The sequence below is a fragment of the Halichoerus grypus genome, chromosome 4 (genome assembly GCF_964656455.1).
Source record: "Halichoerus grypus chromosome 4, mHalGry1.hap1.1, whole genome shotgun sequence".
In the NCBI taxonomy this organism is placed as follows: Eukaryota; Metazoa; Chordata; class Mammalia; order Carnivora; family Phocidae; genus Halichoerus; species Halichoerus grypus.
In genome coordinates this window covers 52,609,374-52,681,462 of record NC_135715.1, presented here as the reverse complement: position 1 = coordinate 52,681,462, position 72,089 = coordinate 52,609,374, and the positions used below count along the sequence as shown (strand labels likewise).

Below are 72,089 nucleotides of genomic sequence, written 5' to 3'. Positions count from 1 at the left end.
GTTCATGTGTGTGTGTATAGATATTGATATCTATATTGGTATCTCTATATATATTACAACTTCTTTATCCATTCATCTATTGGCAGTCACTTAGGTTCTTTCCTTAATTTGGCTATTGTGAATAATGCTGTGATAAACAAGGGAGTGCATATATCTCTTTTAGACTTCTGTTTTCATTTCTTGGTTATATATTCAGAACTGGAATTGTTGGACCATATGGTAGTTCTATTTTTAATTTTTTAAAGGAACTTTCATGTTGTTTTTCATAGTTGCTGAACCAATTTACATTCCCATCAACAGCGTACAAGGGTTCTCTTTTCCCCACATCCTCGCCAACACTTATCTCTTTTCTTCTTGATGATAGCCATTTTAACAAGTGTGAGATGACATTTCATTGTGGTCTTGACTTGCATTTCCCTGATTAGTGAAGGTTAGCATGTTTTCATCTACCTGTTGGTCGTTTGGATGTCATCTTTGGAAAAAATATCTATTTAGTTCCTCTGCCCATTTTTTTATTGGATTTTTTTGTTTGTTGTTATTGTTGTTATTGAGTTGTATGAGTTCTTAATGGTTTTGGATATTATCCCCTTATCTGATATATGGTTTGCAAATACTTTCTCTATTCTATAGATTGGGTTTTATATTTTAAAAATTGTTTCTTGACAGATGTTGGCGGGGATGCAGAGAAAGGGGAACCCTCCTACACTGTTGGTGGGAATGCAAGCTGGTGCAGCCACTCTGGAAAACAGTATGGAGGTTCCTCAAAAAGTTGAAAATAGAGCTACCGTACGATCCAGCAATTGCACTACTGGGTATTTACCCCAAAGATACAAATGTAGGGATCTGAAGGGGTATGTGCACCCCGATGTTTATAGCAGCAATGTCCACAATAGCCAAACTGTGGAAAGAGCCAAGATGTCCATCAACAGATGAATGGATAAAGAAGATGTGGTGTATATATACAATGGAATATTATGCAGCCATCAAAAGGAATGAGATCTTGGCATTTGCAACGACATGGATGGAACTGGAGGGTATTATGCTGAACGAAATAAGTCAATCAGAGAAAGACATGTATCATATGACCTCACTGATATGAGGAATTCTTAATCTCAGGAAACAAACTGAGGGTTGCTGGAGTGGTGGGGGGTGGGAGGGATGGGGTGGCTGGGTAATAAACATTGGGGAGGGTATGTGCTATGGTGAGCGCTGTGAATTGTGTAAGACTGTTGAATCATAGACCTGTACCTCTGAAACAAATAATACATTATATGTTAAAAAAAAAAGAAGAAGAAGAAGAAGATAGCAGGAGGGGAAGAATGAAGGGGGGGAAATCGGAGGGGGAGACGAACCATGAGAGACTATGGACTCAGAAAAACAAACTGAGGGTTCTAGAGGGGAGGGGGGTGGGGGTATGAATTAGCCTGGTGTTGGGTATTAAAGAGGGCATGTTCTGCATGGAGCACTGGGTGTTATACGCAAACAATGAATCATGGAACACTACATCAAAAACTAATGATGTAATGTATGGTGATTAACATAACATAATAACAAAAAAATAAATAAATAAACTAAAACTGTTTCTTTTGCTGTGCAGAAGCTTTTTAGTTTGATGTAGTTTTATTTGTTGATTTTTGCATTGGTTGCTTGGACTTTTGGCATCATATCCAAAAAGTCATTGCCCAGTCCAATGTTAAGGAGTTTCTTCCCTATGATTTCTTCTAGGAGTTTTACAATATCAGGTGTTATGTTTAAGTCTTTAATCCATCCCTAGTTAATTTTCATGAGTGGTGTAGCATAGGGGTCCAATTTCATTTTCCTGCATGTGGCTGTCCAGTTTTTTCAACACAATTTATTGAAGAGACTATCCTTTCCTCATTGTTTTTTGTTCCCTTGTCAAATATTAGTTGGTCGTATATGCAGGGATTGATTTCTGGGCTCTCAAGTCTGTTTCATTGGTCTATGTGTCTATTTTTATGCCGTACTATTTTAATTACTATAATTTTAATTACTATAATTTTGTAGCATTGTTTGAAATTAGGAAGTGTGATGCCTGGCTGCTTCTAAAATTCTTTATTTTTGATTTTTGACAGTTTCATTGTCATATGTCTTGGAGAAGGTCTTTTTGCATTGAGATAATAGGACGATCTATTAGCTTTGTAAACCCTGATATCCAATTCTTTCCCCAGGTTTGGGAAGTTCTCAGCTATTATTTCTTTAAATAAATGGTCTCCTCCCTTCTCCCTTTATAATACCAATTATTCAAATATTTGTTCTTTTGATGGAATCTCGTAGATCATGTAGGCTTTCTTTGCTCCTTTTCATTCTTTTTTCTTTTTTCTCGTCTAACTGGGTTATTTCAAAATTCTTATCTTCTAATTGATTAATTCTCTCTTCCATTTGCTCTACTCTCTGCAGATACTCTGTATTGCATATTTTTATTTCATTCATTGAGTTCTTCAGCTCCAGAATCTCTGTTTGGTTCTTTTTTATGATTTCTATCTCTTTGGAAAAAATCCCATTTTGATCATGTATTTGTTTCAAGATTTCATTGAATTATCATTCTGAGTTTTCTTGTAGCTTGTTGAATTCCTTCAAAATAAATATTTTGAATTCTTTATGAGCTCGATCATAAAATTCTGTGGCTTTGAGCTCAGCTATTGGAGAATTGTTATTTTCTTTTTGTGATGGCATATTTCCTTGGTTTTTCATGTTCCTTACAGTTTTGCCTTGTTGCTTTTGCATTTGAAGTAGCAGACACCTCCTTAAATCTTTGCTAGTTACCTTCAGACCAAGTATTCTATTCCATGATGTTGTTATTATCTGGGGTTTTATCTTTGTATGGGTATTCCTGCCCCACTTCTCTTGCTTCTTCCTCTTGTAGCAGGATTCTTAAGCATTTAGGTCTCTGGTTCTCACAAGTCACCAGGCTGGTTACTGGAATCCTCCCTTTGCTTTCCAGAAGGTGGCACTATAACTCAAATTTGTGGTTTCTCCATTGTCTGTTTTCTAAGCACGCTCTCCCCACCGAACTCTTACCATCCCGCATGGAAGCAGGCACAAGGAGTCAACCACAGAGTGGGGGGAGGTGTGGGTTTAGCATTTGAGGTATTGGAGTGCCTGCAGACCCCACTGGGAGATCCACCAGCATGGTACTAGCAGGGCTCATGGGTGGACTTTCTGCCCAACACAGTCAGCTGGAACCAGGTCCTTACCTGCCTCATTCCCAGTCACCACCCCACCCATCCCCAGAGTTCCTGTCTCAGGACTCTGAGTGCTGCTGGAGAGAAATGGGTTTCTCCAGCCATGACCAGCACAGCTGGGGTAACTAGCCACTTACAACTAACCTTCTCCCTTGGAGGAGAAGTCACCATTACCAGATAAATCGACCGTGTGCAGTGTTGCCTTGGGGTGATGGGGGCTGGTAAACTCTCTTTTACCAAAACGTTTGCTGTGACGAAATTCATATATTGTTTTGCTTGAATGTCTTGCTGTTCCTTTGGATGGCTGGATTTCTGCTAATTCTCTCTCCTGCTTGTGTATCTGCCCAGGTCAGTACCCTTCTGGTTTTTTCCTGACTGCAGCAAGAGGGATCTGGGTAGTTTTGGTGGCTCCCCTGATTCTGCAGCCTATCCCAAGGTCTGTCTGCTTGTGCTTGAATGCACAGGTGGGTGAGACTCCTCCCACATTCCTGGGCATATGGTGCTAGGTCCCACAACACCCACAAAGGCACTTTTGTCTGTAGATGGATGTCTGTTCTGTTGTTAAAAGCGGGGGGGGGGGGATAAAAAGGAGGAACGTCTTATGACACCATGATGCTGATGTCACTGACAATGTTACTCCTTTTTGAATCTGGGTTTTCAGCCATTGCTATTAAAAAAACCAAATACCATATGAAAATCAATATGCATCAGGACAGGAGGGTCACTGTGTCTACTCTGATGCTCAGGTTTAAGAAGATATGCAGTGACCAAACAGACATGCACATTCCATTAGTAAGTAATTATGGTTATTTAAGAATTAAACAAAAATATTATTTGGCTTTGAATTCATGTGTACTATTTTTTTCAACATCATGAAGTTATTAAGATATAAATACTTATTAAGTTGCTTGGGCCTAGCCACTTTATAACTGGAACTGTTAAATATTTCTTCGACCAAGAAGTAGCATAAAAAATTTACTAAGATTCTAAGAGCACCATGAACTGAGAGTGGAGGCTTGTGCTAAGAAATATTTAAAGGTCAAGCTAGAAGTAGTATACATCACTTCCATCTGTATTCCACTGGCCAGAATGGAAAATGTAGTCTAGCCATGTACCCAGGAGAAAAAGGAAAACAATCTGATGAAAAACCAGTCATTCTCTACTGCAGAAATGAGTAAGCAAAGGCACAGAAGTGTTCCACATCTATAGTCTGAGTTGCCCTGAAAATTGATAGAGCATATATTCTCAGTAACTCAGCATCCCCACCATCCTTTCGATTCTACAGCTCTTGGCATCCACAAAGCACATAAAAACCATTGTTCCACTTATTTCTCACAACCTCGTGAGCTGGGCAGAGCAAGGATTGTCTCCCAGATTAAGAAATAAATTGCAAACAACTGGATTCCTTTAGGTCATCCAGGTAGTGAGGAACAGAAGTCAGAACCAAATCTGAGTTTTATGCCACCTTAAGAGTTCTTTCTACTGCAGTCAACTGCCCAGCCAGTGAGAAGTCACTGGACAGGGGGAACTTGTGTTTAGCCAGAGGGACATGATATGTTTGGCAGGGGACTGGGATAAGCAGGAATGGGCTCAAGGATTGTCAGACGAGCAGCCCCTGTTCTACAAGTAGAAGATGGTCATGTCCTGCAGGGGACAGTTCTTGGAACAGGAGACACTGTCCTCCAAGGTACGTATGTTCTTTGGCTCCTCCCACACTGGGCAAGCTCGCGGAAGGTGTCTGGCCTCACCCTCTCCCCAGCTCGGAGGCTTGCACAGGCTTCGTACTGTCAGCTCTCAATTCCAGTGACAACTGACCAGGGAAAGGAGAGAGAACTGTCACCCAAATCTTATCTACCAGTTGAATTGCCTTATCATTTGAGCAAATTTGTCTTGAGGACTTTTTTCTAATATAGTGGAGTTATATTAGAAGTTGTCTTTCTCTTTTTTAAGCTCATCACTATTAATGGGAAGAAAAGGAAGCTGGCAAGAGCAGGGAAAAAACCTTTTTGGGGTCTGGAATCTACCAGTGAAAGACTCATAATATGAATAATTTTTCTATGGTCTATATAAACATTTGTCTAACAGAGGCGGTTGCTCAGCCTCTTAAGTTCTCTTCGGCCCCTGTAAACAAGAGGTAAGAAGCCGGAAGCACTGAAGCTGAAGAAGTTTTCTTGCTATGAATGGTGGGCATGCGGCGAGAGATAAATGAACTATTGAAGATAGTCGAGAAGGAATCTTCTTGCATGGCCAGTCTTTATGTTATTGTATTTTTTGTTCACATTTATTTTCTTCTTCAAGCTTCAAATGAAAGTCATTAGAGGCAGGGATTTCATCACTGGGTTAGGTCAGAGGCCAATTGACTTTCTGGTATATTCCTTTTTTTGGCAGTCAGCTAAAAGACGCCAGTTTGGGGGTGTGTGCTAAGACATGATTTGAGACCAGGCTCTGGGAAGAAAACGGAGTTCTCTTATGCTTATTAGTGATTTATTGCTACTTGAACCAGAACTAGCTTGCCTGCAAAGCTATACTTACTGCCAGGCCATTGAGTCTGACAGGGCCAAAGCTAAAGTTATTGATGAAAGACTAAGAACCACACGTGAGAAGTTTATTCTTTTGCTGTGACTTCTGGATGTGCATGCAAGTGGCTCACACAGGACATTTACACCCTGCAGGTTTCTCTCGTCAAAGACACAAGCACTTTGGGCTGGCGTGTGGAGTGCAGTACAAAGAATTCCCAGTTTTCTTTGCTGCCATTAAAGAGAAATCTTGTAGACATTTTCATTCTTGTAAGATACCTTCACAGGAATTCGATTTGTGGTACTAGTGGTCCACTCTGCTCATAAAGATTCTGGAAGAGCCAGGGAAACAGCATGGTCCTTGTCTCTAAATGTCGAAAAGAAGAATCCTAAAGCGTTCAGTGATTTGCTTGAACTCATTTTGTTGGGAAGAGATGATCACAAACTAGACCAGAGTTTTCAAGGCCTAAAGAGAACTTCCCAGTGCTTTTGAGCTTTGGCATAACCCCGTCCCATTTCGCTCATTCCTGCACTCGCTCAGTAATCCATGCTGTTTGAGAACTGCCATTTCCTATTTGCCTGCTGTGTTGCGACATGCTTTACATGCATTGTGTCATTCAATCCGCACAGCAACAAGGAGGGTGATGATGACACCAATGCTCAGTGTGGAAAGTAGTTGCAAGAGAGGCAGATTTGAGCTATTTGACTCCAAAATCCATATTCCAAACTAGCATAAAGCACTGCCTGTTTTGTCAGGCTGAAACAATAACTTGCCACTTCTCTTGGGTTGGTGACATATTTTCTCAAATAACAGAATTTTTGGAGGTACCTTTAAGGGATTTTAAGATTTAAAACTGCACAAATTAAGTCAGAAGTCACTTAGATATCAATATTAGATTATTTCCACGTGTCACAGATTCCAAAGAGAGTACCCACAGTTACCATACCATTCCCCCGGCAGACCCTCAGCCTTGGGTCAGTCAGCGTTTAAACAGAACTGCTGTTGCCCTGACCAAGAGAACAAATTCACACGTACTCCCAGAAGCACCGGGCTCTCTCTGATGTTGCCTTGTTCTGCTGTCCCTTGTATCCCGGAGTAAATTACGCTCTGCCCGATGTGTAGCCACACCACAAATACAGCACAACGCTCCCACTGATGGTCATCATTGCGACTGGATATGTTCTTAGTTGTAACAAAACATTTTTATTATAACAAAGGTTGATGCCATTTGGCTGCCTACCTAAGAATGTAGGCGTGTGCTCCTGCAGACCAGATAAAAACCACTGGTCTGAGGTTCAGCTGGAAGTCAGCCAGGTGAGCCCTGCTCCTTGTGTTGTAGGGCAAACAACTCTGTGAAAGTGGCCCTTGTCAAAGCAATGGTCTTACCAACCAAATGCAAAAACTCCAAGTTTAATAGCTGAGTTTGCTTAGTGGAGAGGCGAGGCATTTCTATGTAGGACTAACTTTGTCTCTCCATATATGTATATGGGTTTATACCATGAGTATGTGTGGCTATGTTCATGTTGTTTATACGCCATGCTGCCATGTATCGTAGTGTGTTCTTTACATGTGACTTCTAGCTGTAGAACCCTTTTGTCAACTCATGAAGAGAGTAAGAGGTACCTCCATTGCTTTGGCATCCCCCTTTCACCCTTCATCCTAGCCATGATTTACAATTCAGGAATCCGTATGAGATTCAGGATGTTATTGAAGATTGAACGTCTTTTTTAAAAGATTTATTTATTATTTATTGTAGAGAGAGAGAGCGAGAGCAGGGAGAGGGGCAAAGGAAGAGGGAGAGAGAGAGAGAATCTCAAGCAGATTCCCTGCTGAGTGCGGAGCCTGATCCCACGATCCTGAGATCAAGACTTGAGCCGAAATCAAGAGTCGCTTAAGCGACTGAGCCACCCAGGCACCCCTTGAATAATGTCTTTTAAGGCAGCACAGCATAGTGGGATGGCGAAGACTTAAAGACAATATAGCCCTTTAAATTATAGAACCTTGAAATTCTTGAGACCTGGACGGTTTTGTGACATTAAAATTATTTCATGTCTCTAAGTTGCCATTTCTTTATCTGAAAAAAATAGAAGAAATAATGTCTACCTGGTAGAATTGTAATAGGAATTAGAGTCAAGTGTGATGTCTGTCAGTAGAGTAGTTCTCCAAAAGGATCCATTACTGAGCAAGTGAGAGAATGAATGAAGTGTGATGGGTTCCACCAGCCAAAGCTTTCATGTCCTGCATCATTCTCTGTGATCATCCCTTCCCAACTAGGGGAGTCCAGACAAATCCCTGACAACAGGGTGAACTGTTCTTGTTTAACTTGAATTTTTAAAATTTTAGGATTTTTCTTCTCTACATGTAGGAATAAGGACCATCCTGTTTCCCTGGCTCTTCAGGGATCTTTATGAACACAGTGGATTACTAGTAACACATATTGAGTTCCTTTGAAGGTAACTAGTGTGGTAAGTGATAGTAATCCTATTATAATCACAGACTGAAGCTAGCTGAGAACGTCTCTGGGTTTAGGGTAGTGATCAAAGACAATAAAAATGTTCAGTGGTTGAAATAATTCTGAGGAGCAAATATTCAGGATTATTTTTGTATAAAAAAATTAGAAAGTACCAATGACTCTTGGTTAGTTAGTAACAGTACTTAATCCCTTATGTGTACCAAGCCTCTGGATTTAGGGTGGAAGAAATATAAAAGAAATAAGGATCATGATGACTTCAGAACAGTTATCAAACAACATAAAATACCCTTATTTTATAATACATAGTATTTTATATATATATTATGTATTTCATGTATTTTATAATATATGTTACTCCTATGCATAATATATATATGTAATTCTCATATATACGAAAAATATACCATACTATAATACTGTAATATATACATTATATATATTGCTACATATATTACTATATTACTGTATATTACATATGTATAATATTCCTATGAGATTAGGCAGTGCAAGCCAAGTGGCTATTTATTTGACAAATATTTACTGAGCACCTACTATGTGTCAAGGGCTGTGTTACATGGCTGAGATTTGATGATGAGCAAGGCATATCTGGTTACTGACCTCCCTGAGCCCAGAGTCTAATACAAGATAGAAATAAACAGAGATTTTCTGTCTAGGACAATACATGATGCTAGGCTAGGGGTAGAGTAGAATATTGCAGAAGCGCAGAGAAGACATGTGTAACCCACTGGAAGGTGGGAAGGTGGAGGGGTTAGGACAGACTTCTTGGCTGAAGTGATCTCTAGGTTGCAACCTAGTGAGTGAATAAGAGTTACCCAGGTTGCAAAAGATGGAAGTGTGTTCTAGGATATCGGAACAGCATATTTGGAGGACCGGAGATAAGGGATCCAACCAAAGGACATTTGAGAAGATCAAAGATGTTCAGTAGGTGAAAATATTGCTGCAGTAAACCTACACATGAATGTTTATAATAGCTTTATTCATAATCACCAAAACTAAAAAGGAATCAAATGTCTTTCAATAGGAGAATAGATAAACACACTCTGGTACATCCATACACTGGTATATAAGTAAGTAAGTAAGTAAATAAATAAATAAATAAATAAATAGAAATGCACTAACAAGTCATGAAAAGACCTGGAGGAACCTTAAATTCATAATACTAAGCCAAAGAAGCCACATAGCATATGTTCTAACTATGTGACATTCTGAAAAAGGCCAAAATATGGAGATAGCAAAAGGGCATTTGTTGCCAGGAGCTCAAGAGAAGGGAAGGATGAATGGGAGGATTCTTAGGTCAGTGAATCTATTTCGTATAATAATTTAACTGTGGATACATGTCTTTGTACATTTGCCAAAACCCATAGAATATACAACACAAACAGCGAACCCTAATGTAAACTGTAGACTTTAATTAATAACAACGTATCAAAATTGGTTCATCAGTTACAAAAATGAACCACACTAACGCAAAATGTTAATAATAGGAGAAACTGTGTGTTGGAGGTAGCAGTTAAGGGCATAAGGGAACTCGGCTCAATTTTTCTGTAAACCTAAAATTGCTCTAAAAATTAAAGTCTATTCATAGACAATTATCATATGATCTCACTGATATGAGGAATTTGAGAAATAAGAGAGAGGATCATAGGGGAAGGGAGGGAAAAATGAAACAAGACGAAACCAGAGAGGGAGACAAACCATAAAAGACTCTTAATCTCAGGAAACAAACTGAGGGTTGCTGGAGTGGAGGGGGGTGGGAGGGATGGGGTGGCTGGGTAATACCCCCCCCAAAAAACATTGGGGAGGGTATGTGCCATGGTGAGCACTGTGAATTGTGTAAGACTGATGAATCACAGGCCTGTACCCTGAAACAAATAATACATTATATGTTACTAATAAAAAAATTAAGGTCTATTCATGAAAAAGACATTCAGTGTAGCTGAATTACTGAGTGCCAGGTAGGGTGTGTTTGCTGGGGTGGAGGGGGTAGGGACTCATGTCAGGAGAGGAGATTGGGAATATAGGCACTTTTCAGATCACGAAGGGCCTGTGAGTCATTAGACTTGACCTAGAAAGCAAGACTTATCCACTGGATGGTTGGATATAGGGAGGGAGGAAGAGGATTTTGAGCAGATTGTGATAACTGTTTTTAAAATCAATCATAACAACCTCATATAAAGTGTAAAAAGCATGCTTGCCAAAGAGGCTTCTAGAGGGGGAGAAAATGTAGGCAAGTTCTTCAAGAGGCCATTTCTCTTCCCTGTAACTGCCCACTCAGTTGGTCTTGGTGTGCTTCAGCAGCTGTCTGAAGGCCTTCCCTGGTAATTATTCTTCTAGTTTTCCATGAAATGTGAAGTATTCTGATAGACGTCCACCAAGTGTTGAACAGGTCTTACGGCATTAAAAGATAAGAAAAAGCACTTAGAGCTTCCTCCAGGCATTTATTTGGTCTAATGCTCCTGGCTTTGAAAAAATTGTGGCTATTGGACAAAATACTAATAGTTAAATGTGAGGAAGGGAAATGAGGGATCCATGCTTATTCATCTTCAAAAGAAAATAGCACATATTGGTGCCTTAATTATAAAAATAATATATATGCAAAGTAAAAAAGTAAAAAATATGGAAAAACACAAGGAAGAAAATACAACTATTTGTAATAACACTATTCAGAAATACATGTTTCAACACTCAGTATTTCAAGTTTTTTCTATGCACACATGACTTTTAAAAAATTTTTTTGAGTTTGTAATGCACTTATTATTTTGTTTTGTTTTTACCTGAACAACTGAGTTTTTAGGGTAGATTGAAAGTACTGTACAAAAAGACCCCGAACTATAGTGGTTCCATCAAGATAAAAGCTTTCTTCTCTCTCATGGGTAAATGCAGAGGTGGACAGGAGTTCCTCAGGTCCCCAGGTAGCTCTGCTCCTACGGCTGCCTGGGGACCCAGTCTGTGCACATCCTTGGGGACACTGCTGTAGTCCAGGTGGGTGAGGCAGGCCTGACAGCCCCGCATCACATTTCAGCCAAAGGGAAGGAGAAACAGAGCGGATGGAAGGCAAACAGCTTCCTCTTTTAAGGATGTGACCGAGGAATGGCTCACTTCTTTTCTGCCCACTTGTCATTTGCCAAAATTCAACCACATGGCTACACTTAGTTATAAGGGAGGCTGGGAAAAGCTGGTCACCCATTGCCCAGCCGCAAGCTTGCAAAACCACAGCATGGGAGAGCTTTTACTAAATGCCAGGAGGACTGAATACTGAGAACAGTTCCAGCCTCTGTCTCAAGTCCCCCAGTTACTCATCTGTGCCCTCCTAACCATACATAGAACATACTCCTGCCCCGAGGAGACAGCCTAAAGAGCCATCCAGTTACTAAATCCAACTTAAAGTTTAAGAGTTCTGGGCGACATCAAGTCTTTCCCATCAGAGTTGAAGGTGCCCTGATCTGGAGACATTTAAACTAACAGGCATGTTTTCTGGCAGCTTCTGCGTACTTACTGTTCGATAGTGAAGTCAAACAGCATAGCTGCAATAAAAACTCCTCTTTTGGAAAAAGGGTGAATGAGGCAGAATCGTTACGGTCCTTAAGAATGATGACATCTCGCTGGGCAGGAACTGTGACAAGTCTGCCATAGCGAATAACAAAAATTCCTTGGCCAACAGACACTGGTTCCCTCCCCTCTCTGGGAGAAGGTCCTTTGTCCACTGACCTCTCAGAGACTCTGCTTGTCCATTCAGCTCTGTGGCCGCAGCTACAGTGAGTGTGGGAGAGCATGCCTTCCTTGGGGATGCACAGCTTTCCTGGGGGTTGCTTTAGGGATCAGAAAATTACAAGCTTCTGCGGGCCAGGTTTGTGGTTTCTTTGATCACATAGTACTTGCAAAATTCTTAGCTGTTTTCTGGACTACTTGCTACCAGTCATTTCCATAAACATGTCAGGATAACCAAAGATCTTTTCTGCATAAATCTTAAGTGTATGAGCACTCATTTGTTTACTCATCTCTCTACTTGGACTATTTCCTCTCTAACTCAGTAGCAACTCTGAGGCCATTGGAAATAACAGGCTTGGATGAGTAGACACTATGCCTAATTCTGTATTTGCCAGTGGACTGCCTCCTAGGGTTCTGATAACAGCAGGCCCCGGAGAAAGGTCATAGACCGAGTATTATCACTTTCTGTTCATGGTACTGAAGCTGCTGTTCAATTTCCCAGCTCCACGAGGTCTGAAGTACTGGACTGCTAGTCAGTTCAGACTGCGGTCCCCCGCACAGGGGACATCCCCATCTGAGCTCTATTTCCTTTCGTCTCCGCTGAGATGCTGATGAATTCTTGCCAAACTTCACCTCTCTTTCTCATTGCCTACTAAACGCTGCAAGGAACGGCCAACAGAAATCAACATTCTGATTTTGTCTCACTGTTTCCCCCAGAGCTCCAGGCCTGGTAAGTGTGTAAACTGCCTTCAAAGTTATCATACGGACCAGTTTTGGTTTTTTTAAGACTTTTTTTTTTTTAATTTATTAGAGAGAGATTGAGAATGAGCAGGGAGAGGGGCAGAGGTCTCGAGAGGGAGAAGCAGTCTCCTCACTGAGCAGAGAGCCCAGCGTGGGGCTCTATCCCAGGACCCTGAGATCATGATCTGAGCCGAAGGCAGATGCTTAACCGACTGAGCCACCCAGGCGTCCCTCACAGGGACCAGTTTTGCCAAACTCTGTGCTGTGATTTGATAAAGGTCTCCAGCTTCTCAGCCAGCAATATCTGTTTCCTTGCTGCCTATTGTTAAAGGATTAGTTTTAAACACAATTTTAACACAATTGTTAAAAGATCACATACTTATTAAAGTGATAGAGTTTACATTTTTTTACTCCTGCAGGATACTACTTCTGATACCAGAAGTAGTTTATGTTTTGTTATGATTCAGACTAAGCTACTGTTACAAAAGACCCCAAAATGTAGTATTGCAAAACAGATCGAGAACATCTTTATTGAACAGTTTTTAGATACATCTCTGGATGATTTATTTAAGAGAGATATACTTAGAAATGGAAATGTTATGTGTGAACACTTTAAAGGACTGACTAATTGCCTTCTAGAAAGATTGCAGGAGTTTGTAATTGCAGCTGCAGTATGTAAATCTGCCTCCCCACATAATCTCCAATACCTAATATTTTTATATTTTAGAAATCTTCCCCAATTTAATACATTCTTGCCTTTAGAAGAGATTTTTACTGCAAGAAATGAAATCCTGAACTACACATGTTTACTGACCACCTATAATACTTTCTCTGAAGGACCAAGTCAAATAGGGTGATTTTTGAAGGGCTCTTCGTCTTCAAAGGAAATGTTTTGGGAGGAGAGAAGAGTCAGGTTGGAGAATCTTAAATTTTATGTTGTGTGTGTTCGTGTGTGAAACTTGTTCTCTGATTTAAAAAATAAATACAATCTCACTGTGAGAAATTTAGGGAAAAAAACCAGAAAAATATAAAGAAAATGAGAAATCACTCCTAATTACACCACAATAGAAAATCACCTTTTAATAGTTTATTGCCCAACTATTCTTCTTCCTGAGTATTTATACTTACATTCATATTCATATTATTTACACACTTATTTTATTGATGCCTATATCATTTTAGATGCTTTCTTGTTCACTTAAAAACATTTATACATTTTTTTCATGATATTAGAAATCCTTCAAAAATCTTTCAATGACCACATTATATGGCTATAAATTAACAGAAACTAGTATTTATTAAGTACTTATTAAAATAGAGGCAATTGAACCTCATCATTTGAAAAACAATATAAGGTCAACAATATTATAACCTTCCCAGTGGCAGACTTCATTACTGTACCCAATTCTTCATCCCTCCCTACAGAGTAGTGGTTCTCAAGCAGGGACCAATTTTGCCCCCTAGGGAACATTTGGCAAAGTCGGGTGACATTTTTGGTTGTCACAATTATGGAGGTGCTACTAATATCTAGGTTGTAGAGGCCAGGGACGCTAACAAGTCATAGGATAGCCCCTCACAAGAAAGAACTATCGGGTCCAAAAGGTCAATAGTGCAAAGGTTGAGAATCCCTGCTGTGGAATCCTAACCTTAATTGTGTGATATTTTTTTTACATCTTGACTTGAGGTTTGGTCAATGCAACTTGCTTTAACCAAAAGAATGAGGTGGAAATTTCAATGCAACCTTGTCTTATGAGTTTTCACATTTCCCTCTTGTGGCTCTTCTATCACCACATGAAGTACATGCTTGTCTATCCCACTAGGATAAGCGAGAAGGATGAGAGACTCATGGAGCAGGGCCACCACCAAGCACACGGACCTGCAGGGAGGAGTGGAGGCGCCCAGCCCAGCCCTGCCTACACAGGGCCAACCCCAGCCAACCTGTGCTCATGGGAGCTATGATAATTAGTGAGTGCTGTTTTAAGCCACTGAGTTTTGGGGCAGTTTTTTATTTAGCAATAGCTAAATAATACATTAGATGATAAAACTAATTGCTTCAGGTCACAAAATTAGCAAGCCAGCCCCATTTCAAATTCAGATCTAGTTGACTCCAAAGCCTAGTCTTAAACCTTGAGAGTATATTGTTTTTCTAATACCATCATTTATGTAATCATTCTTCTGTTGGATAAATAAGTTATTTTCTGTGTTTTGCAGTTGTAAATAACGATTCTTTGGTAACCATTTTTTTACATGTATGTTTATCTTCCCTTTGATTTCTCCAGGCTAGAATTTCTCTGTCAAAGGATATGGACTTTGATGAGGAACTTGATGCATTTTGACTGCGTAATTTTTTATAATATTTTTTAAATGATTTTATTTATTTTTATTTTAGAGAAAGTAGAGAGAAAGAGAGCAAGGGAGGAGCAGAGAGAGAGAGGGAGATAATCTCCAGCAGACTCTGCACTGAGCACAGAACTCAAGGCGGGGCTCAATCCCAGGACACTGAGATCATGACCTGAGCTGAAACCAAGAGTTGGTCACTCAACTGACTGAGCCATCCAGGTGCCCCTTGACTGTGTAATTTTTAAAACATTTGAATCATCCAAATAATTTTATTAATTTAAAAAAAATCTTAATAATCAAATCACAATATAATCTGTATGAAATCATCATATTGTACACCTTAAGCTTACATATGTTCTATGTCAATAATATTGCAACAAGATTAGAAAAAGTTAAATGAACCCCCAGTTCTATTACTTAGAATTTAAATAATATAGCTCATAGCCAACATTATAATTTTAGATAAAATATACAATGCATAAGAAATTACTCTTAGGCAATATTTATAAAATTTAAACTGGAAGCTTACAGTTCTCTTAAAGATAACCATGCAGTTTCATGCAAGATGCAATATATCTGTGCTTCTAAACTATATTATGCATCATTTGCTGCACCTATAGTCAAATATAAGTTTCTTCTCCTTTTTTTTTAAAGATTTTATTTATTTATTCATGAGAGATAGAGAGGCAGAGGCAGAGGGAGAAGCAGGCTCCCCACTGTGCAGGGAGCCCGATGTGGGACTCGATCCCAGGACCCCGGTACCTGAGCCGAAGGCAGACGCTCAGCCGACTGAGCCATCCAGGTGCCCCTAAGTTTCTTCTTATAACTGGAAAAACGCAACCCACTTCTATGGAAATTTATTTAGAGGAACTATTTTTAACAATGAATCAGGACTAAAAATTTTTTTTACAAATGGACCTGTCCAAACAAGGCACTCCCTGAAGGTGAAGTTAGCGCAGCTGGATGCCAGCACAGGAGTTAAAGCTGACTAGAGGCTGATGTTTTTCAGCGATCATGTGTCTAATAAAACACACGTCAAACACAGTGGCACCTGAATAATGTTACTTTGCCACTGCAACCCTCGGTAAAAAATATAGATAGTTGTAAATGGCTCCCTAAAGCCAGCGTGTGATCCCAGTGCTGAAGGCAGGATTTATTAGTGTTTATTTTCACTTAGCATAACGACTTCAACCCTAGAACATCAATGCCAAACCCTTCCTCCCAAAGGGTAGTGGTCAGCAAAAAGCAATGCAAAGACTATCCAGGTCTCCCTACAAAGGGAGGGATGAGGAGGCTGAATCAGAAGCTCGGAGGCTGGGAACCTAATCAACGTTCTTTTGACCCTGGGACTTGGGGTTCTGAAACTCGGGCTTGAATATTGCTTTTAGAACAGGGCGGGGGCGGGGGCTGGGCGCCTGGGTGGCTCAGTCGTTAAGCGTCTGCCTTCAGCTCAGGTCATGATCCCAGGGTCCCATCGAGCCCCGCATCGGACTCCCCGCTCTGCAGGAAGCCTGCTTCTCCCACTCCCCCTGCTTATATTCCCCCCTCTCTGTCAAATAAATAAATAAAATCTTAAAAAAAAAAAAAAAAAACAGGGCGGGGGCTGCACCAAGCCCACCCCAGCAGCCAAGCCGGCCTTGCTTTGCTGTAGAGCGCCAAGCTCCGCCGTGGCAGGGAGCAGGGTGCACGAGAGCAGCGAGGTCTCACTCACCGGGCCCTGCATCCAGCCCGCCTGCGCTTGGGGATCAAGGCTCTGCCCGCGCAGACTTTAGGTTCTTAGTAATTGTATCTTTTAATTGCATTGCTTTACAGGGAAAGGTTGATGGATCAATGGAGCATGCGCTGGGGGCTCGGAGTGTCAGCTGACCCAGGGTCCCGTCTGCCACTGCCTCGCCTCTCCTGTCCCTTCTGCCTGCCTCATCCTCTCCCGCTCCCCAAGGGGGACTGCTGCAGCCCCCACCCTGAGGACCAGGTCGTGGAGGGGGTGGATTGGGAGGGAAGGGAAGCCCACTTCTGGCCCTTGGCCTCCACCCCGAGCGAGCACCTGGAGGGGGAAGAGGAGGTTAGCTTGCCCCATTGTCATTTTGTCCTTGGCCCCTGTGTGGGGGGTTCCTGTGGCTCTCGCATCCTCTTCTCACCGCGCTGTCACTAAATTTCCTAATTTGGTATCATCAGTGGTCAGAGGGGTCTGGTCTGAATATTGTCTTCCTCTGCGGGGTCACTGCCACCTCTCCCGGTCTGTCCCAGCAGTGATGCGCCTGTCTGTTCACTCACTCTCTATCCCTACAACCCCACAGCCCTGAAGATAAGTCATTCAGTTAAAGTCCTAGGATCTTCATTTTAGAATTTATCCTGGAGATTAAATGACGTGTTCAGGGTCACAGAGGAGCGATGGCAGAGCCTAGACCTAGACTAGATCTCATGAGTCATCCAAATTCCAAATCCAGCCCTCTTCCCACTCCAACATCTGCTGAGGCCCTTGATGTTGATAAATGATGTTGAAGCCTGGCTTCTGCCTGACCTCTCCTGTCTAAACATAGTGACTGCATTTTCCTCTCATTAACTTCTCCTGCTGGCATTTAGCCAGGCTATGCACAGCAAATGGGAGAAGTGTGTATCTGGCCATTGTATTGTACATAACAGAGTGTTTAGTAGTTGGCCTCTGGCGTGTAACTGCCTGGGTTTGAATTCAGGCTCTGCCACTTACTGGGTGCCCTTGGCCAAATTGCTGAACCTCTCTGGCCTCAGTTTCCCCATCTATAAGGTGAGGGTAATGATAGTAGTCATTTTGCAGAAACGTTAGACTTGATGGCACTCAACAAATCCCTCAAAGATGTTAATTATCATTATATAATAATAAATAATTATCATTATAATACAGTCTTCTGCTATTTCATAGCTTGGCGGGGATGGGTAAGTTCCCATACGTCCTTACCACATTTGAACATCGGTATTTCAGATGCTGAAATCTGACCTTGCCGCAATAACCTTCTGCTTGCTCTCCCCACACTCTTCCCCCTCACCCACCCTGTATCTCTACTTACTTAGCCTCTAAAGCGATCCCGTGTAAGAAGTGTAGCCACCCTGGGACGGCATACTGTCAAGAAGCCTAGGCTGTTTTGAGAAGGTATTTGAAGATGCTCTAGCCAACAGCCAGCGTCCGTGGCCAGCCACAAGTGAAGGTATTTCTAAATGATTCCAGCCAAGAGGGTGCTTTATGCAACTACGTTTTGGGTGGTTTGTTACGCAGCAGTAATAACCAGAACAGTGGTGCAGATACTGAAGTTATCAAACACATCAAACACAGATTAAGCAGTGTCAAAAATAGATGGCGGGGGGGAGAAGTTCAGCAGAAAAGCTAGAACTTCTAAAAAAGAATTACATAAGAATTCTGGAACTAAAAAATAAATCACTGAAATGTGTGTGTTAAATGGGGTGAGCAGCAGGTAAGATGCTGTAGAAGCTAGGGTTAGGGAGCTAGGTGACAGATGAGTAGGAGATACCCAGACTGACGTGTGGGGACCAAAAAGGATGGAAAGTACAGAAGAGCATAGGGGGTGCATTTGGGACCAGTAAAAAGGTCTAATATGTCTATAACTGGCATCTAAGAAAGGGAGGAGAGAAAGAATACGTTAAGCGGATTCGGGAAAAAAAAAAAACAAAAGAACACTAACAATAGGCTGATCATCTGTCTTCTGCTTTCAGGTTCAGTGTGGTGTGAAAACAGGGGTGTTCTCTAGTGTTGAGCAGTGACGCCCAGAGTTCAGAAACAACCAAGAACTAACAAGGAGGGGGAGTTTATGATGTGAGAAAAGAATCTGGCATCTGAGGTATCCAGAGGAGAAGACTGAGATAACTAAATTGTAGACTGGAACTACTGAGGGCTGGGCCTAATTCATCTTTTTAAAAATATCGGTGACACTTGGCACCTGAGAAGAGATTCTCGCTAAAACATTTACTGAGTGAGAAGCATCTGTTCCACAGAGAAGAGAAGGTTGTTGCTTGTCTTGAGGCTGGCTAGTGAAGAGCTGCCTGGGGCAGCTGGACACCCTCCAGATGCTACGTTTTGGGTCCTCTCATTACCTTTAGACTTCTTTTTTCAAGATTGATTTTATTTATTTATTTGTTTATTTATTTATTTATTTGAGAGAGAGCATGAGCAGGGGAAGTAGCAGAGGGAGAGGGAGAGAGAGAGTCCTAAAGCAGACTACATAGTGAGTGCAGAGCCCTACAAGGGGCTCAATCTCGTGACCCTGAGATCATGACCCGAGCTGAAACCAAGACTCAGACCCTTAACTGACTGAGCCACTCAGGTGCCCCTCAGGCATAGTGTGGAGAGGCCCAGGGTAGAGATTCCAGGAGAAAAACTAGGAAAAAGAGGTTGATGCCAGTAGCTATTTTGCACTTAATCTGTTGGCTCAGAGAAATGATGTAAGGAAGGCTTTGGGACGAGTGAACAACATGACCATAACTGTGTTTTATTTATTTATTTATTTATTTATTTATTTATTTATTTATTTATTTTAAATTGTCCTGCCCGGCACCATGGAGGAGGATTGGAGGCAGCACGGAGGTGGAGATTGCGTAGGAAGATCAGACTAGGGCTTGGCCACATCCACCTGCTGACCCGAAATTGACTGTTGTACCATTGAAACTTGTTTCTTAGCCATTTTAATGACCAGTTTTTGCAGTCATTGAGGCCAGTTGTGCAGCTGATCCAAAGCGGTTGTTAAGTCATCTAGGAATGCAACATGGCTATCGATCTCATGTTATAAGTAGCCAAACAAGTTTGGAAGAACAAGTCCTGAATAGGGCTGATGTTAAAAGAACAGAAAGCTTTTATACTGGATCCTCAGTGTATTTGCTCGAGCAGAAAATTTAAGGAGGATTTCAGATTTCAGAAACGTGTGCATGTTAGAAATCCAGCCCCAAAGTGGTACTTATAAGCCAAGTAAGCAGAGTAGCAAAGGTTCAGGTGAAGGTCACAAAGCTGTGAGTGGAGAGTGCCCAGTGGAGTTTGCTGCAGAGAAATCTTCCAGTTTGAGTTCTGCACACAAATGTGGCATAAAAATCCTTAACAATATGGTTTTCCATAAGCTAAGCATATAGCTCCCTCTGCTCTCGTCTGACTTCTGTCTAGAAGCTGGTTTGTGGGAATTGTAAAACTTATTCTCTGTGCCCCTGGGAGCCCCCCAAGGGCACCGGCGGAGCCTGGGCCAGTTATGCTTATTATTTCTTCCCTTAACATTGTTGTATTGGAATTTGACGCCTGGACCTGCTGTGACTGTTTTGCTAGCGAGAGGTCAACACACGAAGGAGGACAGATCAAAGGGAACCATAAAAAGCAGATTTAGAGCCCTGGTGTACTACACCTGAAGCCTGATTCACCGCTAGATTTCTTATTATGCAAGGAAACAAATTTCCTAATCTCCTGATTGTTCAAGCCACTTTGAGTTCGGCTTGTTTGTTATTTAGAGCTACAAGCATCCGAAGTCACACCCACCAAATACACACAGGCACACACGCACACAAAATATCTCTTCCCTAACCAACCCTTGCTGTCTGAAATCCTTCTCCTTAGTGAGCCATTCTTTTCACTGGGGAATTTTCTCTTTACAATATCCACATATCTCTGGAAGATCCTCTTTAAATCTTTTTGTTTTTCTAAAAATTGGTTTAAATGTTGCTTACTATTTTATTGAGTCCTTACCAAATGCTAGACCCTTGGGGTTGTGAGGATTTGAGGTTAAAGGAAGGTGCTAACAGATGGGGGTGGTCTTTAAAGACTTGCTTACAATAAATGAAGGAAAATTATCTAGGCCACTGTCTTCTTGGGCTCCCCTCACTTTCATGACTAGGCTCACCACAGGCTGATGGGCTCCACCAGCCAGAGAGAAGAAAGCAGAGAAGTGCCCAGTGGAGAGGGAGAGCGAGGTGGGTTTGGCCCTGAGACTCTAATTCATTGCTACTTGCCTGCAGGAAAGAGAAAATGATCCATCACCACCATGATTAAGCTGTACTTCTTTTGCCTTTCCCCTTTCTCTTCCACTTTAGAAAAGGGAAAGGTTGGAAGAGATAAACTCAATCTCTAGAATGTGAAACCAGAGTTCAACAGGAGGAAAAAATTTTGAAATGTCAAGTCCAAGTAGAATTAATTTAAAGACTAATGTGTCACCATTGAGAGCAGGGCATGCATTGAGCCCATGACCACTAAAATCTTGCCCGGAAATGCTTGTGGGTATGGGGGATGGCACCAGAAGGGGTATGCTTGAGCTGGAGGAGGAAAGCAGCTTCGGGGAAGATACTAGATGCCAATCAGGTCAAATTGTGTAATTGTTCTGTGTAACTTCAAGAACAAGGACCCTATCCAATCCATATTACAATTTATTCTTTCTGACATGTTTGCACATTATTTTTACTTGAGGTCTCAAGAACACAAGACAGGTGAGGTACTATGATTATTTGAATTTTGTGAATAAAGAGGTGGAGAAAGGCTAAGTTATGAAACAATTGTTGAAGAGGCAAGTCTAGATCTTTATTCTCCCAACATCAAATTTTCTCATCTTTCCACTCTGTCAAACTTCCCTGCCTTGGGATTCTATGTAAAAAGGTGCTACACCTGAAAAAGCTCATCATGACAAGTGGCCTCTTTGGCTCCATTTCCCCTTCCATCCCTCACCCAATTCTATGTAGCTCCAGCAAGAAATGGGGGCAAAAATTCAAGGGGAATAAAATTAAGAGCTATATGACAAATACTGGGCTGTGGATGCTCACAACTGACAGAAGACACAGGTGAATTCATTAGTCACGTGTTCAATAAACTTGTATTGAGTTCTTCTTTTCCCCTGTCATCTGCTAGGCCCTTTTGGGAATAGAAGAGAAGCACACAGAACACACTATCCCTATATTGAACAGCACACACTCCTCTTAGAAGGCAAGACCAAGACCTAGGAAGCAATCAAAAGGTGATAGGAGATAAGAGAAATTGGATCTTAGGTTCTGTGGTTAAAATACAAAGAACAATAGGAGCTCCCAAGGAAAATATGCCTGGTGGATTAGTGGGAAGGTGGGGCTCACAAGGACTTGAAGATGGTGAGAATCTGGCCAGATGAAAAATAGGGAGGATATTCAGGCAGAAAGAACTACATTGTCACATTGTCTGCAGCATCAGGAGTGCAGAAGAAAGTCTGGTGGTCTTACATTCAAATCCCAAACATACACGTGTACACACACACACACACACACACTCCAGATGTCACTTATTACTTATGAGTCCATAAAATGGGATAATAGCTGTCACTACCTAGAATTGTAATGAGGGTTAAAGAGACTATGTGTGAGAACAGCACTAGCATAATGCTCAGTATATAGGAAGTTCTCAATACCTTTTGGCTAAACCTGAAAAGAAGCTTGTCTTGCTACGTGATTTTTAACCATGAGTTGAATGCTGGCATTGATTTCCTAGAAGAGAAGAAACAAATCTAGATATTTCTTAACCATAAATCCAGGCAAAGAAAAATGCATGAAAATGCATTATTGACTATTGATAATCTTTGACAATTTGATGTAATACAGTCTATCATTATTTTTCGTGAAAAGACTGAAGACTACAGTGCTATGTTTTACAGAGCCATATTGTGTGGGCTGGAGGGGCAGATGCCTGGGAAAGTTGAAATGTAAGAAGATAGAGATGGAGAGAATATATTTACTTCTCTGTATGCCAGGAAGGAACTCTTTTTGGCCCCGAGGGGCAGGTTCTTCTAACAAAAGGGAGATGATCAGCTTTTTGGGGGGATTGTGATGAACTTGAAGAATCCTTTTACTGAGTGTGATATGCAAGTTTGGGCCAGATCGGAACTGTTCAGGATGGCCCAGAGGAGGCTTAATGCTGCCACCAGCAGCCCATCCTCTGCCCATTCACATCAATCACTCTCCTCTTTTAAACAAAACTTGAACAGATATTTTTAAATATTCATTTAAAGTGGGATAAATTGGTCTACCCCCTGCGGTGTGGGACCTACAGTATAGTAGGTATAGGACGACTCGTTCCTTCAGGTGCACCAAGGACCCCACAGATCTAAGTCCCACATATAAACAAGATTATGTCATATAGGACTTTTATTTTTTTTTTTAAGATTTTATTTATTTGTCAGAGAAAGAGAGAGAGCACAAGCAGGGGGAACGGCAGGCTGAGGGAGAAGCAGGCTCCCCCTGAGCAAGGAGCCCGATGCGGGACTTGATCCCAAGACCCTGGGCAGACCCAAAGGTAGACACTTAACTGATCAAGCCACCCAGGCGTCTCTCATATAGGACTTTTAAAAAATAATTTAAAGGCTATTAGGAGAAGGAAGGGATAAATGAAGAGGGGGAAATCGGAGGGAGAGATGAACCATGAGAGACTGTGGACTCTGAGAAACAAACTGAGGGTTTTAGAGGGGGAGGGGGGTGGGGGGATGGGTTAGCCCAGTGATGGGTATTAAGGAGGGCACGTACTGCATGGAGCACTGGGTGTTATATGAAAACAATGAATCGTGGATCACTACATCAAAAACTAATGATGTATTGTATGGTGACTAACATAACAAAATAAAATTTAAAAAATAAGTTAAAGGCTATAGACATTAATATTAACAGTACACAACAAATTCTGAGGATTTGATTGTAAGGCACAAACAAGAACTATTTTCTAGCCATGTTTGCTTGTTTTTCTCCCTTTAGCCATGGTGTTGGGCCAGAAGCCTACCCCTCTTTTCAGTCCAGGAGATGATGTTGACATTATAACTCGCATAGTTGGATTTCTACGGGCCAATATCTGAGGCTTAAATAAGAATTCCTAGGGGCGCCTGGGTGGCTCAATTGGTTAAGTGTCTGACTCTTGATTTCAGCTCAGGTCATGATCTCAGAGTCCTGAAACCGAGCCCCGCATCCCTGCTCAGCCAGGAGTCTGCCTGTTTCCCTCTCCCTCTGCCCCTCCCCCGGCTCATCCTCTTTCTTAAATAAATAAATCTTAAAAAAAAGAATTTCTAGGTTTTGAAATAATAAAGTTTCTATTCTAAAGGAAAGCCTTTATCACCAAACCTTATATCACAAACAAAAATACTCAACTTTGAGTTCCTTTTGACATTTGAGGAAAAAAAGCAACAAAAAACCTTATTAAACAGCCCTGCCATAAGGATACCATCTTTGTCCAAGCAGCTTGCATGCTAAGGGAACATTTCAATGAACTTGTCTCTGTCTGTCAAGCTTACTAACTCCCTTGTTGAGGGCAGAAAACAAGGTGAACAAGTTGTCAAGTCATCTTTAAAAAATTAACTCTGAACCTCTTGGGTTTAAGGTGTTCAGGAAAACACTCTTCTTTGAAACTGTCCTGCTTCCTCATCTTGTCTTCTAAAAGCAGGGAGAGTGGTAAAAAGACAAGTGTTAGGGGGGAATGTTGGATTTTTAAAAAATTTCCTGCAGGGTTATAGCCCCTAATTCTGAACGCAGTCTAAGTTCAAGGCTGTGAACAGTGAAAGGCAACACTCAGGGGAGAAGTCACTTCTTCCCATTCTAAAAAGCCAGCTTTTCCAGCTGATGCACTTTCCGCAAGCCTCCAGGGCTTCCTATTTCAAAAGCAAACAGACTTTGCATATGGGGCTCTAGATTCATTTAGCACCAAAAGCTGCAATATCGTTTCTCTTTTGCAAAGATTAGTTTTAATGCTGTTTATCATTGAATTCAATGGCAGTATAACAATAGGGACATTTTGAAAAGAAGAAAAACATCTATGATTTGATTTCCCTACCACAGCAACATTCTCATACATGTGTATCCCCTCTGGGATCTGTCTCATGCATTCACATTTTAAGAAAGTTGCAGATCGAGGGAATTTGTATCATCCAGTATTTGTATCATTTCATTCCCATGGGCCAGATACTCCTCACCCCTCATGCATCACTGACCTGTGCCTGAACTTGGATGGAATTTGCCTTTTGGATCATGGGACACTTGTGTTGGTGATTTTGTAGGAGAGAAGGGGGTGGAAGGTGCTACCTCTCTCCCTGGTGTGTAGCTGATGCTCTGTGGTTATCTCTTTTTTCTCCTGCTGTTATAGATAATGTCTGTCTGAACTTCGGGATTTAGGTAAACTCCTCTAGAGAACCCTCCCCTATTTCATGACTTATTTCCTCATTTAGGCATTTTTGGTAAGTCTTACTTATTATTTGTGTTTCCCCTAGAGTTATGTGTAAACTTGTCTTTTTTACCTATTAGGGTCTAGGATGTTTTCCTTCTAAATTTGAACACACTACTTTTTTTTGAAGATTCCAAGTTATGTTTTATTTTTTTAGAGAGGGAGAGACAGAGAGAGAGGCAGAGAATCTCAAGCAGACTCCCCGCTCAGCGCAAAGCCCAATGCAGGGCTCCATCTCACACCCCTGAGATCATGACCTGAGCAGAAATCAGGAGTCAGACGCTTAACCGACTGAGCCAGCCAGGCGCTCCGCAAGTTATTTATTTATTTTTTAAACAAATCTTTTTCCCCCTTTTTAAAAAATATAGTTGACACACAATGTCACAATGTTACATTAGTTTCAGGTGTACAAGATAGTCTATAAAGTTCTGCTCTGCTCACAAGTGTAGCTACCATCTGTCCCCATACAGCACTATTACAGTATCATTGGCTATATTCCCTATACTGTGCCTTTTGTTCTAGTAACTTACTCATTCCATAGCTGGAAGCCTGTGTCTCCTACCCCCCTTCATCCATTTTGCTTATCCCCCATCCCCCTCCCCTCTGGCAACCATCAGTTTGTTCTCTGTCTTTATAGGTCTGATTCTGCTTTTTTTTTGAATAATATACTACTTTATACCTGACCTCTGTGTCCTCAGTGCAGACTTCCCTGCCCAGAGAAGGTTTGAAGACCCCACCTCGAAGTACCAGCACCTTCACCCTGAGATCATGGCTGAAGCCCCATACCTCCCTCTGCTCCTGCTTTGGCAGGCCGCTCCATTCTACATCTCACTGGCTCCCACCAGAAAGGCAATAAAAACAAATTCCTAAGGATGCTGGTCACTTTAGCAAAGATTTCAGGGTCCCGGGTATGGTTCTGATCTCTCACCCCGTGCCCTTCCTGCCATCACCCATGTGACTGCCCACAGCCCCCTAGCATGCAGGCAGAGCTCCTTGCTAAACACCAGCCCTGCAGGCCTCCCTGAGCAAAGCTCCGTGAAGCTGGGGCGCCTCCCTCTGAGCTCTGAAGCTTTGGGAATGTAACATTTTCTCCATCTGGTTCCATGTTCCTTTTAACTCCTAATCCTTGAGCAAAACCACATTTCCCACCGGAAGGAAGAAGCAAACGCAAATCCTGTCCTGGCCATCGGCAGAGCCAGGCTGCCCTGGTGCAGGTCAGGAGCAGAGAGGGAGAGACGTCACAGGGAGGGGAGGTGTAAGAGGGCACATAGCAGCCTGTTCTAATCCCGGCATAGTCTCGTGAAAATCAAGAGCCAACACAAACACTTCATACTTAAACCCAAATGTGATTTCCTTCCTACTTCAATGAAACAAACCCTCAGTGGGTTAGATACATTCAGCAGCACCATTGCGCATGCTTCTATTATGGCATTAATTTGTTCTAGTTTACCTATGACTTGGTTTTCAGATATTACTTCATTCTTGAACTCTATGTCCCCCACTAACGGTACTGGGTTGAATAGTTTTGCCTAAAAATTCATGTCCACCCAGAACCTGTGAATGTGACCTTATATGGAAATAAAGTATTTGCAAATGTCATCAACGTAAAATGAGGTCCTACTGTATTAGGGTAGGATCTAAATCCAATAACTGGTGTTTTTATGAAGAGAGGATGATTTGGAGACACAGGCACATGGGGAAGAAGGTCCATATGACAGTAGAGGCAGAAATTGGAGGAATGCGTCTACAAGTCAGGGAACAAGCCTGCTGAACCCATCAGAATCCCAAGGAAGGGGGCACCTGGGTGGCTCAGTCAGTTAAGCGTCTGCCTTTGGCCCAGGTCATGATCTCAGGGTCCTGGGATTGAGCCCCACGTCGGGCTCCCTGCTCAGCAAGAAGTCTGCTTCTCCCTCTCCCTCTGCTGCTCCCCCTGCTTGTGCTCTCTTGCTCTCTCTCTCTCTCTCTCAAATAAATAAATGAAATCTTAAAAAAAAAAAAAAAAGAATCCCAGGGAAGGATTCTTCCCTAAAACCTTCAGGGAGAGCATGGCCTTACCAACACCTTGATTTCAGATATCTGGCCTCCAGAACTGTGAGAGAACAAACTTCTGTTGTTTAAAGCCACTCAGTTTGTGTAATTGTTACATATTGCAGCCCTAGAAAATTAATTTTAATATCTATCCTAGTGTCTCTTATAATGCATAGCACAGTGCCTTGCTCAATATGGCCATGCGTGGCAGCTATGGAAAAAAAGATAAAATATGTGCTTGACTCTGGGGCTAAGGGTGTAGCAAATGGGATGGGAAGATAATAATAGTGGCCCCGATTTGTTGAACCCCTCCCATGTGCCAATCCTTACAACCTCTCAATGCACATAGGTTGACTCCTTCTTCACAAGGCAGGAAACCAAAATCCAAATGGTGGCCACCTGCCTGAGGTTACCAGGCAGCAGAGCTCAGACTCCAATCCTGGGTCTAGCTGACACCCACGTTTGTAATCTGTCTTCTAAAAGATATGTACATTTCATGAGGAGCTTTCATTCCACCAACATAAGATTTTTTTTTTTTTAAGTGGAGCCCAATGTGGGGCTTGAACTCACAACCCTGAGGTCAAGACCTGAGCTGAGATCAAGAGTTGGCTGCTTAACCAACTGAGCCACCCAGGCGCCCCCCACCAACATAAGATTATTAAGATCAGACCTTTGAGAAAATGAAGCTTGTGCAGAATCCATACAGAAGGAAAAAAATGGGTTTTGCCCAAGACAGTGACATACCATGATTTTAGGACCCTCATAAGAGAGCTGAAAATAGGTGGTGCCTGGGTGGCTCAGTCGTTGAGCGTCTGCCTTCGGCTCAGGTCATGATCCCAGGGTCGTGGGATCGAGCCCCGCATTGGGCTCCTCACTCCGCGGGAAGCCTGCTTCTCCCTCTCCCACTCCCCTTGCTTGTGTTCCCTCTCTCGCTGTGTCTCTCTCTGTCAAATAAATAAACAAAATGTTTAAAAAAAAAAGAGAGAGAGAGAGCTTAAAATATCTATTAGGTTTTTTTTGTTTGTTTCTTTTGTTTTTTAGGAGAAATTACTGTCTCTGAAGCCAGCCCTGATCCCCAGGTTCTTAGTTCTGCGTGCTACTAATGGAGTAAGTAACATCTAGCTCATTCCTTTGCCAAAAGGAAGAGACACCTCCAAATTTTCAAAACAGAAGATTCTACAAGATTTCTCTATAAACACTGAAAGCCAGTAGCAATATAAATAATGTTATAACTGGTCCACATCTGATAATATCAAAGAGATTGTCACTACAAATAGCTGGAGTACTGGTCAAGATGTGGTAACAACAAGCTTCTGAAAAGAAAATAATCAGTCAACAAAGGAGAGGGGAGGTGAGGGTAAATGATTAGGAAATAGAATTTTTCAATTATGAGAGTAGAAGAGTAGAGGTATCATAAAAGTGTTACTAATCAAAAGGATAGATTTCTGTTTTATAGCTAAAATCTAACACTCACTGTGTACAAATTTTTTATTGTAAAAAGCGACACAAGCCTAAATCATAATAATGTGAATCAATAACTAATTAGCATTTATAAATGCAGCTTCTGGGAAACATACTTCAATTTCACAGCGAGGAAGCTAGAGAATCGATTAACAAAGCCAAAGTGAAGCCAGCACATGCTTGGCGTGCCCCGAATGACTCCACGGGCTAAATGTGTAACTGCACGCTGAGTCAGAGGTGTGTCCCCAAAATGTACAAGTGGAACCCCATGCCGCTGTCCCAAGCCAAATCAACAAGTAGACACAGAGAGACAGGATGAGACACGAGGTGTTCAGGTTTCCACTGGAGTCATTGGGGAAACAGGTCATCTTCCCCGGGAACTTTTCTAAGATGGCCTGATGGAAACAAATGAAACAAAAGAAAGCAGAAAGAGAGGGAGGAAAGCGACTCCACTGAACAGGAATTGCTGCACATGTCGTGTTTTGGAAAGATGCAAGTGTGCGTGAATCTGGTGTATTTGTAGAAGCTGACTCATGAAAACAGAGGACTTCAAATTTTGCATGCTTTCCTTCCTTCAGATTTGGCATGTGGTGGGAAGAAGATGGAAAGGGGATGTTTACAACGAGCAGACAATTCCATTTGCCAGAGCATCCAGTATGTGTTGGTTTCCTGACATGACCTTGTCAGGACATTCACTTAGTTGTTGCTGAGTGTTGACATGATCTGGTTCCATCTCAGTCAGATACAGCAGCCTCCTTCTTCCTCACAGGCCACTGGAGAAATCAAATGGTCCTCTGAGGCAAGGGCCAGGGATGAGGGGGAAAAAGGAAAAGAAAAAAGAAAAACATTAAAACAAGAAGAGTGGAAGTGGGAAAAGGGGTGAGTGAGAAGAAAAAGCAGGAGTAAAAGTAGTGCGTGAATGGAAAAGTTGGGTATTGAATCCTGCATTTTAGATCCTTCTACTCAGATCCTGGAAAGCCTTGAGCATCACTAGAAAAGAAAAAGCCTTTCCCATACCTCCATACTCTTGGCACATCCACTTGTTATAGTTGACTCCTTCAAGGCACAGGCCAGTTCCCACTAACATTTCATTAAGTCATAGATTCATTCCAACAAAGCTCTAAAAATCCCTGACCTACCAGGTTGTTAACATATGCAAATTCACATTACAGTCAGGCTGAATTTTCAAGCTTTTCTATAGAGGTCGCCCTTAGCCCGGCAGACCATCCACCATGTTAGTTCCCTAGTCTGGCTGGTGCCACCATGTGTAGTCTCACAAGATCCTAGGTTCTTTTCTTCCCTAGACTTTGGATTTTAGCTCATCTTTGAGAGATTGCAAGTTAGTTGCCTCTAAGTTAAAAAATAGTAATGGATATTCTACTCTATATCCACTATGGGAGCCTTTCAGCCCACCTCGTATTCAGTCCAGTTTAATTTCTAGAACATCTGTGATTCCCAAGGTTGGGTTCAGTGGCCCTCTCTGATGCCACAGCATGCTCTACATACCCTGGAGCTGACCTACCACACTCTTAGGAGGCTCCTCCCCACTAGAATGGAAACTCTTTAAGGTCAAGAAGAACACCGTAGGATCCCCAGTGCCTGATACAGTGCCTAGCACATAGTTGGTGCGCAGTGAATAATGTGGAACAAATGAATGAATATCATTCACCTATGGAAAGACAGAATCACATTGCAGGAGCCAGGGCAGCTAATAAGGTTCTTTATATAACAAGATTTTGTGTCAACGGAGAGTGGAGAAATTCTGATTGCATATCAAAATTCATTTTACTTAAGCCAAGTCTCAGCAATTGGGATATGCAATCATATTTTGTGCCAATCTACCTCAGATTTACTGATAGTTTTAAAACAAAAGGTGTATTTTGGACAATGATTGAGTCCTACAATCATAGCTTTGCTGCTTAAAATGTATAATTTCTTCTTTAACATCTGCTATTTCTTTCCTTCTTCCATTCTTCACAACCATCAAGAAACATTTATCCATGAATGTCTAGTGCCTTAAATTATGGCTTCCTGTGCCTTCCCAAGTTGCTTGTTTTCTGCTGTCTCCCTCACATGAGTAACCAGGATGGGTTAAGACAGTTCCCCGACAGAAATTTCCATGAGGTGGAGCATCTAGTGCATTGCTGATGCTTCCTCACCATGGTAAGCTATAAAATGTTCAGGGGCTCCTCCAGGTCAGTTGTACCTCAGGGCATTAGGAACTAGTGAACAACACCATTTTTTTTCTTACGACAGATGCATAACACAAACTTTTCTTTTTTGAGTGAAGAAGCCTCTCTTTCCTATCTGGCTCCATTCTTGCATACATATCCCTTGTATATTATTTTTCAAATTCGGAGGTTCATTAATTTAATTGAATCTGTTCCTAATTTTTAATTAAACCTGCATTTCTCCCGGTAACCTTCGGAAAGATGGAAGCCACAACAGCATGTTGGAGAGAATGGGATCACAGAGTAAGACAGACATGAAAGAGAAGCACAATATCACAAGGCAGGTCTTCTTATAAATTTATTTTTGTACCAAAAAAAATTAACATTCAAAGGCAATGTTTTTACTGTACAGTAGAAAATATCATCAACTATATTAAAAATGGGATTTTTTTTTTTGCTGGTAAGCCACTGATAACTTTTCCATAAAAAAAAACAAAACAAAACACAAAATTTACAATTTGCAACACTTGTAGAAAAAAACACCTGTTCAATAATTATATAAATACTCTTGACAGATTCCAGTAGCCCATTACGTATACTTTTTGGCAATGTCAGCTTTCTAAAGTCAATTAGCTTCTAAATTTGAAAGGCACCTGGTGGCCAACATCCTGCTTATTATTCAAGGCAGCCATTTTAATTTTTTGCACAGACTTGACAAGTCTGAAAAATCTATTAAGTTAAAAAGAGTAAAGAAGTATAATACAGTTGATATTAGCAAACAACATTTTTTTTTTCCCTTAGCTGCAAGTTTTCCCCAGGGGATTTACAAAGTGCACCAGTTAAATATGTCTGTACATTTAAAACATTAAATATGTCAACAGCAAGACATTTTTAAATATTTGAATCAAATACTATGGCACAAATATAATTTACAATACTTTGCACAGAAAACATTACATCTGAAATATAACTTTAGATATTATATAAAAATACATATATTTTCTCTCCTCATTAGAAAAAGTATTTATTTGCAGGTTCCAGCATGATGTAACAATTCAAAGGAACTTAACCCTTCTGATGATCATCCACTGTTAATTAGATGACACCCTCCCCACGTGAGCTGCAAAGTGGTACATAACCACAGGCTAGATCCAGAGAATTAACCCCTCCCATAGCCCAAATGCAGTTTCATATAAAGGCAATCATAATTGCTCTAATCTGGTATAATTTTAGGAATCCATTACAAAATTTAAAAGCCATTATGTAAGAAAGCCTTCAGACTGTAACACACTTTACTCCAACATCTCCCATTGGCTATAAATACACATGCTCACTACAGAGTCAAAAGCATGGAAAGAGTCTTCTTGTACCATTGTGGGTCATGCCCCTTAGTAGTCTCACATCTATATACATCTTTCTTGGCTTGTTTAACATTTTTTTCCCATACATCCTAGGAAGTACAGAATAATGCTCCACAAAATGGGACTCAATCTATATCTAGAACTTTAAAAGCCCCAAAGTATGTTGCATCTTGATCTGGATCCAGTAGTGACGGGTTGGATACCTCGATGCTTATTTCCTCACCAGATCGTAGCTTAAAAAATCCCCCAACGTTTATGGAATAAAAATGGAATTCAGAATTCCCTGACCAGTATTTGGTGCTACCTCCTTTCATCAGGGTATGAGAACTCGGGATTTTGATGCTGGTTTTAGTAACATACACCATCAGCTGAAGATACTCTGTGGCGAGGTCTCCCGAAGTTTCATGATGCCGAAAGCAAATGTTGGCATACAGGAAATAAAAGCCATCTTGGTTAACTATTAGTTTTCCATTGCTGAAAGTCATGTTGGAGATCTTGGCCCAACCTCGGTCATGGTACCAGGAGGACAGACTCACTTTGTGGGAACCTGAGGACAGGAAAGGCACATGATTTAAAATCCACCCCTTCAATGAGAAGGACATCCTCACAATTCCATGAGGTTGGAGAAAAACATAACAGTTATTGTTCCAAAGGGAGAATACTTCCTCAGAATTTATTTTCTAAAAGGGCAGAAATGCATTAAGATGTGCTTAGTACTCTCTGCTAGGTACCTGAGAGAGTACAAAGACAAAAACTCAGTTTTCCTTCCCTCAGGAGCATACAGTACATGACTGTTAGGTATGGTATGTGTTCAGTTAAGAAGCAAGAGATGAACCCTGAGAGCCAAGGTGCAGATAATTGCTATGGGAATTCAAAGGAAAGAGAGTTTAATTCTTCCCAGAAGAATCAAGAATGACTTTGTTGAATTCTTACTGAACCTGAGAACTTAAAATAGGTACAAGATTCAGTCAACAGAATCAGAAAGATCACTTAAGGTTGAAGACAGAATAAGCCAAAGGCAGTTGATACAGAAAAGCAAGAGACAAGTATAAGAAGAGAACTTCCAGACTGCTTGATTCCAATGGTTCCGATCCCTTCCAAGGACAGTTTATTTCCTGAACTCCAGAGGAGGGCGCTAGAGTGAGCCTGAGAAGCCATTTCAGGCACTGCATCCTCTTTGCACACTTCTTTCTTTTTCATTGGAGGTCCTACCTCAGGTCATACCAGATTAAAGCATCCAGAGCGTGAATATCACCCCAAATGTAAATATCATTCCAAATATAAATATCATCCCAGGGTCCCAAGTGAATCAAGATGAGACTGCAAGATTATTCATCAGAGCCCCACAAACACTAGTAAAGTAATTCCTCCAGGCTGGTAAACAGCCACCTAATCCATTGACAGAGCAAACAAAATTCAAGATGTTTCCCATCTAAAGTTATCACATGTTTCTCTCTTCTTGCCCTTCTCCTGTATTCAGTCCTTCTCTCAATTAATAACTTGTCTTAGAGTTTATCTCCTATGATGACTCTTAATAGAGAGAAGCAGAATGACTAAGGTAAAGTCTACTCTCTCAGTGGGATGGATCAGTTAGTATTAGACCAAGGGCTCATAGGTATAGCCTGGAGAGGTGAGAAAGGAATAGGAAACAGGGAGGGGAGAAAAGACAGAAACCTTGACCACATGCCACTTCCACCGTTAGCTAGTGAATTGGAAGGAGTGTCCATGTTCCCTACTAAACATATCTCTATTTTTATTCATCCATTCATCAATTCATTTAGTTGATCAATCATTCAATAAATAACTGTGCGGGGGTTTCTTTGGAGATTCACTCTGCCCATAATTAAGAATGTTATGAAGCAGTATCCTCTCGAGGCACTTAGCATTAATAGTGGAGAAAATAAGAAGTAGGCATATAAAATGGAAAACATAATATTTTCATTGCTGCATGTCACACAGCACTTGGTTGAAGTTCAGTTAAGCAACTGCCAAGTGAATGCTGCAGCAGTGAATGGCGATCAGGAGCACTCAGCCCAATGAGGGGGACACAGGAGCCAGGGGACAGGGAGGACTTCAATCAAATGTGGATGGGCTGAGAAAGGGGAGAGCATAGTGTCAGCGAGGGAAACTGTTGGAGCAAATAATGGAATGCACACAGCATGCAGAGGAGAAAGGGAGTGTGAATGAATGTGAAGACTCAAGAATAGAGAAGAGCGGGAGACAGGGAGAGAAAAATACACTGCTATCAAGTTGAGGGACCTCACATGGCAATCCTAGGTTTCCATGACTAACAAGGCACGCTGATGACCTTTTACCCCAGCCCCTCATCCCCTGTGGTGCCGTTAAGTGCTAGGGAAGAGGCGTCTCCAAATATTTAGCCTGAGCCACCCCCTTAAGAAAGCCATGTAGTCTGGCCTCACAAAATACTTCTCGATGCATTTTATTCAGGAAACGAACAGTCAATATAAGGCAGATTTTGATTTTTTTCTTATGTGTAACTCAATATAAAACAGAGGCCAAAAATGAACATGGTAATTAAAGCCATTTTCCTCTGAAGAACGCAGTACTGGCCAAAACTGGGAGATAAATGGACTCAAGGAGTTGTTGGCTCAGCCAGAGACGCAAATGCTATTTTCTTAAACAGAAGCATACACTACTTCATTTCACTCAGTCACAAACTCAATAACCGTCGGAAAATAACTAGGAGTTTTGCCTTGTTTTTTGGCAACGATTTGCTGCTAGGTGCCTGAAGAGAGAGCTTTATAACTAAAACACGCTTGCTATTGCCAAACAGACTTTGGCACACGGTGTAATGTAATATTTATCATATGTCATTTAAAATGAACTGAAAAGATAAACGCAGAGTACATTCATAGTACAAACAGCTGATATATCAGTATTAATTTGATTGCATTTGCTAATATGCAAAATAGTTTTCACTCAGAAAATTAGTGTAGCTTCAATGTAAGGCACACATACACATGTGTGGAGAGAAAATTTGTTTATGAAGCAGACATCTGGGGCAGGATAGATGGTTTAGGAGAACGTGCGACCAAAGCGCTGGTTTCTCAGTTCCCATGTCTGCAGTCGGAAATATCTCTCTGGGAACCCATGCTATGAGAGTGGCTGCAAAATCATTACTAAAACTTGGGTTGTTGTTGTGGTTTTTTGTTTTTTTTTTTTAACTCCAAGAAAAACTAGCCTTCAATCATTTTTAGAACAAAGTGGAATATGTATAATCATTTAATAAAACTCAAATAGTAGTAACAAGTTGCGTTTACGGAGTGCTTACTAGATGCCAGCTTCCATGTCAGCATGCTCTGACATTGCCTCGTTGAGTCTCCATGGCCACCCCATGAGGTAAATACGATCTCCATCCCCGTAAAGAAACTGACACACTAATGATTCCAATAATTTGCCTGAGGTCACACGGCCAGTACGTAGTACAGTGGGGCTTCATACCCAGGCAGTCAGAATATGAGCCCCTGCTATTAAAACTACATTAATCTACTTCTTATGGGAAAATAAGAACATAAGAGCCCCGAATTTTTTTCCCCTCTGACAAAGCCAACTGGCCACAGGGTACTACTAATATGATGGCCTATAGTGTAAAAACCATGGACTTGGAAATCAACCAGAGTGGAACTCAACTTCTAATCCTACCACCCCTATGACCTTGAGCAGATAAACTATGTGGACCTCAGTTTCCTTGTCTGCAAATCTGAATGATAATCACTTACCTTGCAAGGTTGTGGTAAGGAGTGGAGATAATGAATACAGTGAAATGCCTGGTACATTGTATGTTGAACAAATGGCATGATAATAATAATAATGTCAATTGACACTCTATTGTAATGTTCTTTTAACCTTTGGATGTTCACCTATCCCAAGGTAGAGTCCCAGTGGGGATTACATGGTGAAATAGCTGGGGCCCTGGTTAGATGTAGGCACAGAGCTCTGGGTTTCCTCATTTCTAAAACATAATCAGCTCTCCAGGGCATTGAGCTAAATTCTGATCCAGAGAAAGTGATAAGCCCTTGGAGAAGGAGGAGTATGTCTTCTATTCTAGAGGGCTACCACCTCTTAAACATTACTCTGTTAAGGCCCTACCTGGAACTCTGCAAGAGATAAATCCATGCACTTTATAGGTTGGCAATGGGGATGTACCAACTTTGGTTTGGGGAAATACAGATGAACAGAACAAGGGATTGTCCTTCCCAGTTCTGCAACCTCAACTGGCAGTCATTAAAAATAAGCACCCATTTTGATGATCTGAAAATGAAGAGTGATGACGTCCATTCTGGCAGAGTTGAGAATAACTGTTTCCACAATATAGATTATCAACTGAATACCAAATGATCTTTCTTCTGGTCTAGAAGTTAAGGGCTCTCAAAATTTTAGTAACCGGCTAATAATAGTTTGGAGTATTCAAATGGACTGATAAAGGACTCTTGAAATCTTTTTCAGGCTGGATGCAAATGGAACTTACCTGATGGGATGTCAGTGGCATTAATAGTGAGATGAGCAAAAGGCTGAGTATGAGGCTTGCCCCTCCTGGCCAGGTCTAACCATGAACCTTCCATCATAGCTGGAGATGAGAGAAACAATGTTAGCCCCAAGAGTACTGACCCTATATGATTTCAAATATTTATGCAGATCCATGCTTACCTTTTTCTGCTCTGATGTGTTGTGATCTAACAATATGTTGTAATTCCTGAAATAAAAAGACAAAAATCTTATTTATATATTCACTCTTCCAGTCAAGCCATAAGAATTTAGGATTGTTGGACATAGGATAAATTAATCTTCTTTCCTTCAAAATATGCCAGATGTACATAAGCAGTGAAATTCTTTGGTGTTCTAGGTAGATATCAAGAGAAGTTCAACCTGGGGTGCCTGGGTGTCCAACTCTTGGTCTTGGCTCAAGTCATGGTCTCAGGGTTGTGAGAAGCCCTGCATCAGGCTCTGTGCTCAGTGGGGAGCCTGATTGAGATTCTCTCCCTCTGCCCCTCCCCCCACTTGCATGCTCACTTTCTCCAAAATAAAAAAATCTTAAAGAAGAAAAAAAAAAGAGAAGCTCATCGCAAAGAATTATGTTGATATGCTTAAAAAGTAGATCACACACATACTATCTAACAAAATACTTTGGACAATAAGAGGAAATAAAAGACAATGTAAATTATAAAACCTGGAATAATTAAGCATAATTAAGAATTTGTAGCAGATACACAAATGAAGATGAAGTTAACTAGGAAAATAAAAATTACCACAAAATATATGACCCTCTTAAATCTTTAAGGAGGCTCTTTTTATGTCTATTTTTTAGTGAATTCCTGTTACCACACTGAAGTTCAGCTCACAGGAAAGTGAATAATGCTTAGCTCCCAATGGTTAATTTTTTATTTAAAAAAAATCACAGTGCATTTAAAGTACTATATGGAAGTCTAAGAGCTTTTAGAGTATCAATAATTAAGTTAAAATACAGCCACAAATAGAGGTTTAGAAACTCAAACCAGAATGGGGCACCTGGGTGGCTCAGTCGGTTAAGCATCTGCCTTTGGCTCAGGTCATGATCCCAGGATCCTGAGATCAAGCCCCACACTGGGCACCCTGCCCAGCGGGAAGTCTGCTCCTCCCTCTCCCTCTGCCCCTCCCACCCCCCGCTCCTGCTCTCTCTCTCAAATAAATAAATAAAAGCTTAAAAAAAAGAAACTCAAACCAGAAAAAGAAAGAACACAAGTATGTAAAGAGCACAGGTAATTGCATATCTCGACTTGAGCCCTGAAATGAAAGATCCAATAGGTAATTGATGCATGCCCATCTGAATCAAGACTTTAGCTACCATTAAATATTAAGATAGAGTGGGTGAAATGTCAGGTTTAACTTCAGTTCAAATCCCTTATCAGCCACCTACCTGTACTAACCATATTAATAGCACCTCTATCATAAGGTGGGGATTAAGATTAAATGAGGTAATGCATGTAGGCACTTAGCAGAGTGTCTGGTAATTCAAATACCTGGATACTAGAAACACTCTTGGAGAGATTCCTAATTTCTCTATTATTGGGATGACCATCCATGCTAACCGTTTCCCATCCACCCCCAGCTCCATCCCATGATATTTAAAAAATTAGCCACATAACCTAAGTTCTTTGAGTGTCTGGAGATAAGGGCTTTGAGATGGATGATAGATAGATAGATAGATGATAGATGATAGATAATGGATAGATAGATAAAGAGATGATAGATAGATAATAGATAAATAGATAGATGATAGAAAATGGATAGAGAGATAGATAATAGATGGATAGAGAGATGATAGATAGATAATAGATAGATGATAGATAATGGATAGAGAGATAGATAATAGATGGATAGATAGATGATAGATAGATAATGGATAGATAGATAATAGATGGATAGATAGATAATGGATAGATGATAGATGGATAGGTAGATGATAGATAGATAGATAGATAGATAGATGATAGATGATAGATATATAATAGATGGATAGGTAGATGATGGATAGATAGATAGATAGGTAGATAGATAGATAGATAGATATAGATAGATAGATAGAGGCAAACACAACTTCAACTGTTAACAGTTGGAAGGATTCTAGAGACGATAACATTGATTTTTCTCTCTGTCTTCAGGACTCTCAAGAGAGATAAGAATCTATTCTATTTTTAAAAACCCTTGGAGGAGATAGCACAACTGTTTTCTGTTACCTAAAGAAGTCACAGTGTGACTGACTTTTACAAAGAAACCTTGGGCGCTCATCCAGGGCTAACTTCTGCCCTTGCCTTGACCCAGGGCACTGCCCTGCAGAACTCTGGAGCACTGTTTGTAGGAAATTCTAGGCAAATTGTGGCAAGTGGCGCAAGGCAATGGCCCTTCCCAGGCCTTATCCTTCCCTCTCCATCCAAGATTTATTTTTCTCCCTTGCTGACCTCTAATATCCCAACTCTCTTCTTATAACTTCTGGATTCCCAATGGTACTCTGATTTCTGGAATTTCCTGGTTTAGTCTCCCTTGTATTTATAACAGAGATTTATAGAGGCACAGTGTGTCTTTATACATTGTGTGTATCTTTACACATTTGTATATATAGTATATCTTTTACATGTGTATATCTTTACAGTGTTATATATGTGTGTATATATATATATATACACACAGATATACAATGTATCTTTATTCATTATATATACATTTATAATAGAGATATACATTGTATATATATTTATACATTTACAATATAATATCTTTATACATAGTGAATATCTTTATACACTTATATGTACAATATTTCTTTACCTGATTACTATCTCTTAAAAGATTGGAGCAGGATCCTTGATGACAGAGTAATTCGGGAATTTAAAGCTACCCTTCATTTTCCCTCGAGCCCTGATTTGCCTCATCCTCAGAGGGGAGAGGGAAGAGGGGGAATGAAGCAAAGCTAAGTATGGCATATGTCTACAAATGTCTGCTTCGTGCTTTTCTATGGAGAAAAACACACCTTTTATTGAGAAAAACAAGGGAAGAGCTTATGTGCTAGCTCAGCAGTTCTCAGACTTGAGCATGCATCACAGTCTCCCAGAGGGCGCACTGAAACAGAGTTTCTGACTTAGTAGGTCTTGGGTAGGGCCTGAGAATTTGCATTTCTAGCAGGTGAGCTAGTACTGCTGGCCTAGGGCCTCAATTCGAGAACAGCAATCCCCCTGAAATCCCAAAAGATTTCAGAGATGGGCCAATCTGACATTTGTTTGAAGGTTGAGACTCGGGCAAAAGAAGCAGCAGACTAAAGTCACTGATGAAATGGGCAGGGAAAGTTTGTTCTTTCCCACCTGGGAATAAAATTCTCCTGGGGCTTCTAGGTCAGAGCTGTCACGGAAACTTTTCATTACAAGAAAATTCAATAACCAGCACCATTCAGAAGCACTTTCAATGACTGCTAAAAAACAAAACAAAACAAAACAAAAAAACCGCCAAGCAACAACAACAACAACAACAAAAAACAAAGAAACCCTAATGTGTCCTGACCCAGGATGAATTAGAGCTCTAGCTAGAGACCCCTCACGTAATGCTGCTTTCATGTTATACCTGTTCTTAGGTACCCAAAATTGCAATTCTTCTCAGAAATCCTATAGAGAAGTTTCCATGTGAAGAGGCAGTGCATGATGTCTCTACGACCTGAGGCCACAAAAAATGTATTCTTATTATCTCTTCTTGTATCCCTACCTCACCCCCAATTTTTTGAACTCTAGTTGATGTGTATAGATGCCAACCATAAACAGAACATTCTTCTAAGACTACATCTTGGGTGCCCAGGCCACAACTCCACCCAAACTAATGCAATTAGTCTGATATTAATTTGGTATTTTTTTTTTAAAGGAATCTCTCCAGGTGATTCTAACATAGGGCAGGCATTGACAAACGTTATTACTGATTGAGTGCTCCCATGAATGGCTATTTGGTGGTCTGTATTTGGCCATAGATTTATTATATTCTCATAACTTACATATATTCCACATATTCATGCTGAAAATTAAATAATCCCTTACATGTGTAGCTAACAGAGTATTTTCCCTTGGACTATCGTATTTGATTCTTATTAGAATCAGAGGCTGGGTAACTATCACTAACCTCATTTTTTGGACTGGTAAATGGAGGCTGAGAGAATAAGGACTCTCCTAATTAAAGCTGGGACTTGAACTTCTGTCTCTGACTCTCCCTTTACAAGAGGTGGCCATCAAATACATGCCTGAAAGCTGGCAGAAAAGTTTCAATGGTCCTTCATGGGGTTCAGAATATGCTACTCCAAAATATAAGGCCTCAGCATATTGAATAATTTAAGCTGAAGGAATTTGAGAAGTGGCAGGTGCAGGAAGGACCCTCGTCCTTCTCCTCTGAAGCGGTCATAAGACCCTCGTGTGAGAGTTGCTCTCCTCCTAACTGGCAGAAAAGAGCATCCTTATCTCTAAGATGTAAGGATGCTAAGAAGAACCTGAAGCAACACGCCCTTTTGTCCTGTCACATTTTCCCACACCTTTCCACTCTCCATCAAACCTAGTATAAAAACCAGTCAGGGGGCGCCTGGGTGGCTCAGTCGTTAAGCGTCTACCTTCGGCTCAGGTCATGATCCCAGGGTCCTAGGATCGAGCCCTGCATCGGGCTCCCTGCTCAGCGGGAAACCTGCTTCTCCCTCTCCCTCTCCCTCTCCCCCTGCTTATGTTCCCTCTCTCGCTGTGTCTCTCTCTGTCGTAAATAAATAAAATCTTTAAAAAAAAATAAAAATAAAAAAAAAAACAAACCAGTCAGGCTAACCATTTCTTCAGGTCTTCATTTCTTTAGGAAACATACATTCAATACATGCATATGTTTTTCTTTCATTAATCTTGCTTTTATCAGTCTAATTTACAAAGCCCCAACTGGAGAACCTAAGTGGGGAGAGGGGAAAAGATCTTTTTTCCCTGGGGCCAAGGTAGTTCAGTAAGTTAAGCATCTGCCTTCCGCTCAGATCATGATCCCAGAGTCCTGGGACTGAGCCCCACATCAGGCTCCCTGCTCAGTGGGGAGTCTGCTTCTCCCTCTGCCCCTCTCCCCTGCTCATGATCTCTCTCATGCTCTCTCTCTCTCAAATAAAGAAATAAAATCTTAAAAAAAAAAAAGATCTTTTTTTTTTTTCTTCCTCTATGCCTGTCAAGAAATCCTTAGGGGTTTTTTTCCTCCCTGAAGTAGAAAGTCTGAAAGGAGGCTTATCTTCATTGGGGATCTGACTGCTGAGTCCCTGCAGGTTGCCTGGAAAATCTGACAAAAAAAGAGTTTGACATCAGGAAATACGGTCTCCGAATTTCCAGGGTCTTCAGCAAACAGGCTCAGAACTGGCTGAGTCATGTTCAGGGCTTGGCTGGTGAAGTGCCCGAACCAGGGCCTGCAGACCCTGGGCATGAGGGGCATCGCATCTCCAAATGTGACTCTGCCGAGTCCACTCCATTTGCAGGAGCAAATCTGTTTTGTCATTTTTCTCAAACAACAGATACTTGGCTATGTATATGCTAAGCATGGATCTTTCTTGAATGCTCCCCTAATATTTTTAATTTTCAAGATTATAGGAAACCCTTCTAAATGAGTACTGAAACTTCACCCCAACTGACAATTCCATTTATTTTCTAAGCAGCGCATTTACATTTATTTTCATCCACTCTAGTCCTCTACCTCTGTCACACTAATTAGAGTGTCTTAAAATGTACAGTTCTTTATTCTCAGATCTTATCATTCAGACATTGCTTCTGGTTTCTTTGAATTCAAAAAGTTCTGATCATCTAATTTGGGGAAACACTACAAAGAATATCCCAGCTCCTTTCCTATGAACAAATTATTCAGATGAAAGAGATCTTTTTTAGAATATTATGTGTGTTTATCTTATTTTAAATCCAGCTGTAAGTTAAAAAAAAAAAAAAAGTTGAGTCTCTGGATAAACATCCTGTGCATATGTGGTCTACACGATCATAAAGAAGGATAGGTAGCTTTGACACACCTCCCAGCAAACAGCCTTTAGCAGGAGCCAGAAACATTTTCCAAGGTGAAAAATCTGGGCAGAGTCCTCCCTGCAATTTTCTCTAAGGTCTTCACTAAGAGCCACAAAAGAGAACCCGATGTCTGCTCCTCAGGAAGACCAGCGATCTGCCTTCTCAGAATACAGTATGCTTAGCATCTGTTACTTGCAGGGGACAAAAAGAATTGCCCCCTGGTTTCTACAAACTACCCATGACAACTAGGATCATTACCTATAAGTGACTAAGAAAACTCACATGAATGAATGAATTGATTTTATGGTCACACTGTAACAAGTAGGCTTTTCAGCAGAATTATGCATTTTTAGATAAGCGTAATTTGGGCCTCGATTATGATAGCTTCATTTAACCCTTCAAAACAAACAGAAAAAGCGAACTACTGGTAGGCAGCCAAAGAAATTGCTGCCAATTCAAGAAAAAAAGAAACCCTCTGACATACTGCCACCTAGTGAACGCTGTCCAACACTGACAAGCCCGGGACGCCACAGCCAGGCTTTGCAGACCTGATCGTGCAATCGTCCCCACTCCAAAGTCTCAAAACAATACCGCTGAGGAAATTTCACAACATTTTTTAATCTTCTCATTGTGGTATTTTCCTTTTGAGACTGCACTAATGTTTCATCTTTGCTGTCAGAGTACATCTGAACAGTCAAGAAAACAACCGATACAATTTTTTTTTTTTAATTTCGACTTTTATTTCACTCATAGAAGAATGTTGTGATTTCACAATTCCTCCACCAGGAAAGAAAGCACACAAAAGATCGATTTTGTGATTGTGTAACTGTGGTCTCTAGGATTGCTTCTTTTCGACTTCTCCCGAACTCAACATCCAAGAAGAACAATACCCAGAGTGTGGTAGGGTAAATTTGAAGAGTGCAGACCGGGTCTTCAGTCTGTGGGCGCAGGCTCTTTCAAACATCTTCTAAAATATTTTAGGGTCTTTCGCCAAACATAGGGAGGTGGGAGACCTCTCAGAACTGGCTCAATCTTGATTAATCAAAGCCACTTAGGAGAGATTGTACTCTATAAGAATAAATACAAACACCTATGAGTATTTTCAGCTCCTTTGTGGAGTTATGAAAATTTTGCTCCAGGTAATTTCAACATTTACAGCAAATGTTAAGCTTTTGCAAACTCAGTTGGACCACTGCCCCAAACAAGACTTTGATAGCATCCCATGCTATTCCATGCTATTCCATGATAGCATGTTATTAAAATGTCTTATTTGCTCGATGGCAGTGTTTTATTATCTTACGAAATGACAGAAGTTGATTGAAGCTCCCACGGAGGACATTCTTAGCTGTAAAAATTCCCCGAAAAGGTCAAGTTACTGGAGGTTGAGCTTCTGAGACTGAAAATGCCACCTGTGCATTGGGACGTGAATTGTGTGATCCATGCGGTGCCTGTCAGGCAGAGCATAGAAGAAGGAATTTGTACAGCCAGATGCTTTGGAAACCACTGGCACCAGCTCATAGCTGGGGTCTCAGGTGGCTGCCTCCCTCTGCAGCACCCACAGCAGCTGCAGGGACATCTGGCTGGTTGAAGGAGGATTTAACACCCCGTTTGCCAGATATAATACAGGGTTCACACACTTGTTAACATATGTAATGCATTCATTTTAACATCTTAATGATACCCTTCACGTAATTCTTCTCCAACCAAGTTACAAGAATAGGGTATTCATCAGCCGAGTTAGCACATGAATGCCACACATGGGTTGTTTCTGAAAATGAATAGCCAGTTTCCCATTCCTGCAGAGAAGTCCTGGAGACTTCCACCACATAAACAGCTCAAAGAGCCATCCCCTCCTCTCTCCGCCAAGTACAACTGCCTTCCTTCAAGCTCTCATCATTTCTCGTTAGGATTATGATAATCGCCTCCTACCTCCTCTCCCAGTCTCTTGCTGTCCTCAAACTGACCCATTGCTGCTGGAGCATCCGAAAATACACAGAGGAGCTTGGTCCTTCTCTGAAAATCCTCCAGGAGTCACCCACAGGCTTCAGGAGGAAGTCCACATTCCTCACCTGGGCTTAGAAGGCCCTGCGAGATGTCCTGGTTACTGCTTCAGGCTCCCTTGCTATTCCCCGCCCTGAGCCCCCAAACCCACCACTGAGGCCACTGTGGGACACCACAGGTCTACCAGCCACACAAGCTACTTATAGTCAGTATCTTGCCCTCTGGTTCATACCGACATGGTCTCCAAGTGCTCTCTCAGAGAGACGTCTTACTGTCTTATCAGTAGCTCGTCTTTATTTGGAAAGATTTTATTTGCCTGGTATTCTTGCCTTACAAGGCACAGAAAGCATGCCCAGCCCCAGAGAGAATACCCAGGTGTCGTGCAACAACTAAAGAGACAGCATTAATATAGATGTCTCAGCCTCTTGCTTTCCTCCCTCCCCTAAAGCTCACACTGACCTTCTAATCCACAGGACATGGGGGAACACTTTATAGGCACCTGGATGAAGGGGGGGCCCCATAGTTCCTAATGAACTGTCTGTGGTAACAGTTCAAAATAACCTCAAAGCAAAGAACTTTAAGAGCAGGATCCATTGAGCGTGCTGTCACCTAAATACATGTTATGAAGGGTATAGCAGAGTTTGTGCTTCTCAGGCCACGTGCCCTGAAGTGTAGTCTTCCAGGGCACCAGGACAAGAGAGGAGCACTAGCGAGGGGGAAGGGCAGCTCCTGACCATCCCCATGGGGGGAGGGGCGCAAGGGGAGGAGGACTGGGTCCAGTGGGTCCAGTGGCCCAGCTAGCAGCAGGAAGGGGAGCCGGCGGATGGGGCACTGGGCCCACTAAACCTGAAAGGAAGAGCCATCTCTGACTCATTTGCAACTCTACATTTTGATCCCTAAAATTCTTTATTTCTTAATATAAGTTACTGATTTACAGAATTCACCCAGAGCAAAGTTTTCTCAACACAGATTCTATCCACAGCCCACATCCCAGCACCCTACCTCTTAACCTCCTAATTTGTTTGCCTCCTAACTAAATCAGCCACCACCACCCCATGACCACTTCTGGAAATTTCTCAGTGAAGAACTTTACCAAGATGTGCGTTGGTCTCCTCCTCCCACCCAAGCATAGTCACCGGGGGCTCATTTCTCCCAAAAGAAGTCTGCTGATTGGAAAAGATACGTCTTTGCAAACAGAAAATGTACTCTCGCCACCAAAAGGCTGAGGAAGAGCGTGCCCTTGTTTTCCTAGAACAGAGTGATGCTTTCCTGGCAGTGTGCTGACTATGCTGGGAAGAGAAGATTAGTTTTTATTGTTTAACCTTCATGGTTTAAATGAGGAACCTTCTGCCACAGTTAAGGGTGCCCTAGAGTTTTCCTAAAGTAGCCTTATGACAGCAATATTAGTCTTCATAAAGAGCCCAATCTCAAAATGTCTTGCACTATAGTCCTCGGTTAAGAAGTTTAATCTAAGGGCCTGGAGGAGTGACTGCAGTGCGGCATCTTGGGCCAGGCGTGCTATCTATCCTGTCTCTGCTGTCTTCTGCCACTTGAAATACTGATGCCCCCTTGCACTGACAGAGCTTTGACATCCACAGAACTCTGTGGCCTCCAAAGGAGGCTTACCCTCACAGACCCTCACCAAAGTATCGGACTACTAGGAATATGATGCCAAGGGGAACAGAGGTACCAGACCAGCCACTGAGGACAAATGAGGCCAGGAAGGAAGGGGCAGGGTGGCTAATCAGGGTCCTCCAGCCTCAAGGTCCTTTAATGTGTTCATGCGCCAAAGGCAGAAACGGCCCCCTCCAAGAAACAGGACAAGCATCACACTTGGGAGTGACCTCCAGCCCTTTGTGAATCTTTCTGAGCATACATAATGTGGCTAGCTGCTGGCAAGAGCAAACCAACAGCCATCTGATGACACCAAGAGCAGGGATGAGCAGAGCTCACTCACTCATTAAGCCAGTTCTTCAAACTTCCACTGAGCACCTGCTGTGTGCCTATCACTGGAGAGAGAAACTAAACATCACACAGTCCCTATCCTGGAAGGCTCACACTTGAGTGAGTCAGCCCCACACCAAGCTCCTACAATGGATGCCCTGAATGACAGGAGTGAACAAAGAAGCTCTGGGCACACACACAGGAACAGCTTCTAACCCAACGGTGGGCAGGCAGGCATCAGTGGGGGCCTCCTTCGAGAAGTAATGCCTGAGCTGAATTTTGAAAGACAGAGAACCGACTACACAGGAAAGGCCTGGAATAACATATAAAGGACCACACAGAAACGCCCATCTTTCATTCACCCATCCATCCATTCCACAAAGTTTAATGAAGGCTGCTGGGGCAGGGGGAGGGGGGGGCAGGCATCCTATGGTGTGTTGAAGGTGCTGTGTTTCTGGGAGAGATATCATCTTTGCCCTCACTGTGCTTTGGATCACAGCAGGGAAGCAGAAGGGGAAGGGCACAGCCAGGTTAAGGAACTTCTAGCATTTTACTGTGGTAGGGCCCCACTGAGCACAAGCTTGGTGGGTGATGGAATGGCACACAAGGTAATGAGCCTGGAGAGGCAGGGGTTGGAATGAGGGTTTCCAGAGCACAAAAGATTCTGTGTTATATGTTCAGCAGCTCAGACTTTATCCTGTTGGTTACGGGGGTCCACTGAAAGATTATTTAAGCAGGAAAGTAAGGGACATGTTCAGATTTGCATTTTAGAAGTCACTCAGCTGTGGAGAGGATGGACTAGAGGCAGTGGGACTATAGATGGGGTGGCCACCTGCAGTGATCCAGGCAAGAAACGATGTTGGTGACACCTGCATTAAGGTGACAACAGTAGGAACTAGGTAGAGAGAAGTAGTTGAAGGTTTTGTGAAGAGGTAGAACTCACAGGATGGGGGCCAAGTAAAGAGTTAGTGATGGAGAGTGTGAGACGATCTTCTGGCTTCTGGCTGGGGGGATGGAGATGATAATATGGTCCTTCACCATGAAAGGGTTCAAGAAGATAGGAAGCAGGCATAGGCACTGGGAGGAAGAGGTTCTGAGCTCACCAAAACTTTCTGATGAATATGAGCCCCCTGATTTATAGTTATCATTATCATATTTACCACCACCACCACCAACACCACCTAGTGTTCTCGAAGGGCAAAGATTGGAGGCTAGGGCAGCACCCAGTGATGAGAAAGTGATGTGAGAACAGAACCCTCTCAGACCCTGAATCTCAAAAGGTTCAAGCAAACATCTGTCTCATCATCTTAGCTGCAGACCGCTCTCTGCAACTTTCAAAACCCACATTTCCATACCATAGGCTGGCTCCTTCTCTTCACATCCACCACTTAAATTCACCAAAGGCTTCCCTGACTCTGCTGGCTCTCACATCTTCTTAGGATGCTTAGTACACCTTCTTGGTCCCAGGTGCTATCTCTGTTCCCACCCTGAAGCCTTCCTTTAAAGACAGGCCAGTCCTTCTCGGAGAGGATTTCTGAAATCACAAAGTCTACTACTGAATTACCAAATCTTTGTGACCAATCTGGTTTATTTATTTATTTTTTAAGTAAGGTCCCCAAGGGATTCTTAAGCAGGCTTGGGAAACACCATTCTAGGGAACATCACTCTCCAGTTCCACAGGCTCTATTTCCCCTAAGATGAGCCACTCTGTGGGGAGCAATACAATCTATCCTTTGCCATCTTCCCTTCTAACCAAGGACCCCGAGTTTTATTCACTCCTAAAATTGTAGGTCAAGATCCCAAGCCACATAGTTAGATGCTCTCTTCCAGGTATGTCTTTCCTTATCTCTTGTTTCTTTAAGAATGTTGTTCCAAAATATCTTTTCTTCCACCCTGGGATACTTCTAGCACACAGATAAGCCCACCTCTGATGATGCCACTCACTGTTATTTCCCTCTTGCAAACCCTCCTACCTTTTGCCCTGGGTCTCCCTGAGACTGAGCACATCACAGCCAATGGCCTATTGTTGGGTCAAGGGCAGTAGCTGGCCTTGGTTTTGTAGGAAAATTCTGTGGGTCTTACTTCAGCTTTCCCATAAAGACAGTTTTCATAAATGCTAAATATGATTGGGGTTGATTGAATTGCAGTTCCCAAAACTGTTACGGCGCAGATGAAATCCCATTGGAAAACCACTACATGACTAACATCTTGATTTGGGAACGCCAGTGCCCCCAAACCCCAAGTTTCTTTGTGGGTTTACAAGAAGCTTTCTTGGGATACATATGCACATACAACAGCAAAGTGATAATGAATGGGGTTTAATTTTTCTCCTTGTGTTTGTTATGTGTGTATTTAACTAAAAAGCAAGTGAGAAATAATGGTATATAACAACTCTAGAGAAATGATTCTAATGATTACAATTTCATAAGTAGTTAAGATCTACTCAAATTTTAGTTGATTTCTTATGTACTTTAGTTTTAAAAATGGGAATAGTCTTCTTGTAATAACTGACATCAGAATTCTAAAGGATCAGCTCTCTCTATGGAGAACACAACCACTTAATCTGATAAACTTTTGGGCTTTAAATTAATGTTCTTGAATCCATAAAACCTACTAAAAACTGTGTAGGTGACAATCAAGGTTCATTCAGAGATCACAGATGTGGAGATGTGTATGTCTAAACAAATCTTCGAAAGTTCCTTCAAAAAATGCATGCTGTTAAATCCACTTTTAAATTTCTCTGTCTCCTGGAATCCAAATAATCTTAAGGCACTTCAATTTTAGGAAAACAAAATCTTAGCCATTCCAATTTTTCATAGACTTACTGTATTGTATTCACAGAGTTAACTCTGCTCATATAGTGAGCCTATCTTCCTGCCTAGACAGGGTTTAGTGAGTATTGGAGACTGGTCACTGTCCCCTAGAATGCAGCCTCTTCTCTTCCCAGTGAGTTATGGGCAACCCCCTTCCTCAAGCCTTGGTGCAAATGTCTGCTCAGCTAGAGATAATATTGTGCTGCTTCCCTTACAGCCAGGCGTGGTCTTATGAGTAACTTCCAGCCAAGAGGATGCTACTAGAATCAATGGTATCTCAGCTCCCAGGTACCACTCGTGGCCTTTTCTCTCCCTTTCCTCTGTCTGGAAATGGCAACAAATGGAAAAGCCAACTTGGACCAAGAGATGGAAAGTACAGAAGGTACCAGTTGAAGATGGAGGAGCCTCCCTTCTAGCCCTGGACTGCTCACCCCCGGATTATTGCACAGGAGAGGGAAAAACTCCATCTTACTTAGTTCATGAACGAGGGCTCTCTTTGTTACAGCAGCATGGACTGTGCCAAATAACAGTGACTATTTCCTGAGGGATCAAAGCATTGAATATCTTTGGGTACACCATTCTTAATATAACGAGATCGTTTTAATTTACACTGTGAATCCTGTAGGAGATGAGACCAAATATGTACTGACCCCAGGGAATAAAACAAGAATTCCAGGTAAGAATTAATTGTTCAATAATGTTGGCTCTGGTTTTACTCCCCATTTTCCAGTAAGCCTTTGGAGGCTCAGAGGTTTCCTGACTCCAGGAAATGGTTAGTCAAGAACATGCCAACAAAAGATAGTTATTGGTAGTCATTATCATCCTTGGCTTTTCGTATTCTGTAGTGAAATTGCAGAGACCAGAGGAAAACATGCCTAAAGGAAAAAGTCTGGATGGAGATAACTTTCAACAAAAATTATCGGTACTTTTGTATCTGTACTGAGGTCTTACTGCCTCAGGTGACAATATTAATAATTATCCACCATAACATTGGTTAAGACACCAGATAAATGGGAAGCAGGGTACTAACACTCTGGCTTTATGAGTTGGTCAATGACCCATGTTTATTTAAAAATATTAGTTCACAGAGTTCCATAAGTCATCAATCATTTATTTGTTCTTTTCCTTCATTCTTGAGACTACATTATGTGTGACATATTCAAGTGTGAGCAAAACAGCTGTAGTTCTCGTCCTGATGGGAGTTTGCAGGTTTGTTCTGTGACCTCTAAACACTTCTGATTGTACAGCTCTTTCAGGGAAAAAGTTTTAATGCTCCCAAACATACATATTTATTAATTTGAGTATTGAATAAAATATTCCTGTATACTAAGTACATTATAGAATAGTCACTAAGATGTTTTAAAAGCTAATATTAAAAAATCCATGTACATGTAAATCTTCATGCTGCCTTCCCACATCCTGGGCGAGGGGGTCATCTTGAACGCACTAAACATCCCGCATTGATCACTCTCCTCCACATCACTCTTTCAAATACTTTTCATAGTAAGTTTCAGGAAGTTTTTCACAAACAGGTACTTCGTGTGAAATCAACAACTGGGCATACTAAAATCATGCCGAGTCACAGCCCAGAGTGCTCAGGATGTATATTTAGTGCCTAAACACATGGTTTTCCACTGAGACTGGCCGAGAGAGCTAAGGGCCAAGTGCCCCTGCTCAGGGCCTGAGCTCTCCACTCCACTCCTCAGGCTAGCAGAGGCCAGAGAGGCTGCCAAAGCTGGAAACAAGAATTGCTTTATAAATTGGACACCATATTTGTACTAGTGTTTTCTTTATTGTCATAGACTGTTATGATAGACTTTGTAAATTGTGGTTGGTAGATCTGGATCACTAAGAGGCTTTCAGAGTTCTGTGCTAAAGGGGAAAAAAAGCCAAGAAAGCCCAGCCACAAACAAAAAAGGGGGAAAAACAGCATTACTTGTCTGACCAAAGACGGGCTGGGTAAACAGCACTTTTTGCACACATATAATGGAATATTGTGCTTATGTCTGGCATTTGTTACCACTGGATGGGTTTGATCTTTCAATAATGATTGCAACCTCACATGTCATTTTGTTTTATGGGTTCATTCAATATCTATATTAGAACTAAAACTAAGATACAAACCTACTTTATGAATGCCTGATACTTCCATTCTATTTTCAGCATTGGCAAGAGAAATGAGAAATCGGATTATTTTGGCAAGATGTAAAGAATGTCATATTAACCAATAATTCTCATCAAAGGATAACACAGCTGGCAAATCACTCTTTGGCGAGGGTAAGAGAAGAGTAAGTCCTTGGGTATAGGAAAAATTATGGCAACGTGCCTAGCACGGTATGTGCGCTTAATAAACATGGCTTGATTCTAATGATAAGGTATGGATAACGCTCGTCTCCTTCCTAAAGATCCTCTTGTCTGGGGGAAGAAATGGCATGTTCTACCTCCAAACACCCATGGGTATATTATGACAGCTCCTTACTCTTGAAAAAGGATTGCCTGTGTGTAATGTTATTACCCATGAATAAGGGTAAGATCTTATAAAAAAATGTGCTATTAGCAAAATAAAGTTCTCCTCATCCTGTGAGTCATACTAATCTGTAAATATAATTAAAACCGTGTGCCTTTAATGAGAAGAGTTGATTATTCTTGTCTGCCCACCAATCTTTCTCCTTTGGCTGGCCAGGTACTGAATCTCTTATAATGAGTGTTGCTTATTTGGAACGAGGCACCAAGGCCCCAGGGCACTCTTAAAATACTGAAAATTCTGCCATTATTGCTCATTTTAAGTACAAACCGGTTTGTTGTTCTATCTAGAGAGTTCACTTAGAAAGCTCAAAGGAAATGGGACAACAAACAGGTATTAAGTTCTGATTGGGCAGGTGGGGGCAGAAACTGAGGCAACAGAAGGTGTAAGATTGGAGAAGTGATTGGGCCACCAACACTCTCTCCAGCAGGATTTGTCTCCACTTAGGACATGAGGTAAGGCGATTACTTTTTAAAGATTGTAAACAAATCCTCCCAGTGCCATGTTCGAACCATTCAAACTATGCCCACTTATTTAAAATAATGTTATATAGTACTAAATTACATACACACACACACACTCACACACATCCAGTAAAGTCTACTCTAAGGGGTTTGGTCTCCCACGGATCAGGACTTTGCATAGTTACATCTTTCCCTTGTAAATGCCTCTGTAGAGTTTTCTAGCTTAATCTCCATAAGCTTTATCTGTGCCTTGTTAAGTTCATTTTTAGGGCTGTTTAAACAATATGAATGGAATTTTTCATTTGTGTTTCCTAATTGTTGTTTGAAATGGGGACAGCTAGTGATTATTACTTACTAATTTTTACAAACTGATTGACTTTGCTTGCAGCCTTTTAGTTCTTTCGAATTTACCCTAGTATACAATCATATCACATGCAAATTTTGCCTTCATATATGTGTATGTATATATTCATATATTTTCTTATTTTATTCTCTCATATGATTACATTAGCTCGTATATTCTGAACAATGTTAAATAATGTGGGGGACGCTAGGCATCTTTGTGGTGTCCCTGACTTTAAGAAAATGTTTCTGTTTTTCATCCCATTAAGCTAACTTTTAGTTTGAGGTATTTAGGAAAACATCAAGAATCCATCTGGTTCTGTTTTCTAATGGATTTTAAACATCAGAAATAAATATGAAATTTTGTCAATCACTTTTTTAGTATCTACGAGATGCTAATGTTTTTCTCTCTTGACCCATTAAGATGAACCACTTTTGCATTCTCTTAAATAAATGTTAATGGTATCCGTTTTTAATATTTTTTATTTTCAAAATTATCTTGGCTGATCCTATTCTTCCAGAAAAAAACCCCGAAGGATAATTCTTAAGAACCAGGACACCCATGAAATTAAAACTTATCTCTTCATTGTAAGGAGGTACAATATGGGTCAATTCACACAGTAAATTAGGAGATAGTAATTTACCTAACCAGAATAACCTTAATTAGGGGTTCTGTTTTTAAGTAATAGATTACTTCTAGTACATGTAAATCATTGTTTATAGATAGATTACCCAACATTTGGGAGACGGGATAAAAAAGCAGACCAATGAAAATGAAACATAAAACAAACAATAAAAATGAACAGACTAGCAGAGTTGCTGTTTCTATAGCCCAACAATTACAATATAAGACAAAAAGATCAAATTAAGCCCACGCTTTAAAATATATATCTACTGCATAAAGCTAAGCACCTATACACTAAATTATAACAAAAATGTAATATGTATAACTGGTATGCTCTTATAGATATTAAAGCAATATGTATCTCATTGATTCTCTGATGCATTTGTTTTACATTTTAGTAACTCTGAAATTAAGATGTAAACAGAATCTATGATGATCATGTTTAACATATTTTTTGAGATTTTATTTATTTATTCATTAGAGACAGAGAGAGAGGCAGAGGGAGAGGGAGAAGCAGGCTTCCCGTGGAGCAGGGAGCCCGATGCTGGACTCGATCCCAGGACTCTGGGATCATGACCTGAGCCGAAGGCAGATGCTTAACCGACTGAGCCACCCCGGTGCCCCTGTGTTTAATATTTTTGTCGACATTTCTTTCTTTCTTTGTGATGCATGAAATAATGACATAAGTTAAAAATTGGTGGTATCTTAGATTTGACAAAATACAGCAAATATCAACTTTAGATACAAAACAGCTTCATCTCCCTACCTCCAGTACATATCCTCTTTTCTTAAAATGCTATTATTATCTGTGAATCTTTTAAAAATAGACTAAATTAAAATGCAATTTAGATATAAGGAGTTTGACAACTTTAGGATTTACCCTAAGATGATCAGAGATAGCCCAGGGAGTTGCATACTAGAGGCTGGGATAAATGGGTCGATGCAAGAATCCACACAGATGCGCATGTTAGTATGCAATGTTCGCAGGCAGGCATGCACTGGAGTCACTGGGGTCTACCCAGTTTTTGGTGGAGTCAGTAAGTAAAATAATTCCACAGCCGCAAAATTCTCAAGTGACTTTATTCAGAAAAGTAGAACACGCAGTTATTAATTGCAATGTTTCTCACTTGGAGCTGTCGGTGTAAGAGAAGTCACTGGTCTCTCCCATCCCCATCTCCTCCCTTCTCACTCAGCTCTCCTGGAAGATGAGAAGATGGACACAGAATTTCCACCTTGCCCACCACGTCACTTCCTGCTCTGCCTGCTTACCTCCTCACCACAGATGACAACAACGGACCACTTACAATTATTATTTTTTTTTTGCATGAGCTTGGTTTTTTTTTATTATTATGTTAGGTTAATCACCATACATCACATCATTAGTTTTTGATGTAGTGTTCCATGATTCATTGTTTGCATATAACACCCAGTGCTCCATGCAGTACGTGCCCTCTTTAATACCCATTACCAGGCTAACCCATCTTCCCACTAGAACCCTCAGTTTTTCAGAGTCCATAGTCTCTCATGGTTCATCTCCCCCTCTGATTTCCCCCCTTCATCTTTTCCCTCCTGCTATCTTCTTCTTCTTCTTTTTTTTTTTTTAACATATAATGTATTATTTGTTTCAGAGGTACAGAACTGTTATTTTTAACAGAGTCCTGGACCAACAGATGTGGAATAGGAGATCCTACCTTTACAAAACCAAATGTAAAGGAAATAGCAGGGTGTCCTATAAATTGAGGGAATGGTTTCTAGGGCAGGGAATTCACACCAGCAAACTGACCCATTAACTACCACAAACTATCTTTGTCCTCCTTCAATGTATGAATTTAAATGACTCCTCTTAAAAAAAAAGAAAGAAAAAGAGAAAGGAAAGGAAAGAATATGTGCATGAATGTCTCTAGTCATCCTAAGAAGCCACTACCAACTTCAAAAGAATTCTACTAATCTCTTCTAAAAATTCTCTTTAGCTCTTTTACAAATTATAAAAATGAAAAAGAACAAAGTCAAAAGCACTCAGCCAGTATTAATTTTCGGTATTAGCAGGGTCAGTGCGGACCCTTGACTTATATCCTCATGTGGACTCACCTTTTGTACAGCTGCTCGGAAGGCCTGTTTAATGCTCTTACACGAATCAGGTATTAATTTTGTTTCTTGACTCTCCAGAGTTGTATCTTGCAAATCTGCGTTTCCGTGGAGTTTGAAAATTCTATTAATGCAGTGAGTGTCATCTTCTGATATTCTATTAGGATCCATCTGAGGAAAAAAAAAAGGACGTGGAGTAATTATCATTGATCATTCTGCTATTTAATAAAGTGTGACTGACTTAAGGACAAAAAAATTCATTCTTACAAGAGTCTTTATGTCCCCAACAATTAATAGTGAGTACAATTCCCCTCAAATTGGTGAAACATTGACTTCTAATTCATTTTTATGAGCAGCTATGATTCACAACACAAGTATACATGTGTGAATCGTGGGGAAATGATCAAAATTGTCTGCCAACGTGAAAGTCCTCATGGGGGGAGGACCGTCGAGGAAAATCATGTGTGGTCAGTGCAGGTAGAGAAAGCTTTTTCTCTTTAAGTCATACCCAGCATGCTAGGTAGGATGATGAAACTCACTTGGATATTCAAAGCATGAAGCCTACAAAAATCAGGTGAAATAAACACCATCTTTAGCCACCATGTTTGTCTGGCCTTTCTCCCTTAATCAATGTATATTTTAATCAGCCAAAGAAGGGAGGGAGAAATCCAGTTCCTAGGTCCCCCAAAAAACGTAAAGCCAGAAGCATAATTTCCCTTTGTGTCGAAACTCTCATCAGTGTTTCTTAACCTGGAGTGGTATGTCTGTCAGGGGGCAAAAGTTAATGTCACATGGGATGAAGAAGGCTGTATGGGGTGAGCAGGTTGTATGGATACTTGCAGGGGGAGATGCGAAAATTCCTACAATGTAAGGGATTGTCCCACCCAAAATATCCCCATCGAGTTGTTAGCTGGTTGTCTGCATACACATCTCTTTAAGTAGTACTCTTTTCTTGCAATTGTCTAACCCTTCCTCCTGAGGTTCTGATAAGCCCTTGTAGGAGTTTCAACTGCCAAGCAGAGGGTAGAGATAATTAGCTATCAATTGTTTTAATAATAATTGTTTAACTTATTGTCCTCTTCTTTCAAAAATTCAAGGGACCTTGCGTGCATTTGCTCATTAGTAGGTACAGACTGGATGAAGAAAGGAAAAATTATAGAAGTTTATAATATAAGCTCAGTGAATTAATACCAGCTCTCTCAGTGCCTGATTTATCTTCTTAAAAGTAATCAAAAAAGATGGGTAGGTTTATTAACCAATCATCAGAAATAAACTGGAAAGTACTCTATCCATATTTGAGGTTCTCAAAATGAATGATAACCTTTCAACACACGTGCACCCACTAATACAGATTTTATTATTTCAGTCTTGCATATGGGAGAGGTGTCCTTAACAAAGCAAAACTATTTGTAATCCATATTTATTTTTCATATTTTCTTTACAATAATCAGTATAAATCAGAATATGTGAGTTTTTATATAAGGAAAGCTTTTCAATCACATTTTTTTTTAAAAGCTCACTTATGCCACTAAGTTTCCCACAAAATCAGAGAAGCCTGGGCAGCTGATATGAAGGGTCATTGGGTTCAGACGTCAAGAAGGAAGAATCATAACAAGGCCTCAGTTGGCTCACCACCAGGGAACTGCTGAGCTACAGGAACAATGTGGTGTTCGCGGGGAAATGCCTGGGGACCCTAAAATTGGTTGAGCTCCAGGCCTGCTTACAGACTAAGCGCCATCAACTGGAAGCAGTGTTGTCCGCCATGTTGTCACTCCTGGAAGTAGAGTCCGAGCACCTGTAGCTTCACGGGCTCACCCGGAGCTCTTTAGAAATGCAGACTCTCAGGTCCCTGGTGCGCCGCCTGAGAATCTGCATCCTAACTAGATCCCAGGTCCTCCCTAAGTACATGAAAGTTGGAGAAGAAATGCTTTCAAATATGAAATGTACAAATATAGATTTTCTGCTCTTAAAAGCTCTCGAAATTTCCTTGGACACCAATTTTAATTTTTTTTTTTTTCACAAGCAATAGCAGTTAGTACAAAACTCTTGTGACAATAATAATGGCTAGTGATCTGATGCAAAGAAATATAACACAAAGATTTTGTCCCCTGTCTCTTAAAAAGTCTCCACTTTTTGGTGGCCCAGATGCCACCCCCAGCCAACTGAACCCACATCCCTGAAGGTGGGGGCCAACTAAATCTCTCTCCCCAAGGGCTTCAAATGTGCGCTGGAGAACCACTGTTTAGGAAGGCAACACGAGAACTAAAACATATATAAAAGTCATCAATTGTTTTCCCAAAAGAAAGCGTGGCATAGTTAATTTCGATAGTCATTTATTTTGTTTATTTAAAGGCCATACTTTAGAAATGTCTTGTTAACCTGCAACCAGACGTCTTTCTCGTTCCAGTGTCTTGTAGCTCTCCCTTGTCCAAAATGGAGACCAGGAGAAAAGAGAGGAGTTGAGGAGTGGGGGCTGGCAGACCACACACACCAGTGGGGGCCTCTGCTCTGGTAGTCTCCATGCGGGGAAGACCCTAGGGCAAGGTGTGGGGCACCCCACGGTGCTGGTCCAGTGACTGAACAGAGGACTTTCCTATCCCACACCCTCTCTCTCTAGTCTGGAGAGAGAATTTGCATGACTGAAGAAAATGCTACTTTTTAGTCTAGTTTAGCTACTCATTAGATAACTTCCATACTGCAAGTTTCTAGTGTTGTGAATCATTTGAAAAGCTTCTTCAGTCAATTGAACATACCAGGCACTGGGTTCAATGCTGCCAGTGATGTAGTGAGCAGAACAGGCAGTCCTTCCCTTCTTGAACATACTGTACACAACAGAGGAACGCAGAAGCTCATCAAAAAAAATTACTGTGAACTGAGTTACAAATGACTTCATTGTACCTAGAAATGTCTGAACGTATTCTATAAACCTTGAATATCTGATTTAAAAGACTTTAAAATGCATTTATCAGATGATGTAGTTCATCTGAAATGAAAGTCTTTAAAAAAAACACACTTCCTTGAAATGTGATCATGTGTAGGGTTAAATGAGGCAGGATGCTTGACATTTGTGCTACTTCGTTATCTGTTTTTTCAAACAGGCAGCCCGCACACCTCCACATGAGAGTCACACCTCCACATCAGAGTCGCAGTAGTGACTGCTCTCTAGTTTGGGGAACAAACACCCAGGGAGGCTGGTGTGCATACTGGGCGTTTGGGGGAAGGAGTTCAAAGGGCAATGGAGATTGAGTTTTCTGAAAAGCTTACCTTGTAGCTAAAATCCAAACTTTGAATATGGTTATATGGATGTTAAAAGAAAGAAAAAGAAAGAAAGAAAGAAAGAGAGAAAAAGAAGAAAGAAAGAAAGCACGCGCATCAATTTTTCAAGCAACTTTTTGGAAGTTTTTTTTTCTTGTTCTTCTTTGCAAACCAAAGTATGAATACTATGTGGTAAATATATAGCACAAACCACATGTTATTTTTTCTTTGGCAAGGTTGGTGGAGGAAAAGCCAATCTACTTTAGATCTAGTACTTTTTTTTTTTCTTTTCAATCTGGGCACAGGCAATCTGCAAACATTTGGGAGCCTGATTCATTTTTAACTATTCAAACATGAGTTGAGAAGGGGAAACATTTTTTAAAGTCACTGTAATTTTTACACTATTCTGGGCATTCTTCTAAATGCATATAAAACTAAATTAAGTGGGGTTTTTTCTTGAAGAATTACATAGCAAACCCCCCCCCCAAACAAAAACAATAGAACTGGCTCCTTTTTCTCTTTTGTTTACCATAAACTGCAAACATGTTACTTGATCCTAAATGATTTCCTTCTAATTCGGATGCATTCAGAAACCCCAAGTAGTTGACACTTACGACTTTAGTGGAACTAAAAAAGGTATCTCTTATTTGCTACCAACTTCTAATCTGAAGGAGTTGACATGAGTAAAAATGTTATATTAGTGATGGGTCAAATTGAGTCTACTCTCTTAGCTAGTAGAAATTTGAAAGAGGGCCTCTGGCATACGTAAAAGTGCAAAGAATTGTAGAATGAACTCCCACAAACCTATCACCAAGCTTCAACAATTATCAACCCATGGCCAATCTTGTTTCATCTATAAGCAACCACTTCCGTACCCCGAACCCTCCCCACCTATTATTTTGAAACAAATGCCAGACATCACAGCATTTCACTTGTACGTTCCTTCAGAAAGTATCTCCAAATGATTAGGACTCCTTTAGGTATCAAAGGTAGATACTATATACTCAATAAAACACAACCAAATCTAGTGGTGTCTTCCTATGAACACATTGCTCCTGGTATAACTTCTTTCTAAAGAAGATGCCCCTTTAAAAGTGCAGTACAAAAATGGGGTTCGGGAGTAATGGCTAATATATTTGGCATAAGTTTTAGAGAAACCCATTCTTCATGGCATTTAGGAAAACTCTACCTATAAAATCTGATGACATTAAATCTACAAATGAAAATTTTCTAGGTAGGCTTACTAATTGGCCTTTTACTTTGGAAAAGGGTGTTGAGAGCTTCACTATTACTCATGTAACGTCGAGACTGCTAAATTACAATAAGTGATCATCAGACAGACCCCCGAGCCTACCAGACCATTAATATTGCTGTGGAGATGCAGAACGTCTCTCCTAAGAGCCCAACATGCCACTCTTTTCTACATGGCCACACCCGTTTCCATGGTTCCCATCAATCTAACCTGCTCATCTTCCCTAGAGCTCATTCATTCCCCACTGCTCTTTCGATGCTGAACACTCACTTCACAATTACTGCTACGAAAATGCCATATTCCTAAGGTGTTAGAAAAGATAAAAAGTAGTAGAGAATGATTGCATCTTTTTTCCTTTTTCTGAATGCTGCTCTCTTGTTTGACTAAGAATTTTAAGTCTTTTGTTATAGGTACCAATCTGGCACCATGCAATGCACATAGTAGGTGGATATTTTATGAATTGAATTAGTGATCCTTAACTCCCATTCCATAGCACTTAATAGTCTCATCTGCAATGTAGACACTCAACAGATACAGACTTTACATGGAAGGAGAACACTGGGTGGGAAAATGGGTGAACCACTCATTCTTGACTGCATCACACTCTGAAGAACAAAAAACATTTCATCACTTTGATATAGATGTGTGTAATCTTTGTTGCAAAAGTTGCTTTGTTAAGAAAAAATATATCAATAGGCAAAGATTATTTTTATTAAGATGCAAATACAAGTGTCCTAAAGTATTGCTTATAGTATTTCTACCTTTTTTTAAAAGTAGATAATCAAACTTGCTCTATAAAACACAAAACAGTGGATAATGAATATTTAACAAAAAACCTATGATTACAAGTAACGGAGTTCAAGACTCTGGCCCATGTCAAAAACCCATACAATCCAAGCAATGCCGTGTTTGGATGCATTCAATTTGGTTTAGTAATCACCTTTGAATCTGAAAACCAATGAAGTCCAAACCCAACTCTCTTTTCCCATAAAAAAAAAAAAAAATTGCACAGTCAGCCCTCCACTTCCTCTGAGAAAGAGTTCACAGCACCAGACAAGAACATTTGAATGAATCTAACCAACTGCACTGCAATTTCCAAGAAAACGCAAGAGCATAAACCACCAGAAAGCATAATATTACAGATTTACCCCTTCCTTTCTACTATCTTTCCCTGCAGTTCCCAGCCCTCTTTCTCATCGTTTAGAAGTTTAGTTATTTGCTAGATTGTAGCGAGGCTGTGTCAGGGGTGAGAACTTCACCACCATCACTCACCTTGCTTCCTTCTTCCGCCCACCTCAGTGGGAAGGCACGGGGTCCTTCCCTCCTCTTGCACCCCGCGCGAGCGGAGCCCCTGTCCCGCAACCTGTCTCGCACTGTCACTTGGCCCATCAGGCGCCTTGGGCATCTCCACTGGGTGCTCCAGCGGCTGCCTGCAGTGCAAGCACCGCGCGCGACCTTCGGCTCTGCGCTCCCCTCCAGCACCGCGGCCCGGAGCCCAGCTGCAAAGCAGCCAGCCCCACGAACCAAACCCTCTGCAGGTGGTGGGCGCGCAGGGAAAGGGTTGCCGCCTAAGCGCTCAATTTTTCCCCTAAGTAGACGTTAAATTCATTCTTAGCTCCAGATTAGAAATGGAAGGGGTTGTAGGGGGAGTGTGCAATCATCCATTAGAGGTGAGCGGCCAATGCTGCGTCGCGGGGGAAATTCAAACGCAACAGGCCGGGCGAGCCCAGCCTCGGCCCGCTGCGGGGCAGGGGCGGGAGCGGAGAGCAGAGGCGAGCGCGCCGGGCCCCGCGCCGGGCTGTCCCCGGGCCGAGCCGGACGCACCCTCTTTAGAGTCACTCTCCCCTCCCGAATATGCAAGCTCTGGGGAGCCGAGCCGGGCGGCCGGACTCAGTTTCCCACGAGTGCGGAAGGGACGAGGTGGGCGGACCCCCGGGGAGGCGGGCACTCACCTGAGCTCTGAAGTAGAGGAACAGGGCGACGCTGCAGACCACCTGGCCCAGCCCCAGTCCCAGGAAGGCCACGAACATGGAGCGGGAGGCGGCGGCGGGCTGGTGCGGCGCGGGCGGCGCGGGCGGCGGGGGGACGTGCAGGGGGCCCTCGTGCGGGGCGCCCGAGCCGCCGCTGCCCATCTCCTCCGAGCCGCGCAGGTACTTGGTGTAGTCTCGGCTGGCGCGGCGCATGGCGCTCGGCCGGCTGGCTGCGGCGCTCGCCTCCCTCGCTCGCTCCCTCCCTCGCTCGCTCCCTCCCTCGCCTCTGCCCGCGACCACCTCTAAAGACGGCGCGGAGCCGGCGCGGGGCCAGGCGGGCCTCGACGTGGGGCGCTCAGAGCCGGGCGCTGCTCGGGGGGCGCGCGGGCGAGCGGGCAGGGCGCCCCGCTACCCCAACTCTTATAAACCGCTGGCGAGGGCTGGCCTCCGGAGCCAATCAGCCCCGGGCGAGGCTGCCTCTTCCACTCCCACCTCTGGCTCCCCTTCCTTCCTTTCTCCTCCCTCGCTTTCTTACTCTCTCTGAACGGCCTCCTCCCCATCAGCGCTCTCAGAGGGTAAGGGCCGTGGGTTGTTCCAGCGGAGCCAGACGCCACTTGCTCATCCTCAGCCGCCAAGAGATGGGCCGGGGGAGAGGCAGATGGTGCCCCGGTTAAGGATAAGGATAAAGGTGACATCACAGACGGGCAGTTAGCATCCCTGAGCTTCAGTTTCTCCTATAGGATTTAGGAAGTTGGACTTGGTGATCTGTGATCTCTTGGTGATCCTGTCCTCTTTTCCATCACCCCGAAAGAAATTCAACAAGGAATATCCTTGGGGATCCTGAGGGCGCGGCCTCTATCATGGTTCCAAATGTAGGTTCCGAATAATTTTGGCAGCCTTAGAAAACCAAAGCCCAGGTCCCAAATCCCTGTTTCTGCACCCTCAGAGTGGCTTTGAGTAGGGCAGGTTTTGAATGTGGGAGCAGAGAGCCTATAGGCATCAACTCTGAGCTAGGAAAAGAAAACAGTACAGAGAGAAGGGGAGGCTCCAGTAGCTTCATATATAGGACCATATGTTACATTCCGACAGGGTTCGTCACGAGGCATTCCGACTGCTTGACGGTTATTTTCCTTCAGTATCCTAAAGATAAGAGGGGTATACACTAAGATATAGGGAGCCCCGGGAGAGCTCATGACTGTGAATGGAGAAAGATGAATGTTACACAAGGTTGAAGGTGTAAGTTAAATGTTAGTTTCATTGCTAAAGAAAACTTTGAAGGGTTTTTAAAAAGCCCCTATTCGGAATTGTGCCCCTCGGTGAGAAAATGAAAATATGGACTAGGCTCACAAATTCTGATACATCTTCAGCAGGAAGTAAGGGAAGTGGGTGCTGGACAATTGAGACACCTATGAAAATTCCACCTTCGTGGTGTTCTACATTTCATGAATCCTTTTTAACTTTGTGTTCTCTTTCTGCATAGTTCTCTAATGGGTTCTTCTCTAGGCAAGATTTCTCACAAATGACACATCTCTAAGTTAGTAAAGCTCGTGCACTCAGGTGAGCACTTAGAACATAGCACATGTTGAGGAAGAGCAACCAGGTTGGATTTAAAAAAGCATCTGTACAAATGAAATGGTCTGTTCAAATAAAAAAAATCCTTTTAGCATTTATGTGTGTATGTATAACAAGTTTGATAGGAAAAGAGAGGGAAAAAAAATTCAGACTCCAGTATAGAAGTAATTAACATTAATTTTCTACTCCATGCAGACCTGGGCCTCTCCCTACTTTTTGTTTGTTAACTTTGAGGATAAGATGTTATTTTCCTCTTTAGTCTTCTTTTGGAAAACAATTCCATATTTCATCTTTTTTGTAGATCTTTATTAAGATCAAAGAAGTTTAAAATGCATTTTAACATCTAAACCCTGGGGCGCATGGGTGGCTCCTTGATTTCAGCTCAGGTCATGATCTCAGGGTCCTGCGATTGAGCCCTGTGTCAGGCTCTGCATTCAGAGAGGAGCCTGCTTGGGATTCTCTCTCTCTCCCTCTCTCTCTGCCCCTCCCTCCACCTCGGGCACTCTCTCTCTCTAAAATAACAACAACAACAACTAAACCCACAATGACCTCTCTGTAATCCCTTCCATTTTTTCCAGTGTTTTACACACATTTTAGTTCCTTGCCATCATGATCCTCAGATTACAAGAGGGTCCTTCAAATCTCTGAATCATGTTCAGGTATGTTTGACCCAGTAGCTTCATATATTAGACCACATGTTATATTCGTACAGAATTTTTCATGTGACTTTCCTACTGCTTGGCACTCGTGTTCCTTTAGTACCCTAAAGATTCCATCTCGTTGTATTCTGGCATGCATCGGCTGAATTGGAAACCACTGTCAGTCCATTTGTTGCTTCTTTGAATGTAATGAACCTTTCCAGCCTCTTTATTTGCTTATTCATTCATCAGCATTCCACCCCTTGATATATAAACTCCACATGTTCAAGAACTTTATCTGTACCATTCATCTCTATATCCCCATATCCTAGAATATTGCCTGGTATATAGTAGGTGCACAGTAAATATGTGTTGAATAAAAATATGATTGAAGGAGACTGCCACAATCCCAGTCCAAGTCACATTGTTTTTTTACCTAATTAATCATGTCACCTAACTGGTCCCACTTCCTCCAGACTTGCTTGCCCCTGAACAGTTCTGCACACACTGACTGGGATTTCCTTTTAAAGCAAAAAGATGTATCCATTTCCCTACTTCCAACCCTCTAATGGCTTCCAAGTGTCATTGGTATAAAGTCTAAACTCTTGAGATAAAAACCTCCAATGGTCCTTCACAATCTGGCTCAAGACTCCTGTTCTACATCAGTTCTGAATATTATCCTTCACTGTAGTGTGCTTTTCTCCCTTCTCTCCACAGTGGGATGACTCTCCTACTCATCCTTCCTCTTTCTGCTCCAGTATCATTTCTCCAGTAGTCCTCCTCTCTTCCCCGACCTGGGTGGGCTCCTTCTGTTTTATGCCCCCACAACACCCTAACTCCTCCTATCATGACACTCATGCACTCACTCACTCACAGATACATTACTGGAAACCTACCATATACCATGCACCAGGCTGGATCCCAATGACGGAGTGATCAAGATAAACATGCAGCTTACAGTCTGGTGGGAAAGAAACATATCAAACAAATCATCAAATAATTAACTAAAACTGTGATGAGTGTTCCAAAACCAAAGTGCTAGAATGATGAGAACATTTTAGTAATGGGGAGGGGGACTAACCTATTCTCGAGAGGCAAAGATAATGATTAAAACTAATACTTGAATAATAGCTACCAAGGGAGAGAGTGACCAGGGGTCTATCTTAGGCAGAGAATCATTATGTTATTATAATTCTTTGTTTAATACATCTTCCCAATTGAACATGCCTGTCTTACTTACTGTGAATTCATAAATAGATCTATTATTACCTTAATATAATATACCTTAATATATCAATTAACCAGTTACTTTGTTACTAAAATTGCAAAATAATTAAGTCAGAGCCCTAGTGAACAAGGTATTAAGAGATGTCAAGACCAAAACACAGTTGAAGATTCAAGTTTATATCAATACTCAGCTACAAACAACATGATGATTAGATCAACATTTCTCATGCTGCATTTCCTGGTACCCTAGTGTATTAAGATGAAAATCCTTTGGAGTCAAGGGACAATTTTTTGGTGCATGTAGTTGAAAAATGTAGCACTAGGTCTAGATTCAGGCATGGTTGGACACAGGCCTTCATCAAATGCCTTTCCCTTGAGCCAGGGGATTGAGTTAACCCAATCGGAACCTGTGGACTGAGAGGAGAGGAGAGGAGAGATAACTCCCAAAGGAAAATTAAAGTACAGCGATCAAAGACAAGGAATTGATGCTGTGTTGCTGGGCAGGCAAAAATACCAGTTACTCACGACCAGTGACTCTGCTGGGTCAGCGGTGTTCACGCTCTTTGGTTTCAGGACCGCTTTCTATTCTTAAGAGTTAATGAGGACCCCAAAGGACTTTTGTTCATGTGAGTTATATTTGTGAATATTTGGCATAGTAGAAATCTGAGCTGAGAGTTTTTTTTTTAAGATTTTATTTATTTATTTAATTGACAGAAAGAGACACAGCAAGAGAGGGAACACAAGCAGGGGGAGTGGGAGAGGGAGAAGCAGACCTCCAGCGGAGCAGGGAACCCAATGCGGGGCTCGATTCCAGGACCCGAAGGCAGTGGCTTAACTGATCAAGCCACCCAGGTGCCCCTAAACGGAGATATTTTTTTAACCTATTAGCATGTTAACACTGTAAAGTTTTATAAAAAATAACCATTTATATTTTTTTAAGTAGGGAGAAAAGTGACACTGTTTTACATTTTTTTAAATCACCTTACTATCTGGCTTAATATATCCTCATATCCATTTCTGTATTTAATCTGTTATATTACTGAACATCATACAGCCTCTAGAAAATTCTACTGTATACTCTTGGGAGAATGAGAAGGAAAAAGGACCATAATGCTGTAGTTTTATTAGAAAATACTTCTTTTTTTTTTACGATTTTATTTATTTATTTGGGAGAGAGAGCATGAGCAAGGGGGAGAGGGAGAAGCAGACTCCCCGCTGAGCAGGGAGCCCAACATGGGGCTCAATCCTGGACCCTGGGATCATGACCTGAGCCAAAAGCAGACGCTTAACCAACTGAGCCACCCAGGCACCCCACTAGGAAATACTTTTGACTTCACAGAACCCCTGAGAGAATCTCAGAGACTCTTAGGCATTCCCCAACTACACTCTGAAAATAGCTGCTTTAGATGATATTTGACATTCACTTAAATAAAGGAGGAGGTCCCATGGTCAGATTATCTTGGAAATAAAATTGGGTGGTGTTTGTTTAATGCAGATCTTATCAGTGGCAGTAATGTACAAAAGCATATTGTAAATCTCCAGAAAAGGGATTTGATATTCATTGATTTTCAAATTTTCTAGTTTGTGGGGAGGAGGAGGATGGGGTGGGGTGGGGAGCCTCATATATCAAGGGTTTAATGAACAGGATTTGGTAAAAATTTGATGAGAGACACCTGTAGGACACAAATGGTCCATACAACACAAATGGCCTAAGTGTCAGTACAAAGGTCAGCAGGCAGGGGAACATACAGAGACTGACGGAACAGGATAAGGAGGGACAAGACACCAGACCCTGGAGAACACGGAAGACTGGCAAACTGGAGAAAAGCGTTCCTATCCATTATAAGGCAGTGTGCTAGCCATACAAAGCATTCCCACAGACTTGCGGCTTTTAGTCCTTGCCAGGGCTTTGTGGCTTCGTTCTTAAACTCCGCTGGTTGATCAGATGACTCTCAAACTCCTTCCCATGTTTCTAGCATCTTCTGGTTCCTACTTCCCTCATTGCCTCTTTTCACCCTCTAGCTTTTCAGCTTTATGCCCCAGCAACACAGAATTGCTTGCGCCCTCCCATTTTTTACTTCTATATTTGGGTAGTTCAGTCTGCCAGGATTGACCTTCCCCAGATTTTTCATCTGATTACCAGCTTATCTTCAAACACACAGTTAAGGCCCCCCTGTCTTTATGAAGCTTTTCTTGATACTTTTCCAGAGGCTGGCCATCACTTCTCTAGGATTCTTTGTTACACTATGTCTATATGTTGTCATATCTCTGAAATGTTTTTTATAATCTTTAATTTACTTCTCTGTCTAACCTACTAGGCCGTTAGCTCCTGAGGGAAGTTACCTTTGTATTCCTACTGCCTTAACCCAGTGCTTAAAGAATGTTTGTAAAATGAATGAAGAAATAAAGAAAAGAATATGCAAGACAAATACCTTATGATTTTACTCGTATGTGGAATTTAAGAAACAAAACAAATGAACAAAACAAAGAGACAAACAAAAAAAAAAAACCAGACTCTTAACTATAGAGAACAAACTGGTGGTTGCCTAAGGGGAGGTGGGTGGGGGATGGGTGAAATAGGTGAAGGTGATGATGAGTACTGAGTAATGTACAGAATTGTTGAATCACTATATTGTACACCTGAAACTAATAAAACTCTGTATGTTAATTATACTGAAATTTTAAAATCATAATAAAAAATAAAATAAATTAAAAAGAAGGAAAGAATATGCAAATGATTCTGGCATTCTAATAACAAAGGGCTGAACTAGGGAGAAGATTGAGTGTTAAAGAGGGAAGTACCCAAATAATGTCACTCTCTAAATCTCTTTAATACTTTGATAGCTTAATTAGATTAGGGAAACTTATATAGCAAACTTACAGACATAATATGTCTATACCATATTTTTTATGCTAATTCTGTAAAATTTTAATATCAAGCTTTAGAACTTAACAAATTTTACCTTGAGTGACTTTCAGATTTTATGTAATTATATAGCAGCAGTTCTCAAACATTTTAGTCTCAGAAACTTTTTACTCTCCTAAAAACCAGAGACCCCCAAAAGCTGAATTTATTTATTTTTTTTAGAGAGAGAATGCATGCATGATGGGGTTGGGATGGGGTGGGCGGGTGGGAGGGGCAGAGGGGAGAAGGAGAGGGAAAATCTTAAGCAGGCTCCACACGTAGTGCTCAACCCTGAGCCCCACGGTGGGCTCAATCTCACAACCCTGAGATCATGACCTGAGCTGAAATCAAGAGTCAGATGCTTAACCAACAAAGCCACCCAGGTGCCCCCAAGAGCTGCATATTTTAATATGGGTTATAGCTATTAATATTTACCATATTAGATATTCAAACAGAGACCTTTTTTACTCTTTGTGGTAACAATATGTAACATATTTTAAGAAAAATAACTATCATTTTAAAAATAAAAGTATTGGCGAATAGAGTTGCATTCTTTGTGTTTACAAATTTCTTTAATGGAAGACAACCTTATTTTGTCTGCTCTTGTATTCACTCTGATGTGATACATTGTTTTTCTTGAAGTGTATGAAGAAAATATAGCCTCACACAAATATATAATTAGAAAAGGGAGGAGTATTTTCATTGCCTTTCCTGATAATTGCAGAGTTCTCCTTTTCTACTATACTAAAACTCAACAAGTGGTCATTTTTTAGCGATTATTTGCACTGTGGCATCTAAAACCTTCAGTGAAGTTTTCCTCCTCCATTACAATAATATCCATTGGTCTATCTTTTTCTTTGAATGCATCTTTTCCCCAGGGATGACTTTGTAATATCAGGCATGGTCATTTGGAAAATATTCATTCACTGAATTCCACAGATCTTCCCAATGTTTACATATTTCATCATATAATACCCCAAACTCACATTCAACTAATATCACCAGTGATGTTACCAGGACAGTTTTTAGTATTGGGAAGCCATTAAGTTCACAGTGGCAGTTAGGAGTTTTTTTAAATATTGCTGGAGAGAGTGATTTACAATAAGCACAAAGCAAATATAGCCATCAAGATTTGAGCACTGAAATTAAAGCTACAACCCAGGTCGATTTTTGATTGGTTGGAAGTCCTCTTCACTTTAGCAGCATGTTAGTATCTACATTAGCTCTTTTATACATAATACCTATTATGCAATTTTAAAAATTACATGACATGATAGGAAGCTGGAATGTGTGGTTCGTAATCAAGAGGGGGGAAAAACATCCAACAGAAGCGGACCAAGAGATGACCCAAATATTGGAAATAGTAGGCAAGGATTTTTAAATAACTATAATAATTATGGTAAAGAAAATGGAGGAAAGGGTAAAGAAAATACATAAAAAGATAGGGAATTTCAGCAGAGAAATGGAATGGTTTAAAAATAATCAAATGAATATTCTAGAAAATAAAAATAAGACATCTGAAATTAAAAATTTGTTGTATGAGCTTAACAGCAGACTAGATACAAAAAGGGAAAAAAAGGGCCCATGAATTCAAAGGCTCTTCAATAGAAGATTTCCAAACTGAGGCACATAAAAGAAAAATAATTAGAAAATAAAACAATATATCATTAGGAATATGCAGAACATCATCAAATGGTCTAACATATGTGTAATTGGAGTTCTGGAAGACAAGGAAAGAATAGGGAAGAAGCAACATATGAGGAGATTATGTTGAGAATTTTCCAAACTGAATAAAGACAGCAACTCATGGATTGAAAAAGTCAGAAAATCCTGAACAGGATATATACAAAGAAATCCTCATTTAGGCACACCACAATCAAACTGCTGAAACCAAAAGATAAAGAAGAAACCTTAAAACCAGTCAGTAATCTATATTTTTCTTTTCCTTTTCCCTGGAAGTCTCAGGTGAGTCTCATAATTTCTTTGTTAACACGTAATAAAAAGTTCTCTGATCACTTTAGTCCTAAGAACACACTCAGTTTGCTAATTACATGAAGGGATTAGTTTAATAATAAAATTTTTGATTCCATTTAAAGTTGAATCTTCTTCCCTACCACAGTTTAGAACAACTAGTCTGGAAAAATGACCATAGGCTAAAGGGGCTGCTGTGTGGGTGGGGTGGAGTGGGGAGTAGCAAAGGATAGGAAAGGTCTTATTTGACTGTTATAACCAGGGCTGGTGCTCTTTGGGCTTGGTGAATGAATATTCAGAGCTAATTATTTCACGGGGCACTTTGATGTTTCCTTGAAAAAATTCCCACCAAAAACATCTGACTGAAGTTCCCTCTCCCTTAGATAACTATCCCCTCAGTTTCTGCAGCTAATAGTATATGCCCTTTTCTTTCTTCTGGCCACAGCCTGTCTCTGGCTGGAAGCCCTCTTGGATGAAATCTCTTTAAATATTATCCTCAGACTGTCTCCTCCTTGGCTGCCCACATCTTGTCCCCAGCACACACTTCTGCCTTGTTGTCAATGAAAACATATTTTGCTCCCAGGACAGCTTCATCTTAACTCTGCCACCAGACAGGCAGCTCCAGCCACAACCATTTACTTTTAGTCTTCTTAGACATCAGAGAAATCCCAGTCTCTGTCATGTCAAACTTCAGAACAAATATCAAGCTCTCCAACTGGTCCCTCTCAAAGCCTTTCTCATCAATTCTCTAAACAAACCATCCCTTGATTACTTCATCCTCAATCATTTATATCCTTAATCTGGTTTCCAGACTCCTTCTCTACAAGTATCTTCTCTGAACTATGGGAGGTTTAGCCACCTAGTATTTTGGTCCCCACTTTAACATGCTGTTACTCAAGGAAATAGCCACTTTACCATATAGTGTAATTAGTAAAATGTGCTCTGGGAGCACAGAAGAGAAGTTCTTAACTTAGACTAGGGAGTTCAGGAAAGACTTTTTTTGGAGAAGCCATATTTAAGATGAGACTTGTGGGATAAGTAATAGTTATCCCAAACTAGTGAAAACACACATAGGAAGGCCCAGAAGCAAAACAGGATGCATTCAAGGAACTGCAAGAAGTTCAGTATAGCTTGATCAGAGTGTGAGGAAGGGATGGGTAAAGATGAGCCTAGAAAAATAAGCAGAGATTGACTCACCAAGCTTTTGCCAGTTATGATAAAAATTTAAATTTTATTCTAAGAGCAAGGGAGAGCCATTGAAAGTTTTTTCCCCCTCAGAGAAATGGCATATTCTGCATATCTGCAATTTAGATGCTTGGGCTGCAATGTGGGGAACGAGTTTGGAGGAGGGTAGTGGAAAGAGATGACAGAGCTGGCCCGGAGGCAGGGAGGTGGCTACCAGACCATTGCCAAATATAGTCAAGAAGTAACCACGGTGGTGGCAGAAGTGGTGGAGAGAAGTGATGGGTCCCAGAAGCATTTAGGAAGTGGAATGCATTGGGTGTGGTGGCTGGCTGGCTGTGGAGGGTGAGGAAGAGGAAGGAGTCCATGATGCCCTACAGGTTTTCATTTCTTGCAACTGACGGACACCCTTCACTGAAAGGAGAAATCCTGGAAGAGGAGCAGGTTGGATGCACTCCATATCACACCATAGGTCTGGGTGCACCTGTGAAGTTTTCTCTGTCACTTCTGTTTATTCTGTTGATTCTTATTCAACCATCAAGTCTCAGCCCAGGTGATATCGCCTCCTGGCTTTTCCCAAATCCCT

General features: G+C 41.3%; 1 protein-coding gene across 1 annotated transcript; it reads right to left on the bottom strand.

Moving 5' to 3' along the window:
- Nucleotides 1–31,285: 31,285 nt before the first annotated feature.
- TNFSF11 (TNF superfamily member 11) lies at nucleotides 31,286–62,221 on the bottom strand. Its single transcript, XM_036106972.2, has 5 exons — nucleotides 61,991–62,221; nucleotides 55,535–55,702; nucleotides 36,864–36,909; nucleotides 36,685–36,783; nucleotides 31,286–32,742 (listed from the first exon to the last, which is right to left on the bottom strand). The coding sequence occupies exons 1-5, from the start codon at nucleotides 62,219–62,221 to the stop codon at nucleotides 32,321–32,323; spliced, it is 966 nt and encodes a 321-aa protein (XP_035962865.1). The 3' UTR covers nucleotides 31,286–32,320.
- Nucleotides 62,222–72,089: the final 9,868 nt, after the last annotated feature.

Excerpts from the sequence above, each read along its gene's own strand:
- TNFSF11 (XM_036106972.2), bottom strand. The coding sequence starts at position 62,221 with ATGCGCCGCGCCAGCCGAGACTACACCAAGTACCTGCGCGGCTCGGAG. Across the intron at positions 55,703-61,990 it reads TCCTCTACTTCAGAGCTCAG|ATGGATCCTAATAGAATATC; the intron begins GTGAGTGCCCGC and ends TTTTTTCCTCAG. Across the intron at positions 32,743-36,684 it reads TGCCACTGACATCCCATCAG|GTTCCCACAAAGTGAGTCTG; the intron begins GTAAGTTCCATT and ends TCCTGTCCTCAG.